We start from the raw sequence: 59,280 nt of genomic DNA on the forward strand, positions 1-59,280 counted from the left end.
TTGACGCCTCTTTCTCAAATATGACTTGTTTCAACTATTCGTTGTTTTTTTACCCTGGCTGTACATGGCTTTCTTGCACTGACTGTAATTTGGGGAGCATAAACTGTAAATGTGGAGGAGAACCTTGGATAATAAATGTGCAGGTAGCATTTCCTTCACAAAATAATTTATAATGTCACACACGTCACTGTGTTGAAGAAATGTCTCTGTAGTCGGCCCTGTTTTCACAGCATCCAACTGTGAAATGACTTTTCTCAATTGCTGATTTGGACTCATAGGGTTTTCGTTAAGTGATCTTTTTGTGACATTCTTTGAAAGTGGATATTTTCTTCAGAAATGTCAAAACAGGAAAGGCTTGGCCCTCAAGATAATTGATGGAATAGTTACATGTTGGAATAACATCAATACCGGAACTCATTACGTTATTCATTAAACTATATAACTCCTGCTGGGTCCTCAATGTTTGTAGATTCTATAGAGAGGATGGTTATCAGCCGTAATAATTAAAAGAGTCAAATATAAAGACGGGTCCACTGGTGTCCTTTCTTGCTGTTCATCCCTGAATGACAGACTCCTGACCTCTATCAGTAGGTCAACCTCTCATTGCCAACTGCTGGAAGATCATTAAAGTGAGATGGGGATACAGGGTTTCACATTACAAAATGGTGACTTTTGATTTAATCGGAGAAACAGAAAGTTCTAGAATATCTAGAGTGCTGGTCCAAATGGTTGTTCTACTGCTGCACGTTTACCGCTTGTCACTTTGTAATAATTTGCTTTTAAAAGAACGTCAAGCCTTTTATGTTTGACGTTTCTAAAAGGACAAGTAATAATCACTTGTATTTTCTCACAAATTACAATTTGTAGAGATGGGCTGTGATCCATGAATCAATCCAAGACCCAAGTCCAAGAGGCCAAACTTTGAATTAATTGTGACCAAGCTGGGTTTAAGAAAGTTGTTGGAAGGTTATGCATAATTGGGGTGATATAAACCTATAGCAACATGATTTGTTTTTGATATATGTTTTTGTCAGGCCAAGCGATTGACCTGATGCATTTTTGGCACATATCAAGGCTGGCCTTGCGCTGATTTTAATGTGTAGAGGTTCTCCATCACTATGACGATTTGGTTAATCTAGGTTGTTAAGAGGTATTTTTTTTAAAGAAATAATAATTTCACCTTTATTTATCTAGGCAAGTCAGTTAAGAACAAGTTCTTATTTTCAATGACAGCCTAGGAACAGTGGGTTAACTGCCTTGTTCAGGGCCAGAATGACAGATTTTTACCTTTTCAGCTCGGGGATTCAATCTTGCAACCTTTTGGTTACTAGTCCAACACTCTTACCACTAGGCTACCTGCCACCATGGTATGAGCCATCATTAGGTTAATCTAGGCTGTTAACAGGTATGGATCATCATTAGGTTAAACTATGTTAACAGGTATGGATCATCATTGGGTTAAACTATGTTAACAGGTATGGATCATCATTGGGTTAAACTATGTTAACAGGTATGGATCATCATTGGGTTAGTGGTTAAAAACAAACTGCAAGAGTTGTGGAACAGGGAGGCAAAAGAAAGACACTTGTATAAGATTCAGGAAAAGGTGGTGGCAGGGAGGTCATCAAGCCGAGAGAGAAGGAAGGAAAGTGTAATCACAAGGCTGAAACTGGGACACACAAAGCTCAATAGTACAGTTAAATTTGTGGGGAAACATCCGACTGGGAGGTGTGATCATTGTCAGGAAGAGATGGAGACAGTGGAACACGTTCTACTTCAGTGCCAGAAATATGTGAGGGAAAGGGAGCGATTGTTATTAGATTTGAGGAGAAATGGGGTTTAACAGCCAGGATTAAGTGAACTGCTGGGGAAATCACCAGGGGATGTCGTATTTAATTATGTATTTCGTTTCCTTAGCGAGACAAGAATATTGGTTCGGAGTTAGACCTTTCCTGTCTCTGGTCTACACTCTAGTCCAGTTGGTGGCGGTAATGCACCTTAAAGTTGGTTGCCAACTGCCATTAAAAAAAAATCCACAGAAGAAGAAGACGAAGAAGAAAAAGACAGCTGCTGCTTTACTAAATTTCTAAAGTATACCTAGTTGTTACAAACATGGACAACTCTGGAAAAGAGAAGGAAGCCTCGGCTCTGATTGCTGAGGCTGAAAAGAAACTGAAATCGTCTCAGTCGTTTTTTGGGGCGTTGTTTGGGTGAGCATTCCGGCTAGCTAGCCCCGGTAGTTTAGCTAATAATCGCAAATAGTACAGTGAGTAACGTTAGGTACTGTTTGCTAATTATCTTACTGTTAGCTATTAGTTACCAACTACAATTTAACGTTTATTGTCGAAGAAAAAAAAAGTTATCTAGTATTGGTCTACTAACGTTAGTGCAATTTCATCATCCAGCTAACAGCAGTTAGCTTAGCTAGCAAACAAGTCAACAAAGTAATTTAGCTAGCTAACTTTAGCCTGTTGGACAACCAAAAAAAAGTACCCAAAAACTGTTGAAATTAGTTGAGGTATTTTTTGACTTGGACTAAGTTGTATTTCTATATTGGCTGGTAACACATGAGAGTAAAGTAAAGCAAACGTATTTTTCTATTTTATTCTATGGCCCCTTGTTTACTGGTATTCTGCCAGCAGTACAAACGGTGACGTCACGTTTCTACTTGTCTCAGCTGAAGTGGGTGGGAAATACTCAGCAGGGTCTCTACTAACCAAATAGGGTTACTTTTGAAGGTGGACTGTCACCCAGCAGCACTTTGTTCTCCACGACCTCCATAGTTCCTAATGCAAAACACTGTAATAGACAGTACATGGGATAACCCTCATATTGCCTTGTAGAGAGATGTCAACAAAGACACAATGATGGACTGGCATACCTGTTAACCTAGATTAACCTAATGATGATGATCCATACCTGTTCACAAGGCAAGCCTTGACATGTGCCCAAAAAATGCATCAGGACAATTGCATGGCCTGACCCACAAAGAAAATTGTTGAGCTAGTATCCTCGTAAAATCATGTTGCTATAGGTTTATATCACCCCAATTATGCATAGCCTTCCAACAACTTTCTTAAACCCAGCTTGGTCACAATTAATTCAAAGGTTGGCCTCTTGGACTTGGGTCTTGGATTGATTCATGGATCACAGCCCATCTCTACAAATTGTAATTTGTGAGAAAATACAAGTGATTATTACTTGTCCTTTTAGAAACGTCAAACATAAAAGGCTTGACGTTCTTTTAAAAGCAAGTTATTACAAAGTGACAAGCGGTAAATGTGCAGCAGTAGAACAACCATTTGGACCAGCACTCTAGATATTCTAGAACTTTCTGTTTCTCCGATTAAATCAAAAGTCACCATTTTGTAATGTGAAACCCTGTATCCCCATCTCACTTTGAAGATCTTCCAGCAGTTGGCAGTGAGAGGTTGACCTACTGATAGAGGTCAGGAGTCTGTCATTCAGGGATGAACAGCAAGAAAGAACACCAGTGGACCCGTCTTTATATTTGACTCTTTTAATTATTACGGCTGATAACCGTCCTCTCTATAGAATCTACAAACATTGAGGACCCAGCAGGAGTTATATAGTTTAATGAATAATGTAATGAGTTCCGGTATTGATGTTATTCCAACATGTAACTATTCCATCAATCATCTTGAGGGTCAAGCCTTTGCTGTTTTGACATTTCTGAAGAAAATATCCACTTTCAAAGAATGTCACAAAAAGATCACTTAACGAAAACCCTATGAGTCCAAATCAGCAATTGAGAAAAGTCATTTCACAGTTGGATGCTGTGAAAACAGGGCCGACTACAGAGACATTTCTTCAACACAGCGACGTGTGTGACATTATAAATTATTTTGTGAAGGAAATGCTACCTGCACATTTATTATCCAAGGTTCTCCTCCACATTGACAGTTTATGCTCCCCAAATTACAGTCAGTGCAAGAAAGCCATGTATAGCCAGGGTAAAAAAACAACGAATAGTTGAAACAAGTCATATTTGAGAAAGAGGTGTCAAATAATTAATTTCACTGCAAGAAGTAGATTTGTAAAACATGTAATACTGCTAATAACTTTCAGTTGTCAAGCTTTTAATGTAATCCTTGTTCCATATATTACTTGTGAAGATACAGTAGATACAGGACAGCAGAGAGCTGTTTACCTAAGAGCTTGAATCTATCCTGCATATATAACAAACACATCTAAGAATTCTGTAGTATTATAACGAGCTCTACTATATCATGTATCAAAATCAAGTCTGGGCTTTACCTTAGAAACGGTCCAATAACTTCTGAACAAGTCTTTCTGTCTGGTATAATACCAGAAGAAATGGTGGAACAGTACTACGTACAGATATAATCGTATCAGGAGAAACTGTGGAACAGTACTATGTTCAGAAAGACCAAAGTAATATGTGCACTGACAAATGCTCAAAGAACGACTCATCTGGGTCTAAAGGTCTAATTCCGAAGACAACCAAAACTTCCATCTCCACATACTAAAGAGGATTATAACCTATGAATGATCTTTTGAAATCACATCCTTAAGGAATAGTGTGTTAATGTCACCTATGTTTCTTTTTTTTTGACAGTCAGGAATTACATTGTTTGTTTTGTGACAGCAAAGAGGTTACGCCAAATGTGCCCTGGGAACTAAAGGTTCTCGCTCTACAAGCCAATATGATGGCTATCCAATGTACAGTGTATTGCATTAGGGGGGGTTATGGAGGGGGTACGGAGAGGGTGGAGTGAAAAGCCAGCAGCAGGCCGTGCGACACAGTCCCTCTCCAAAATGATCCATACTTGGTTAGTAGAGACCGTACTGAGTATTCCCCACCTCACTTTAGCTGAGACAGGTAGAAAAGTTCCCTCTCTACAAGCCAATATGTATCCCATGTACTGTCTATTACATTGGGAGCTATGGAGGGTGTGGAGTACAACGTGCTGCTGGGTGACAGTCCCACCCCCCTCCAAAAACAACCCCTATTTGCTTAGTAGAGACCCTGCTGAGTATTTCCCACCCACTTTAGCTGAGACGGGTAGAAATGTTCTCTCTACAAGCCAGTAAGTATCTCATGTACCCTGTATTGCATTGCAGTGGGTGAAGTAAGGAATCATCAGTACTCTGTATTAAACCAGTTGCCCAGCACAAGAGACCCATTTAAGTTATGCAGACTCTATTGAGTAATAAAAACTTTTTTTTTTAAAGTATATTTCTTTTCAGTATAGCCTGTCCTACACAATTAGCTTTCAGCATACCAGTATTTGTGTAAACTTTCAAATAAATCCTGGTATGAATAATACAATATTCAAAACAAAATGCATAAAATTACTACCCCCCCCCCCCAGTGCTAGAATGCAAAAATATGTGATATTCCCAAAGTTAGGTCTTTGCAGGTGGACTCTTATTTTGGAGGGGGAAAAATTGTCTGCGATTGTGCAGTCAGCATAATAGTCTGCTATTGTGAAATGACCTCACAGCCTGTCCATCATCAGTTGATTTAAACATGATGGTGTCTGTTAGGCTCTGGTTGTTACATTCTGTTCCCCAATCCACTACTGAAGACCTTTTTGTCTTCACACTTTATTTTGAAACATCAACAATGATTGCTTACTCATAATATTTCTCAATCATACCTTGGGTTGTTTAGTTAATAGGTCTAGTTGTTGTCTCATCTCATGCACACATTTGAACTGCTATTCTGACAGTAGTTTTTTGCCAATACAGTCTGTGATATACTTGACAATATTTTAAACAAAGCCTACACTGTGTTGCTAGTCCTGATACCACCTGTTTAGTGCCTCTGGCTCACTGCTACTCTTCTTCTGTTGATGCAGAGGCTCATCCAAGATGGAGGAGGCCTGTGATATGTACGCCAGGGCTGCCAACATGTACAAGATGGCGAAGAACTGGTGTGGTGAGAACACTGTCTTGTAACCATATAGAACTGGTGTGGGGAGAACACTGTCTTGTAACCATATAGAACTGGTGTGGGGAGAACACTGTCTTGTAACCATATAGAACTGGTGTGAGGAGAACACTGTCTTGTAACCATATAGAACTGGTGTGAGGAGAACACTGTCTTGTAACCATATAGAACTGGTGTGGGGAGAACACTGTCTTGTAACCATATAGAACTGGTGTGGGGAGAACACTGTCTTGTAACCATATAGAACTGGTGTGAGGAGAACACTGTCTTGTAACCATATAGAACTGGTGTGAGGAGAACACTGTCTTGTAACCATATAGAACTGGTGTGGGGAGAACACTGTCTTGTAACCATATAGAACTGGTGTGGGGAGAACACTGTCTTGTAACCATATAGAACTGGTGTGGGGAGAACACTGTCTTGTAACCATATAGAACTGGTGTGGGGAGAACACTGTCTTGTAACCATATAGAACTGGTGTGGGGAGAACACTGTCTTGTAACCATATAGAACTGGTGTGGGGAGAACACTGTCTTGTAACCATATAGAACTGGTGTGGGGAGAACACTGTCTTGTAACCATATAGAACTGGTGTGGGGAGAACACTTTTGTAGCCTTTCTGGCAGGCTGAAGGGGGTGGGGTTTCCACCTGTAGCGGGTGGTGCTGCTATGGTGACCAGTGAGATATACCTGCTGGAGTGCGTGCTACGGGTGATGCTGCTATTGTGACCAGTGAGCTGAGATAAGGCGGGGCTTTACCTAGCAAGGACTCATCGATGACCTGAAGCCAGTGGGTTTGGCGACGAATATGTAGTGAGGGCCAGCCAACGAGAGCATACAGGTCGCAGTGGTGGGTAGAATATGGGGCTTTGGTGACTAAACGGATGGCACTGTGATAGACTACATCCATATAGAATCGGTTTGGTGATAACATTGCTTTTTATCCATATAGATCCGGTAATGAGGCCAATGGAACTCGACCAAAACAATGGGAATGAAACACTTGTTGGAAAGATTCTGAATCTCCTCATAGCCTCTATTTAGGTTATTGTCTCTGTGTTTTACACTATGTTGAGGTAAAAATCAGAATATAACCCTTGTATGGATGTCATCGTCACCAATCAACTGCATTGCAGTTAAAAAACGACTGGCTACTACCACCCAATTTTATTTATGCTAGCTATGCTATGCTACCAGTTTATACGAAAAGGAGTTAGTGTTTTAGCAGTCACTTCTTCTAAACTTTAAAATGAACTGCTTCTTGGGCTGCACCATTTGAATTCAGATAAGACCGTGCCGTTAGATGCTGGTGAGGAGAGAAAGGGCGTCACCTCGCCGTAGCTCCATCGTAGGCAGAATGTGGGTCGGAGAAACACGAGCGCTGCTAGTTTTAACGACAACGTCGATTTGGTGCCAAAGAAGGATCTTCAAGTGGTATGGCAGCGTTGTGATCGTGGATATGGCAGCGTTGTGATGGGGGATATGGCAGCGTTGTGATCGTGGATATGGCAGCGTTGTGATGGGGGATATGGCAGCGTTGTGATCGTGGATATGGCAGCGTTGTGATCGTGGATATGGCAGCGTTGTGATCGTGGATATGGCAGCGTTGTGATCGTGGATATGGCAGCGTTGTGATCGTGGATATGGCTGCGTTGTGATCGTGGATATGGCTGCGTTGTGATCGTGGATATGGCTGCGTTGTGATCGTGGATATGGCTGCGTTGTGATCGTGGATATGGCTGCGTTGTGATCGTGGATATGGCAGCGTTGTGATCGTGGATATGGCTGCGTTGTGATCGTGGATATGGCTGCGTTGTGATCGTGGATATGGCTGCGTTGTGATCGTGGATATGGCTGCGTTGTGATCGTGGATATGGCTGCGTTGTGATCGTGGATATGGCTGCGTCGTGATCGTGGATATGGCAGCGTCGTGATCGTGGATATGGCAGCGTTGTGATCGTGGATATGGCTGCGTTGTGATCGTGGATATGGCTGCGTTGTGATCGTGGATATGGCTGCGTTGTGATCGTGGATATGGCTGCGTTGTGATCGTGGATATGGCTGCGTTGTGATCGTGGATATGGCTGCGTTGTGATCGTGGATATGGCTGCGTTGTGATCGTGGATATGGCTGCGTTGTGATCGTGGATATGGCTGCGTTGTGATCGTGGATATGGCTGCGTTGTGATGGGGGATATGGCAGCGTTGTGATGGGGGATATGGCTGCGTTGTGATGGGGGATATGGCTGCGATGGGGGGGATATGGCTGCGTTGTGATAGTGGATATAGTTCATTCAAAGTATTCAGACCCCTTGACTTTTCCCAAATTTTTGTTACGTTACAGCCTTATTCTACAATTTATTGAATATTTTTTTCTTCTCAATCTACATGCAACCATTTTTACTTAAGTATTTAGACCCTTTACTCAGTACTTTGTTGAAGCACCTTTGGCAGCGATTACAGCATGGAGTCTTCTTGGGTATGACACTACAAGCTTGGCACACCTGTATTTGGGGAGTTTCTCCCATTCTTCTCTGCAGATCCTCTCAATCTCTGTCAGGTTGGATGGGGAGCGTCGCTGCACAGCTATTTTCAGGTCTCTCCAGAGATGTTCGATCGGGTTCAAGTCCGGGCTCTGGCTGGGCCACTCAAAGACATTCAGAGACTTGTCCCAAAGCCACGCTTGCGTTGTCTTTGCTGTGTGCTCTGTTCATCTTTGCCTCGATCCTGACTAGTCTCCCAGTCCCTACCTTTTGGAAAAACATCCCCACAACATGATGCTGCCACCACCATGCTTCACCGTAGGGATGGCACCAGGTTTCCTCCAGACATGATGCTTGGCATTCAGGCCAAATAGTTCAATCTTGGTTTCACCAGACCAGAGAATCTTGTTTGTCATGGTCCGAGTCCTTTAGGTGCCTTTTGGCAAACTCCAAGTGGGCTTGTCATGTGCCTTTTACTGAGGAGTGGCTTCCGTCTGGCCACTCTACCATATAGGCCTGATTGGTGGCGTGCTGCAGAGATGGTTGTCCTTCTGGAAGGTTCTCCTATCTCCACAGAGGAACTCTGGAGCTCTGTCAGATTGACCATCGGGTTCTTGGTCACCTCCCTGACCAATGCCCTTCTCCCCTAATTGCTCAGTTTGGCCAGGCGGCCAGTTCTAGGAAGAGTCTTGGTGGTTCCAAACTTCTTCCATTTTAAGAATGATGGAGGCCATTGTGTTCTTGAATGCAGTAGAAATGTTTTGGTACCCTTCCCCAGATCCGTGCCTCAATGCAATCCTGTCTTGGAGCTTTACGGACAATTCCTTCGACCTCATGGCTTGGTTTTTGCTCTGACATGCACTGTCAACTGAGGGACCTTATATAGACAGGTGTGTGCCTTTCTAAATCATGTCCAATCAATTTACCACAGGTGGACTCCAATCAAGCTGTAGAAACATCTCAAGGAAACAAGATGCACCTGAGCTCAATTTTGATTCTCATAGGAAAAGGGTCTGAATACTTATGTAAATAAGGTATTTTTGTTTTTTATTTGTAATACATTTCTAAACCTGTTTTCACTTTGTCATTATTGTGTGTAGACTGATGAGTAATTTTTTGTTTTAATTCATTTTATAAGGCTCTAACGTAACAAAATGTGGGGGAAAAAGTCAAGGGGTCTGAATACTTTCCGAATGCACTTTGTCTGTATTGTGATAGTAGGATAATATGGCTGTATTGTGATAGTTGGTTGTGATAGTTGGATAATATGGCTGTATTGTGATAGTAGGATAATATGGCTGTATTGTGATAGTAGGATAATATGGCTGTATTGTGATAGTTGGTTGTGATAGTTGGATAATATGGCTGTATTGTGATAGTTGGTTGTGATAGTAGGATAGTATGGCTGTATTGTGATAGTAGGATAATATGGCTGTATTGTGATAGTAGGATAATATGGTTGGATAATATGGCTGTATTGTGATAGTAGGATAATATGGCTGTATTGTGATAGTAGGATAATATGGCTGTATTGTGATAGTTGGTTGTGATAGTTGGATAATATGGCTGTATTGTGATAGTTGGTTGTGATAGTTGGATAATATGGCTGTATTGTGATAGTTGGTTGTGATAGTAGGATAGTATGGCTGTATTGTGATAGTAGGATAATATGGCTGTATTGTGACAGTAGGATAATATGGTTGGATAATATGGCTGTATTGTGATAGTAGGATAATATGGCTGTATTGTGATAGTAGGATAATATGGCTGTATTGTGATAGTTGGTTGTGATAGTTGGATAATATGGCTGTATTGTGATAGTTGGTTGTGATAGTTGGATAATATGGCTGTATTGTGATAGTTGGTTGTGATAGTTGGATAATATGGCTGTATTGTGATAGTTGGTTGTGATAGTAGGATAGTATGGCTGTATTGTGATAGTTGGTTGTGATAGTAGGATAATATGGCTGTATTGTGATAGTAGGATAGTATGGCTGTATTGTGATAGTAGGATAGTATGGCTGTATTGTGATAGTTGGTTGTGATAGTAGGATAGTATGGCTGTATTGTGATAGTTGGTTGTGATAGTAGGATAATATGGCTGTGTTGTGATAGTAGGCTAATATGGCTGTATTGTGATAGTAGGATAGTATGGCTGTATTGTGATAGTTGGTTGTGATAGTAGGATAATATGGCTGTATTGTGATAGTTGGTTGTGATAGTAGGATAATATGGCTGTATTGTGATAGTAGGATAGTATGGCTGTATTGTGATAGTTGGTTGTGATAGTAGGCTAATATGGCTGTATTGTGATAGTAGGATAGTATGGCTGTATTGTGATAGTTGGTTGTGATAGTTGGATAATATGGCTGTATTGTGATAGTTGGTTGTGATAGTTGGTTGCGATAGTAGGATAGTATGGCTGTATTGTGATAGTTGGTTGTGATAGTAGGCTAATATGGCTGTATTGTGATAGTAGGATAGTATGGCTGTATTGTGATAGTTGGTTGTGATAGTCGGATAATATGGCTGTATTGTGATAGTTGGTTGTGATAGTAGGCTAATATGGCTGTATTGTGATAGTTGGTTGTGATAGTTGGATAATATGGCTGCATTGTGATAGTTGGTTGTGATAGTAGGATAGTATGGCTGTATTGTGATAGTAGGATAGTATGGCTGTATTGTGATAGTTGGTTGTGATAGTAGGATAATATGGCTGTATTGTGATAGTAATATAGTATGGCTGTATTGTGATAGTAGGATAGTATGGCTGTATTGTGATAGTTGGTTGTGATAGTAGGCTAATATGGCTGTATTGTGATAGTAGGATAGTATGGCTGTATTGTGATAGTTGGTTGTGATAGTAGGATAGTATGGCTGTATTGTGATAGTAGGATAGTATGGCTGTATTGTGATAGTAGGATAGTATGGCTGTATTGTGATAGTTGGTTGTGATAGTAGGATAGTATGGCTGTATTGTGATAGTAGGATAGTATGGCTGTATTGTGATAGTTGGTTGTGATAGTAGGCTAATATGGCTGTATTGTGATAGTAGGATAGTATGGCTGTATTGTGATAGTAGGATAGTATGGCTGTATTGTGATAGTTGGTTGTGATAGTAGGATAATATGTTTGTATTGTGATAGTAGGATAGTATGGCTGTATTGTGATAGTAGGATAGTATGGCTGTATTGTGATAGTTGGTTGTGATAGTAGGCTAATATGGCTGTATTGTGATAGTTGGTTGTGATAGTAGGCTAATATGGCTGTATTGTGATTGTGCTGACAAACTGCCTGGGAGCTCCTCAGTGGTGAAACTCCTCCTCCTTCAATCAGTGGTGAACCAGGTGGAACAAATCTTCCAGGCAATCTGGGCGTGCCAGCACCTGGCTCTGCTGTTGTCTTTAGACCGCAGTGAAAGGAGCATTTATAACACCACAAGACCAAGGAAACTTCATCTTTGTGATCAAGGTGACTGTGCAAGTCCAAGCCCTCCACAAAACTGTGAAAGACAGCCGGTAAGCGCCATATTGGCCATGCTTGGCTAGACTGACTTAAGCAGTGCACTGCTAATGATACTCTGGAAAACACAGACTCTTAACTCTTAACTTTGATAGGACTTTTGCAGTGGTATTTATAACTTCAAATGTTGTTTGTGGGGTATAAAGGAAAAGTAAGAAGAGCCAAATTCATTGTTGACAAAGAACTTGTTTGAAATGGTTAAAAGTAATTTAGACTTTGTAGAAATCTTAGTAAACCAAGTTCTTAATTCAGTAACAAATGTATAGTCTAAAAAATCTTTGGCTAAAAAATGTAAGATTTGTCTGCTTAAAACTATTGATTAGAAAATAAATGTAATTTTTTACTACTAAAAATATTTTGAATGTATTTGGCTAAAATGCAAATTTAGATAAAAAAATACTGATTCTGCTCATTTGATTAAAAATGGTGGGTTTCTATTTTGGGAAACATTTGCTTAAAAGTGGAAACCTTGTATTTTATAATGGCAGAAATGTGTTTATCTGAGGTGAATGTGGATAATTTTGTGTATTTAATTAGGCTGTCAACTCAAATAATAGCTTGTATTTGTCATCTCTTTTTTGAGGTTTTTCACCTGTTTACTGCCAACCAAAGAATGGTAAATAAAAGACAAACAACTGATTCCATGGCTGTTTATTGAGTGAAATCCAGTTAAAATCTTCATGTGGAGGGACTGTCCTTTTCAAGTGGGGAATTGCACAAGAAAGAGGTCAAAACTTGACAGTGATAGTAGGATAGTATGGCTGTATTGTGATAGTTGGTTGTGATAGTCGGATAATATGGCTGTATTGTGATAGTTGGTTGTGATAGTAGGCTAATATGGCTGTATTGTGATAGTAGGATAGTATGGCTGTATTGTGATAGTTGGTTGTGATAGTAGGCTAATATGGCTGTATTGTGATAGTAGGATAGTATGGCTGTATTGTGATAGTTGGTTGTGATAGTAGGATAATATGGCTGTATTGTGATAGTTGGTTGTGATAGTTGGATAATATGGCTGCATTGTGATAGTTGGTTGTGATAGTAGGATAGTATGGCTGTATTGTGATAGTTGGTTGTGATAGTAGGCTAATATGGCTGTATTGTGATAGTAGGATAGTATGGCTGTATTGTGATAGTTGGTTGTGATAGTAGGCTAATATGGCTGTATTGTGATAGTAGGATAGTATGGCTGTATTGTGATAGTAGGATAGTATGGCTGTATTGTGATAGTTGGTTGTGATAGTAGGATAATATGGCTGTATTGTGATAGTTGGTTGTGATAGTAGGCTAATATGGCTGTATTGTGATAGTAGGATAGTATGGCTGTATTGTGATAGTTGGTTGTGATAGTAGGATAGTATGGCTGTATTGTGATAGTTGGTTGTGATAGTTGGATAATATGGCTGTATTGTGATAGGTGGTTGTGATAGTAGGATAGTATGGCTGTATTGTGATAGTTGGTTGTGATAGTAGGATAGTATGGCTGTATTGTGATAGTAGGATAGTATGGCTGTATTGTGATAGTTGATTGTGATAGTAGGATAATATGGCTGTATTGTGATAGTAGGATAGTATGGCTGTATTGTGATAGTTGATTGTGATAGTAGGATAGTATGGCTGTATTGTGATAGTTGGTTGTGATAGTTGGATAATATGGCTGTATTGTGATAGGTGGTTGTGATAGTAGGATAGTATGGCTGTATTGTGATAGTTGGTTGTGATAGTAGGATAGTATGGCTGTATTGTGATAGTAGGATAGTATGGCTGTATTGTGATAGTAGGATAGTATGGCTGTATTGTGATAGTTGGTTGTGATAGTAGGATAAAATGGCTGTTTTGTGATAGTTGGTTGTGATAGTAGGCTAATATGGCTGTATTGTGATAGTAGGATAGTATGGCTGTATTGTGATAGTTGGTTGTGATAGTAGGATTAAATGGCTGTTTTGTGATAGTTGGTTGTGATAGTTGGATAATATGGCTGTATTGTGATAGTAGGATAATATGGCTGTATTGTGATAGTAGGATAATATGGCTGTATTGTAATAGTAGGATAATATGGCTGTATTGTAATAGTAGGATAATATGGCTGTATTGTGATAGTAGGATAATATGGCTGTATTGTGATAGTTGGATAATATGACTGTATTGTGATAGTTGGTTGTGATAGTTGGATAATATGGCTGTATTGTGATAGTTGGATAATATGACTGTATTGTGATAGTAGGATAGTATGACTGTATTGTGATAGTAGGATAGTATGGCTGTATTGTGATAGTAGGATAGTATGGCTGTATTGTGATAGTAGGATAGTATGGCTGTATTGTGATAGTTGGATAGTATGGCTGTATTGTGATAGTTGGATAGTATGGCTGTATTGTGATAGTTGGATAGTATGGCTGTATTGTGATAGTTGGATAGTATGGCTGTATTGTGATAGTTGGATAATATGGCTGTATTGTGATAGTTGGATAATATGGCTGTATTGTGATAGTTGGATAATATGGCTGTATTGTGATAGTTGGATAATATGGCTGTATTGTGATAGTTGGATAGTATGGCTGTATTGTGATAGTAGGATAGTATGGCTGTATTGTGATAGTAGGATAGTATGGCTGTATTGTGATAGTTGGATAGTATGGCTGTATTGTGATAGTTGGATAATATGGCTGTATTGTGATAGTTGGATAATATGGCTGTATTGTGATAGTTGGATAATATGGCTGTATTGTGATAGTTGGATAATATGGCTGTATTGTGATAGTAGGCTAATATGGCTGTATTGTGATAGTAGGATAGTATGGCTGTATTGTGATAGTTGGTTGTGATAGTAGGCTAATATGGCTGTATTGTGATAGTAGGATAGTATGGCTGTATTGTGATAGTAGGATAGTATGGCTGTATTGTGATAGTTGGTTGTGATAGTAGGATAATATGGCTGTATTGTGATAGTTGGTTGTGATAGTAGGCTAATATGGCTGTATTGTGATAGTAGGATAGTATGGCTGTATTGTGATAGTTGGTTGTGATAGTAGGATAGTATGGCTGTATTGTGATAGTTGGTTGTGATAGTTGGATAATATGGCTGTATTGTGATAGGTGGTTGTGATAGTAGGATAGTATGGCTGTATTGTGATAGTTGGTTGTGATAGTAGGATAGTATGGCTGTATTGTGATAGTAGGATAGTATGGCTGTATTGTGATAGTTGATTGTGATAGTAGGATAATATGGCTGTATTGTGATAGTAGGATAGTATGGCTGTATTGTGATAGTTGATTGTGATAGTAGGATAGTATGGCTGTATTGTGATAGTAGGATAGTATGGCTGTATTGTGATAGTAGGATAGTATGGCTGTATTGTGATAGTTGGTTGTGATAGTAGGATAAAATGGCTGTTTTGTGATAGTTGGTTGTGATAGTAGGCTAATATGGCTGTATTGTGATAGTAGGATAGTATGGCTGTATTGTGATAGTTGGTTGTGATAGTAGGATTAAATGGCTGTTTTGTGATAGTTGGTTGTGATAGTTGGATAATATGGCTGTATTGTGATAGTAGGATAATATGGCTGTATTGTGATAGTAGGATAATATGGCTGTATTGTAATAGTAGGATAATATGGCTGTATTGTAATAGTAGGATAATATGGCTGTATTGTGATAGTAGGATAATATGGCTGTATTGTGATAGTTGGATAATATGACTGTATTGTGATAGTTGGTTGTGATAGTTGGATAATATGGCTGTATTGTGATAGTTGGATAATATGACTGTATTGTGATAGTAGGATAGTATGGCTGTATTGTGATAGTAGGATAGTATGGCTGTATTGTGATAGTAGGATAGTATGGCTGTATTGTGATAGTTGGATAGTATGGCTGTATTGTGATAGTTGGATAGTATGGCTGTATTGTGATAGTTGGATAGTATGGCTGTATTGTGATAGTTGGATAATATGGCTGTATTGTGATAGTTGGATAATATGGCTGTATTGTGATAGTTGGATAATATGGCTGTATTGTGATAGTTGGATAATATGGCTGTATTGTGATAGTTGGATAATATGATTGTATTGTGATAGTTGGATAATATGATTGTTTTGTGATAGTAGGATAATATGATTGTTTTGTGATAGTAGGATAGTATGGCTGTATTGTGATAGTAGGATAGTATGGCTGTATTGTGATAGTAGGATAGTATGGCTGTATTGTGATAGTTGGATAGTATGGCTGTATTGTGATAGTTGGATAATATGGCTGTATTGTGATAGTTGGATAATATGGCTGTATTGTGATAGTTGGATAATATGGCTGTATTGTGATAGTTGGATAGTATGGCTGTATTGTGATAGTTGGATAATATGATTGTTTTGTGATAGTAGGATAGTATGGCTGTATTGTCATAGTAGGATAATATGGCTGTATTGTGATAGTAGGATAGTATGGCTGTATTGTGATAGTAGGATAATATGGCTGTATTGTAATAGTAGGATAATATGGCTGTATTGTGATAGTAGGATAATATGGCTGTATTGTGATAGTTGGATAATATGACTGTATTGTGATAGTTGGTTGTGATAGTTGGATAATATGGCTGTATTGTGATAGTAGGATAGTATGGCTGTATTGTGATAGTAGGATAGTATGGCTGTATTGTGATAGTAGGATAATATGGCTGTATTGTAATAGTAGGATAATATGGCTGTATTGTGATAGTAGGATAATATGGCTGTATTGTGATAGTTGGATAATATGACTGTATTGTGATAGTTGGTTGTGATAGTTGGATAATATGGCTGTATTGTGATAGTAGGATAGTATGGCTGTATTGTGATAGTAGGATAGTATGGCTGTATTTTGATAGTTGGATAATATGACTGTATTGTGATAGTAGGATAATATGGCTGTATTGTGATAGTAGGATAGTATGGCTGTATTGTGATAGTTGGATAATATGATTGTTTTGTGATAGTAGGATAATATGGCTGTATTGTGATAGTAGGATAATATGGCTGTATTGTGATAGTTGGTTGTGATAGTAGGATAGTATGGCTGTATTATGATGGTAGGATAATATGGCTGTATTGTGATAGTAGGATAATATGGCTGTATTGTGATAGTTGGATAATATGGCTGTATTGTGATAGTAGGATAATATGACTGTATTGTGATAGTAGGATAATATGACTGTATTGTGATAGTAGGATAATATGGCTGTATTGTGATAGTAGGATAATATGGCTGTATTGTGATAGTAGGATAATATGGCTGTATTGTGATAGTAGGATAATATGGCTGTATTGTGATAGTTGGTTGTGATAGTAGGATAATATGGCTGTATTGTGATAGTAGGATAATATGGCTGTATTGTGATAGTTGGTTGTGATAGTAGGATAATATGGCTGTATTGTGATAGTAGGATAATATGGCTGTATTGTGATAGTAGGATAATATGACTGTATTGTGATAGTAGGATAATATGACTGTATTGTGATAGTAGGATAATATGGCTGTATTGTGATAGTAGGATAGTATGGCTGTATTGTGATAGTTGGTTGTGATAGTAGGATAGTATGGCTGTATTGTGATAGTAGGATAGTATGGCTGTATTGTGATAGTTGGATAATATGATTGTTTTGTGATAGTAGGATAATATGGCTGTATTGTGATAGTAGGATAATATGGCTGTATTGTGATAGTTGGTTGTGATAGTAGGATAGTATGGCTGTATTATGATGGTAGGATAATATGGCTGTATTGTGATAGTAGGATAATATGGCTGTATTGTGATAGTTGGATAATATGGCTGTATTGTGATAGTAGGATAATATGACTGTATTGTGATAGTAGGATAATATGACTGTATTGTGATAGTAGGATAATATGGCTGTATTGTGATAGTAGGATAATATGGCTGTATTGTGATAGTAGGATAATATGGCTGTATTGTGATAGTAGGATAATATGGCTGTATTGTGATAGTTGGTTGTGATAGTAGGATAATATGGCTGTATTGTGATAGTAGGATAATATGGCTGTATTGTGATAGTTGGTTGTGATAGTAGGATAATATGGCTGTATTGTGATAGTAGGATAATATGGCTGTATTGTGATAGTAGGATAATATGGCTGTATTGTGATAGTAGGATAATATGGCTGTATTGTGATAGTAGGATAGTATGGCTGTATTGTGATAGTTGGTTGTGATAGTAGGATAGTATGGCTGTATTGTGATAGTAGGATAGTATGGCTGTATTGTGATAGTTGGTTGTGATAGTAGGCTAATATGGCTGTATTGTGATAGTAGGATAGTATGGCTGTATTGTGATAGTAGGATAGTATGGCTGTATTGTGATAGTTGGTTGTGATAGTAGGATAATATGTTTGTATTGTGATAGTAGGATAGTATGGCTGTATTGTGATAGTAGGATAGTATGGCTGTATTGTGATAGTTGGTTGTGATAGTAGGCTAATATGGCTGTATTGTGATAGTTGGTTGTGATAGTAGGCTAATATGGCTGTATTGTGATTGTGCTGACAAACTGCCTGGGAGCTCCTCAGTGGTGAAACTCCTCCTCCTTCAATCGGTGGTGAACCAGGTGGAACAAATCTTCCAGGCAATCTGGGCGTGCCAGCACCTGGCTCTGCTGTTGTCTTTAGACCGCAGTGAAAGGAGCATTTATAACACCACAAGACCAAGGAAACTTCATCTTTGTGATCAAGGTGACTGTGCAAGTCCAAGCCCTCCACAAAACTGTGAAAGACAGCCGGTAAGCGCCATATTGGCCATGCTTGGCTAGACTGACTTAAGCAGTGCACTGCTAATGATACTCTGGAAAACAGACTCTTAACTCTTAACTTTGATAGGACTTTTGCAGTGGTATTTATAACTTCAAATGTTGTTTGTGGGGTATAAAGGAAAAGTAAGAAGAGCCAAATTCATTGTTGACAAAGAACTTGTTTGAAATGGTTAAAAGTAATTTAGACTTTGTAGAAATCTTAGTAAACCAAGTTCTTAATTCAGTAACAAATGTATAGTCTAAAAAATCTTTGGCTAAAAAATGTAAGATTTGTCTGCTTAAAACTATTGATTAGAAAATAAATGTAATTTTTTACTACTAAAAATATTTTGAATGTATTTGGCTAAAATGCAAATTTAGATAAAAAAATACTGATTCTGCTCATTTGATTAAAAATGGTGGGTTTCTATTTTGGGAAACATTTGCTTAAAAGTGGAAACCTTGTATTTTATAATGGCAGAAATGTGTTTATCTGAGGTGAATGTGGATAATTTTGTGTATTTAATTAGGCTGTCAACTCAAATAATAGCTTGTATTTGTCATCTCTTTTTTGAGGTTTTTCACCTGTTTACTGCCAACCAAAGAATGGTAAATAAAAGACAAACAACTGATTCCATGGCTGTTTATTGAGTGAAATCCAGTTAAAATCTTCATGTGGAGGGACTGTCCTTTTCAAGTGGGGAATTGCACAAGAAAGAGGTCAAAACTTGACAGTGATAGTAGGATAGTATGGCTGTATTGTGATAGTTGGTTGTGATAGTCGGATAATATGGCTGTATTGTGATAGTTGGTTGTGATAGTAGGCTAATATGGCTGTATTGTGATAGTAGGATAGTATGGCTGTATTGTGATAGTTGGTTGTGATAGTAGGCTAATATGGCTGTATTGTGATAGTAGGATAGTATGGCTGTATTGTGATAGTTGGTTGTGATAGTAGGATAATATGGCTGTATTGTGATAGTTGGTTGTGATAGTTGGATAATATGGCTGCATTGTGATAGTTGGTTGTGATAGTAGGATAGTATGGCTGTATTGTGATAGTTGGTTGTGATAGTAGGCTAATATGGCTGTATTGTGATAGTAGGATAGTATGGCTGTATTGTGATAGTTGGTTGTGATAGTAGGCTAATATGGCTGTATTGTGATAGTAGGATAGTATGGCTGTATTGTGATAGTAGGATAGTATGGCTGTATTGTGATAGTTGGTTGTGATAGTAGGATAATATGGCTGTATTGTGATAGTTGGTTGTGATAGTAGGCTAATATGGCTGTATTGTGATAGTAGGATAGTATGGCTGTATTGTGATAGTAGGATAGTATGGCTGTATTGTGATAGTTGGTTGTGATAGTTGGATAATATGGCTGTATTGTGATAGGTGGTTGTGATAGTAGGATAGTATGGCTGTATTGTGATAGTTGGTTGTGATAGTAGGATAGTATGGCTGTATTGTGATAGTAGGATAGTATGGCTGTATTGTGATAGTTGATTGTGATAGTAGGATAATATGGCTGTATTGTGATAGTAGGATAGTATGGCTGTATTGTGATAGTTGATTGTGATAGTAGGATAGTATGGCTGTATTGTGATAGTTGGTTGTGATAGTTGGATAATATGGCTGTATTGTGATAGGTGGTTGTGATAGTAGGATAGTATGGCTGTATTGTGATAGTTGGTTGTGATAGTAGGATAGTATGGCTGTATTGTGATAGTAGGATAGTATGGCTGTATTGTGATAGTAGGATAGTATGGCTGTATTGTGATAGTTGGTTGTGATAGTAGGATAAAATGGCTGTTTTGTGATAGTTGGTTGTGATAGTAGGCTAATATGGCTGTATTGTGATAGTAGGATAGTATGGCTGTATTGTGATAGTTGGTTGTGATAGTAGGATTAAATGGCTGTTTTGTGATAGTTGGTTGTGATAGTTGGATAATATGGCTGTATTGTGATAGTAGGATAATATGGCTGTATTGTGATAGTAGGATAATATGGCTGTATTGTGATAGTAGGATAATATGGCTGTATTGTAATAGTAGGATAATATGGCTGTATTGTGATAGTAGGATAATATGGCTGTATTGTGATAGTTGGATAATATGACTGTATTGTGATAGTTGGATAATATGGCTGTATTGTGATAGTTGGATAATATGACTGTATTGTGATAGTAGGATAGTATGACTGTATTGTGATAGTAGGATAGTATGACTGTATTGTGATAGTAGGATAGTATGGCTGTATTGTGATAGTAGGATAGTATGGCTGTATTGTGATAGTTGGATAGTATGGCTGTATTGTGATAGTTGGATAGTATGGCTGTATTGTGATAGTTGGATAGTATGGCTGTATTGTGATAGTTGGATAATATGGCTGTATTGTGATAGTTGGATAATATGGCTGTATTGTGATAGTTGGATAATATGATTGTTTTGTGATAGTAGGATAGTATGGCTGTATTGTGATAGTAGGATAGTATGGCTGTATTGTGATAGTAGGATAGTATGGCTGTATTGTGATAGTTGGATAGTATGGCTGTATTGTGATAGTAGGATAATATGGCTGTATTGTAATAGTAGGATAATATGGCTGTATTGTGATAGTAGGATAATATGGCTGTATTGTGATAGTTGGATAATATGACTGTATTGTGATAGTTGGTTGTGATAGTTGGATAATATGGCTGTATTGTGATAGTAGGATAGTATGGCTGTATTGTGATAGTAGGATAGTATGGCTGTATTTTGATAGTTGGATAGTATGACTGTATTGTGATAGTAGGATAATATGGCTGTATTGTGATAGTAGGATAGTATGGCTGTATTGTGATAGTTGGATAATATGATTGTTTTGTGATAGTAGGATAATATGGCTGTATTGTGATAGTAGGATAATATGGCTGTATTGTGATAGTTGGTTGTGATAGTAGGATAGTATGGCTGTATTATGATGGTAGGATAATATGGCTGTATTGTGATAGTAGGATAATATGGCTGTATTGTGATAGTTGGATAATATGACTGTATTGTGATAGTAGGATAATATGACTGTATTGTGATAGTAGGATAATATGACTGTATTGTGATAGTAGGATAATATGGCTGTATTGTGATAGTAGGATAATATGGCTGTATTGTGATAGTAGGATAATATGGCTGTATTGTGATAGTAGGATAATATGGCTGTATTGTGATAGTAGGATAATATGGCTGTATTGTGATAGTTGGTTGTGATAGTAGGATAATATGGCTGTATTGTGATAGTAGGATAATATGGCTGTATTGTGATAGTAGGATAATATGGCTGTATTGTGATAGTAGGATAATATGGCTGTATTGTGATAGTTGGTTGTGATAGTAGGATAATATGGCTGTATTGTGATAGTAGGATAGTATGACTGTATTGTGATAATAGGATAATATGGCTGTATTGTGATAGTAGGATAATATGACTGTATTGTGATAGTAGGATAATATGACTGTATTGTGATAGTAGGATAATATGACTGTGTTTTCAGCTGCAGGTAATGCGTTCTCCCAGGCGGCCCGTCTCCACCTGCAGATGCAGAGTAAACACGATGCTGCTACTAACTTCATAGACGCTGGAAACGCCTTCAAAAAAGCTGACCCGCAAGGTATTTCACTCACTCACACTCACACACTCACACACTCACACACTCACACACTCACACACACACACACACACACACACACACACCATGGACTTTACAACCATTACCTCCTCCCATGTTAGAGCTGTCTTTACCCTACCACTGTCGACACTCAACCAAACACTAAAAGAGCAGGTAATGTTTCTCAGAAGAAATGAAACATTACCTTGGTATTTTCCTGCAAATCAGAGTGAATAAAAGGGTCTCTGTGAGTTGATAATGCATCTGATGTACCCTCCCTACAGAGGCTATCAACTGTCTGAACCGAGCCATCGAGATCTACACAGACATGGTGAGAAGTGTTAGTGTGGATAGAGGCCTGATACCCTCCTCTTTGACTGTACCTATTGGTTCAACACACTAAAACAATGGGCAGCGTGTATCTGAAGTATTTCACCAGTAACATAGAGAGCTGATATGAGCCTGGTGTTCTGTTGCTTCTCTCATCCTTCTTTTTGTTTCTGCTTCCTGTTTTACTCCTCTCTTTCTACTTCCTGTTTTCCTCCTCTCTTGCTGCTTCCTCTGTTTTCCTCCTCTCTTTCTGCTTCCTCTGTTTTCCTCCTCTCTTTCTGCTTCCTCTGTTTTCCTCCTCTCTTTCTGCTTCCTGTTTTCCTCCTCTTTCTGCTTCCTCTGTTTTCCTCCTCTCTTTCTGCTTCCTCTGTTTTCCTCCTCTCTTTCTGCTTCCTCTGTTTTCCTCCTCTCTTTCTGCTTCCTCTGTTTTCCTCCTCTCTTTCTGCTTCTTCTGTTTTACTCCTCTCTTTCTGCTTCTTCTGTTTTACTCCTCTCTTTCTGCTTCCTCTGTTTTACTCCTCTCTTTCTGCTTCCTCTGTTTTCCTCCTCTCTTTCTGCTTCCTCTGTTTTCCTCCTCTCTTTCTGCTTCCTCTGTTTTCCTCCTCTCTTTCTGCTTCCTCTGTTTTCCTCCTCTCTTTCTGCTTCCTCTGTTTTCCTCCTCTCTTTCTGCTTCCTCTGTTTTACTCCTCTCTTTCTGCTTCCTCTGTTACTCCTCTCTTTCTGCTTCCTCTGTTTTACTCCTCTCTTTCTGCTTCTTCTGTTTTACTCCTCTCTTTCTGCTTCTTCTGTTTTACTCCTCTCTTTCTGCTTCTTCTGTTTTACTCCTCTCTTTCTGCTTCTTCTGTTTTACTCCTCTCTTTCTGCTTCTTCTGTTTTACTCCTCTCTTTCTGCTTCTTCTGTTTTACTCCTCTCTTTCTGCTTCTTCTGTTTTACTCCTCTCTTTCTGCTTCTTCTGTTTTACTCCTCTCTTTCTGCTTCTTCTGTTTTACTCCTCTCTTTCTGCTTCTTCTGTTTTACTCCTCTCTTTCTGCTTCTTCTGTTTTACTCCTCTCTTTCTGCTTCTTCTGTTTTACTCCTCTCTTTCTGCTTCTTCTGTTTTACTCCTCTCTTTCTGCTTCTTCTGTTTTACTCCTCTCTTTCTGTTTTCCTCTCTTTGAACTCATTAGGGACGGTTCACCATCGCAGCCAAACATCACATCTCCATCGCAGAGATCTACGAGACGGAGCTGGTGGACATTGATACGGTCAGACCTATGGGCCCTGGTCAAAAGTAGTGCATTTATATAGGCATTGAGGGGACACACAGCCTGTATCTGTCCTCCAGCTAGCCTGGGATAGTCACTACTGTCTTGTATAGGTCTGAACTGAATAGACTGGGAGAATCAGCCCCCTATGAGTAAAGATGCAAAATCAGTTGTGGTCAGATATAATAGCACATTTGCACTCATAGCCAGGTGTACCAGGATGTACTTGTCTGGGTCAGATGTATCTTTCCAGATGCTTGTCTGAAGGCTGTACTTCACTTTTTTACATAACCCCTTTTTTAAAATTTGAATTAAATCTTCCATACATATTATGCAACTGGATCCTGGACTTCCTGACGGGCCGCAAACCCCAGGTGGTAAGGCAACACCTCTGCCACGCTGGTCCTCAACACGGGAGGGCCCTCAGGGGTGCGTGCTTAGTCCCCCTCCTATACTCCTTGTTGATCCATGACTGCGTGGACTGCTCCAACAACCGTTAAGTTTGCTAACGACACAAATGGTCGTTTTTATGAATGAAATGATCTGTAATCAAGAGCATGTTGCTACTTCAACACAACAACCTCAGATGCTGTAAAGTAGGGGCTAAGCTATAACACGTGAATCTGAAAAACAAATCAAGAGTTTAAGCGTGTTTTTTTTTTAACATAATTGACGTTAAAGGTATAAAAAACATATTATAAATATTTGTTTTATTAAAAAAAAGAACCCTGTTTGTAAGTTTTTAAATTATATCAAACTCAACCATTTATATTTTCCAGCAATGAAGACACCCATGTCACATGGTATGATGGGGTATGGAAAATGAGTCCACTTTGAGCCCCTTTTTATCTCTTGAATGTTTTGTCATTCAGGTTCCTGAAAGTCTCTGACCACTTCTACAATGAGCAAACGTACGCAAAGTTTTGTTTAAATCAAAAGGGATGCTGTCTAAAAGTGATTTGAATTCAAAATGGATTTTTTACTTGTTGGTCGGGTGTATCTGAATGTTGTGTTAGGGTGAGGGGGAAGGATTGTGTGGGTCTGGTGTGGGGGGATTGTGTGGGTCAGGTGTGATGGGGGGGGGGGGGGGGGGGGGGGGGGGGATTGTGTGGGTCAGGTGTGATGGGGGGGGGGGGAGACTGTGTGGATCAGGTGTGAGAGGAGACTGTGTGGATCAGGTGTGAGAGGAGGACTGTGTGGATCAGGTGTGAGAGGAGGACTGTGTGGATCAGGTGTGAGAGGAGGACTGTGTGGATCAGGTGTGAGAGGAGGACTGTGTGGATCAGGTGTGAGAGGAGGACTGTGTGGATCAGGTGTGAGAGGAGGACTGTGTGGATCAGGTGTGAGAGGAGGACTGTGTGGATCAGGTGTGAGAGGAGGACTGTGTGGATCAGGTGTGAGAGGAGGACTGTGTGGGTGAGGTGTGAGAGGAGGACTGTGTGGGTGAGGCGTGTCTAAATGTTGTCTCTGTCTGCAGGCTATAGCTCACTATGAACAGGCGGCAGACTACTACAAAGGAGAAGAGTCCACAAGGTAGGAACCATAGACAATATATCCATCATTTTTGGGGGGGAAAGGTCTTTTTTAAGGAGTAGGGCATTCCCACCCCTTTCTTAATTGTGTAGCTTAATTAAAGAGCTGGAACAGTGTTGGGGAGGAGGGGTCAGAGGGCACTGGTCCGGATTCCAACCCACACCGAGTCTGGCATACATGTGCCGGGGTCAGAGGCTTCTCCCGCTGGACCACACATCAGCTCTATGGGGTTTTATATCTATGGTGGGAGCTATGGAGAGACGGAAATGTAATGAATAGAGCCCACGTGACTCCTTACTGTGAGCTGATTGAGACACTTTTATTTGGGTTCTGTCCTGCTGAATCAGACCCTGTTTTATTTGGGTTCTGTCCTGCTGAATCAGACCCGGTTTTATTTGGGTTCTGTCCTGCTGAATCAGACCCGGTTTTATTTGGGTTCTGTCCTGCTGAATCAGACCCGGTTTTATTTGGGTTCTGTCCTGCTGAATCAGACCCGGTTTTATTTTGACTGTATGTTGTGTGACTGGTCGTCCTAATTTCTCTCTCTCTCCCTGTACCTCTACCTCCCTTTCTCCTTGTCCTCTCAGCTCTGCTAACAAGTGTCTTCTGAAGGTGGCCGTCTATGCAGCTCAGCTGGAGCAGTACCAGAAGGCCATAGAGATCTATGAACAGGTGACAGCTGACCAAACAGTGTTGCAGGAGGCAGTTCCTTGTAAATATGTTCTATGTAATTGTTATCGACTGTTAACAATCCTGTTTTGGTCTGTGTTTTTTCTTTTTTTTTTAAGGTTGGGACCAATGCGATGGACAGCACACTGCTAAAGTACAGCGCTAAGGACTACTTCTTCAAGGCAGCTCTCTGCCACTTCTGTGTGGACATGCTCAATGCCAAAGTAAACCCTAAAAACTGACTTCTGTCTGTTTTTCAAATCCTCCCCGAGGTTTCTAGGTTTCTTCTCTGACTAAACTGCTCTTTCTCCTGGCATCTAGCTGGCCTTACAGAAGTATGAAGAAATGTTCCCTGCCTTCTCAGATTCTCGTGAATGTAAACTGCTGAAGGTAAGGAAGTAGGTTGTTTTCTGATAGGGCCTCTGTTTTAGTCTTATCCAACCCCCTCGTCTTTTCTCTTAAGCCTTTCAACTCCAACATATATGTATTCTAACAGAATACATGTCTTTATTTCTCTGCAGAAACTTCTAGATGCGTGTGAAGAACAGAATGTTGATGTATATACTGATGCAGTGAGTAGTACTCTCAAAGTATTGTTTTGTGTCTTTTTATTTGTGAATGAGGAAGTCATTACTGAAGTCATGAAAATAAATGAAAAGATAGGGAACGCTGAACTGAGGAAGTCCCACATGAACTAAAACTGGAACCATTTTGAACAAGAAAGGGAAATCAATTACTAGAAACTGGAAGTTAACTTGTTTTCTTGTCTCACCTCCCTTCCTCCCTCCCCATCCTTCTCCTCATCGCTCTTTCTTTCTTTCTCTCCGTCTGTCCTTCTCGGGCCTCATCTCCCCCTCCATATCTCTCTCTGTCTGTCTCCATCTCCCCTCTCGCTCCATATCTCTCTCCGTCTGTCCTTCTCGGCCTCATCTCCCCCTCCATATCTCTCTCTGTCTGTCTCCATCTCCCCTCTCGCTCCATATCTCTCTCCGTCTGTCCTTCTCGGCCTCATCTCCCCCTCCATATCTCTGTCTGTCTCCATCTCCCCCTCCATATCTCTCTCTGTCTGTCTCTGTCTCCCCCTCCATATCTCTCTCTGTCTGTCTCTGTCTCCCCCTCCATATCTCTCTCTGTCTCTCTCCGTCTCCCCCTCCATATCTCTCTCTGTCTCTCTCCGTCTCCCCCTCCATATCTCTCTCTCTCCGTCTCCCCCTCCATATCTCTCTCTCTCCGTCTCCCCCTCCATATCTCTCTCTCTCCGTCTCCCCCTCCATATCTCTCTCTCTCCGTCTCCCCCTCCATATCTCTCTCTCTCCGTCTCCCCCTCCATATCTCTCTCTCTCCGTCTCCCCCTCCATATCTCTCTCTCTCCGTCTCCCCCTCCATATCTCTCTCTCTCCGTCTCCCCCTCCATATCTCTCTCTCTCCGTCTCCCCCTCCATATCTCTCTCTCTCCGTCTCCCCCTCCATATCTCTCTCTCTCCGTCTCCCCCTCCATATCTCTCTCTCTCCGTCTCCCCCTCCATATCTCTCTCTCTCCGTCTCCCCCTCCATATCTCTCTCTCTCCGTCTCCCCCTCCATATCTCTCTCTCTCCGTCTCCCCCTCCATATCTCTCTCTCTCCGTCTCCCCCTCCATATCTCTCTCTCTCCGTCTCCCCCTCCATATCTCTCTCTCTCCGTCTCCCCCTCCATATCTCTCTCTCTCCGTCTCCCCCTCCATATCTCTCTCTCTCCGTCTCCCCCTCCATATCTCTCTCTCTCCGTCTCCCCCTCCATATCTCTCTCTCTCCGTCTCCCCCTCCATATCTCTCTCTCTCCGTCTCCCCCTCCATATCTCTCTCTCTCCGTCTCCCCCTCCATATCTCTCTCTCTCCGTCTCCCCCTCCATATCTCTCTCTCTCCGTCTCCCCCTCCATATCTCTCTCTCTCCGTCTCCCCCTCCATATCTCTCTCTCTCCGTCTCCCCCTCCATATCTCTCTCTCTCCGTCTCCCCCTCCATATCTCTCTCTCTCCGTCTCCCCCTCCATATCTCTCTCTCTCCGTCTCCCCCTCCATATCTCTCTCTCTCCGTCTCCCCCTCCATATCTCTCTCTCTCCGTCTCCCCCTCCATATCTCTCTCTCTCCGTCTCCCCCTCCATATCTCTCTCTCTCCGTCTCCCCCTCCATATCTCTCTCTCTCCGTCTCCCCCTCCATATCTCTCTCTCTCCGTCTCCCCCTCCATATCTCTCTCTCTCCGTCTCCCCCTCCATATCTCTCTCTCTCCGTCTCCCCCTCCATATCTCTCTCTCTCCGTCTCCCCCTCCATATCTCTCTCTCTCCGTCTCCCCCTCCATATCTCTCTCTCTCCGTCTCCCCCTCCATATCTCTCTCTCTCCGTCTCCCCCTCCATATCTCTCTCTCTCCGTCTCCCCCTCCATATCTCTCTCTCTCCGTCTCCCCCTCCATATCTCTCTCTCTCCGTCTCCCCCTCCATATCTCTCTCTCTCCGTCTCCCCCTCCATATCTCTCTCTCTCCGTCTCCCCCTCCATATCTCTCTCTCTCCGTCTCCCCCTCCATATCTCTCTCTCTCCGTCTCCCCCTCCATATCTCTCTCTCTCCGTCTCCCCTCCATATCTCTCTCTCTCCGTCTCCCCCTCCATATCTCTCTCTCTCCGTCTCCCCCTCCATATCTCTCTCTCTCCGTCTCCCCCTCCATATCTCTCTCTCTCCGTCTCCCCCTCCATATCTCTCTCTCTCCGTCTCCCCCTCCATATCTCTCTCTCTCAGGTGAAGGAATATGACACTATCTCTAGGTTGGACCAGTGGCTGACCACTATGCTCCTCCGCATCAAGAAGACTATAGAGGAAGACGAGAGTGACCTGCGTTAATGGTCTTGATGTCACTAGACACCTAACCCCCCCCCCCCCCCCCCCCCCCTCCAGACCCCCTATACCCAAACCTCATCCACACCTAGGGCTGTTAAAGCGACCGTATTACCACCTCCCCAGCAGTCACCAGTCATGATTGCAGTCAAATTCCACATGAGTCAAGGTAACTAGGCTTCTCCAAAACGGCGCTGTGTTGCCGCTGATGGTAATTGATACTCAGCGCTCTATTGTCCCTGTAATCACTCAATGCAAATACAGCGGAGAATCAAATCAAACACTTCCTGAGAGCCCTGGCAGTCAGAGTTGAGCGGAATAGGATCACCTGATCAACCAGCCAGCTCCTCATAGCTGGTTGATGCATGGAGTTAAATATGTGCTCCTGGCGGGTCAACATTTCTACAGCCTACACTATGCAATGGCCTCTATTAAAAAGAGGAGGATCCTATCAGCTTTCTATAGGCCTACTATATTTATTTCTCAACTTTCCTAATATGAAGCACATTGCTTTGCCTTACGACCAGAGTAGCCTACCTGGCTGTCATGAAAAATGAACCATGGGAAAAGCGTCCTCCATTTGCCATTCAAGTGCATACAGATGACTTTATTAAAAAATAAATAATAATAATTGCTCGTTCAGACAGGTGCATGATAATGGCCCATTCTAAATCAGAACTCATTTCACACACATTATTTAGTATTTGTAAAGACAAAATTAAACGGAAAATAGTCTGATGGGTGAAAATATTGTCACTTGGGAATGATGCCAAAATTATTATTATTATTATAATAAAAATGATTCATTAATAATTAATTTATGGTGTAGGCTATATTAAACGGATTTATTAGACTTTTTAAAATGGAGACATTCCAATAGAAGCACGACAACGATGGCGTGTCGTCCCGGAGATGCTTAACGTGTTTATCTTCATTAACGGTCAATTTGGCGTGAGACCCGCAGTTATTTGCATGACAGTTACCAGTTGACAAAATGTAATGACCGTCACAGCTCTACCCCAGGGTTTCCCAAACTCGGTCCTCTGGACCACAAGGGGTGCATGTTCGGGGTTTTGCCCTACCACTACACAGCTGATTTTAAAATGTAAAACCAACTAAGCATCCAGCTTTAATCATTTTGAATGTGTAGTGCTAGGGCAAAAACCAAAACGTTTAGGGTCCCGAGAACCGAGTTACGGAAACGCTGCCATACCCCCCCCCCCCCGTTGCCTCAGGCACCACACCCTGGCGTCTGCTCTTCTCCTTACTCTTGTGCCTTTTTTAACAGCAGATAGCTCATCTTGCCTTTGCAGTGTGTATCTCTTCTCGCCTTTGCAGTGTATCTCCTCCTCATCACCCCGGTGTTGATCAGTCATCAACGCAGGTCCTAGTGCCTCTCCTGTTCCACAGACTCACCGTCGGTGGTTTACAGAGCTAGCCTCTCCTGTTCCACAGACCCACGGTCGGTGTTTTACAGAGCTAGCCTCTCCTGTTCCACAGACCCACGGTCGGTGTTTACAGAGCTAGCCTCTCCTGTTCCACAGACCCACGGTCGGTGTTTTACAGAGCTAGCCTCTCCTGTTCCACAGACCCACGGTCGGTGTTTTACAGAGCTAGCCTCTCCTGTTCCACAGACCCACGGTCGGTGTTTACAGAGCTAGCCTCTCCTGTTCCACAGACCCACGGTCGGTGTTTTACAGAGCTAGCCTCTCCTGTTCCACAGACCCACGGTCGGTGTTTTACAGAGCTAGCCTCTCCTGTTCCACAGACCCACGGTCGGTGTTTTACAGAGCTAGCCTCTCCTGTTCCACAGACCCACGGTCGGTGTTTACAGAGCTAGCCTCTCCTGTTCCACAGACCCACGGTCGGTGTTTTACAGAGCTAGCCTCTCCTGTTCCACAGACCCACGGTCGGTGTTTTACAGAGCTAGCCTCTCCTGCTAAACATGGTGCAAAACTGTACCACCGGCAGTGATAGCTGTGGTCATCTGTCCACTGCAGACGCTAAGGAACACTAACCTGTAGACTGTACCATGGTGGGAGAGTTATTACAGAATGCCTTCACAATGAAACCAGCCAATCATGAGGTGCTGTGGACTGCACACTACGAAGTGCAGAGCTCGTCGGAAGGTGAATCTCCCTGATTATAAAACCCTGTTGTCTTCCTGCTTTGGGACGTCTCAGGAATGCTGGACTGCTGAACCCGATTTAGGAAATGCATGTATTCACACAGTGGCCTTGAAAGACCTTTAATATTGATAATAAAATGTAATTTATAAAGTATTTTAAGACCAGGTTACAGAGAAGCACCATAGCAATGATATAAATGAATAAATTGCCCATACAGATAATAACCTAGTTATGGTTTTAAACGTTCCATTCTATTCCAAATCTCTTATTTCTTTTATTTTCCTTCAATGATACTTGTGTTTTATGTCCGTTCACTTCCTCTCTACTTTGTGTTACCGACTATACTAGCTTACTATACCTTTTTTTTTTTTTTTTTTAAAGCTATTTTTATTGGATAGCTATTGATTTCAACTTATTTTGACATGTAAAGATGGACAAGCTTTTGATTTAAAGGACGTTGTTTTAGTCCGTGTATAAGTATTGGTCTCTTCTCTACAGACGATCACAGATTAATAAACCCATAAAGAGAGAAGGTTGTGACTCTGTAATTCTATATTTTTTTTGTTTGTTGTGGAAAATAAAACATATGATCACATTGTTTTACGACTGAATTCTTCAGCTGCTCTTATCTAAACCGTCCGGTGCTATATCGCATCCGTGGGGCCCGTTTGAAGTTAGGTAGGTAGGGTTTAGGGTAGGGACATCCGAAGAAGTCTAGAGAGCGTTGACCCCGTGGTGTAGCGTTTGACCGAAGCGAGGGGTATGGGTAGCCAGGCAACATATGCAGCTTATAAAGATGGTGGATAACGAGGATGAGTTCTCTAGCTATTGTCGTGGAAATTCATACTGAGAGAGAGACTGTCATTTCTTCAAACAATCATCTTTATTTCATATCGATTTAATTATTGCAATAATGAGGCTGGACGACACCCTCCCACCCTTGAGTGTTGGACCGAGTAACCCAACCTTTACACAAATGCAGAGTTCTTTATATAGCTGACACTAAGAATGCTTAGGCATGGAGACCAAGGAGCATCATATTCCACTCTGGGTTCATCCTATCTTTACCTGGGTTGTCTTAACCCCACCCTGGCTCAGTTTCCCAGATGCAAGGACGATTTAGAGAATGAGGGATTGTTCTACTCCTAAACTATCTCTAGTAAAACACGTTCTTGTCTATGTAATGCAGTCTTTAGCTCAAGCCATCTCTGGTGACCATACGCCCAGATTAGCGAGAGGCTATATACAGTAGCGAGGCTATATACAGTAGCGAGGCTATATACAGTAGCGAGTGTATATACAGTAGTGAGGTTATATACAGTAGTGAGGTTATATACAGTAGTGAGGCTATATACAGTAGAGGCTATATACAGTAGCGAGGCTATATACAGTAGTGAGGCTATATACAGTTGTGAGGCTATATACAGTAGAGATGCTATATACAGTAGAGCCTATATACAGTAGCGAGGCTATATACAGTAGAGAGGCTACATACAGACACCGGTTAGTCAGGCTGATTGAGGTAGTATGTACATGTAGATATGGTTAACGTGAATATGCATATATGATGAACAGAGAGTAGCAGCAGCGTAAAGAGGGGTTGGCGGGTGGTGGGTGGTGGGTGGCGGGACACAATGCAGATAAACCGGTTAGCCAATGTGCGGGGGCACTGGTTGGTCGGGCCAATTGAGGTAGTATGTACATGAATGTATAGTTAAAGTGACTATGCATATATGATAAACAGAGAGTAGCAGCAGCGTAAAAGAGGGGTTGGGGGAGGGCACACAATGCAAATAGTCTGGGTAGCCATTTGATTACCTGTTCAGGAGTCTTATGGCTTGGGGGTAAAAACTGTTGAGAAGCCTCTTTGTCCGAGACTTGGCGCTCCGGTACCGCTTGCCATGCGGTAGTAGAGAGAGCAGTCCATGACTGGGGCGGCTGGAGTCTCCGGGAGACCCAACCACATTTTTACATTGACAGAACAGCGCAAAACACTTTATTTAAACCAATGATTTATGTTTACACTAGATGACTGACAGGGAGGCTCTTTTAAAAATAGATATTATTACAAAAGTGATGGCTGGAGTCTTTGACAATTTTCTATATATATAGGCTATATACAGTAGAGAGGCTATATACAGTAGTGAGGCTATATACAGTAGAGAGGCTATATACAGTAGAGAGGCTATATACAGTAGCGAGGCTATATACAGTAGCGAGTCTATATACAGTAGAGAGGCTATATACAGTAGTGAGGCTATATACAGTAGCGAGGCTATATACAGTAGCGAGTCTATATACAGTAGAGAGGCTATATACAGTAGCGAGGCTATATACAGTAGCGAGTCTATATACAGTAGAGAGGCTATATACAGTAGTGAGGCTATATACAGTAGAGAGGCTATATACAGTAGAGAGGCTATATACAGTAGAGAGGCTATATACAGTAGAGAGTCTATATACAGTAGAGAGGCTATATACAGTAGAGAGGTTATATACAGTAGTGAGGCTACATACAGTAGAGAGGCTATATACAGTAGAGAGGCTATATACAGTAGTGAGGCTATATACAGTAGAGAGGCTATATACAGTAGAGAGGCTATATACAGTAGAGAGGCTATATACAGTAGAGAGGCTACATACAGTAGAGAGGCTACATACAGTAGAGAGGCTATATGCAGTAGAGAGGCTATATACAGTAGAGAGGCTACATACAGTAGAGAGGCTATATACAGTAGAGAGGTTATATACAGTAGTGAGGCTATATACAGTAGAGAGGCTATATACAGTAGAGAGGCTATATACAGTAGAGAGGCTACATACAGTAGAGAGGCTATATACAGTAGAGAGGCTATATACAGTAGAGAGGCTATATACAGTAGAGAGGCTACATACAGTAGAGAGGTTATATACAGTAGTGAGGCTACATACAGTAGTGAGGCTATATACAGTAGAGAGGCTATATACAGTAGAGAGGCTATATACAGTAGAGAGGTTATATACAGTAGCGAGGCTATATACAGTAGAGGCTATATACAGTAGAGAGGCTACATACAGTAGAGAGGCTACATACAGTAGAGAGGCTATATACAGTAGAGAGGTTATATACAGTAGAGAGGCTATATACAGTAGAGAGGCTATATACAGTAAAGAGGCTATATACAGTAGAGAGGCTATATACAGTAGAGAGGCTATATACAGTAGAGAGGCTATATACAGTAGAGAGGATATATACAGTAAAGAGGCTATATACAGTAGAGAGGCTATATACAGTAGAGAGGTTATATACAGTAGAGAGGATATATACAGTAAAGAGGCTATATACAGTAGTGAGGCTACATACAGTAGAGAGGTTATATATAGTAGAGAGGATATATACAGTAAAGAGGCTATATACAGTAGAGAGGCTATATACAGACACCGGTTAGTCAGGCTGATTGAGGTAGGGCCTTCCTCTGACACCGCCTGGTATAGAGGTCCTGGATGGCAGGAAGCTTGGCCCCGGTGATGTACTGGGGCGTACGCATTACCCTCTGTAGCGCCTTGCGGTCGGAGGCCGAGCAGTTGCCGTACCAGGCGGTGATGCGACCAGGATGCTCTCGATGTTGCAGCTGTAGAACCTTTTGAGGATCTTAGTACCCATGACAAATCCTTTTAGTTTCCTGAGGGGGAATAGGTTTTGTCGTGCCCTCTTCATGACTGTCTTGGTGTGTTTGGACCATGTTAGTTTGTTGGTGACGTGGACACCAAGGAACTTGAAGCTCTCAACCTGCTCCACTGCAGCCCCGTCGATGAGAATGGGGGCGTGCTCGGTCCTCCTTTTCCTGTAGTCCACAATCATCTCCTTAGTCTTGGTTACGTTGAGGGAGAGGTTATTATTCTGGCACCACCCGGCCAGGTCTCTGACCTACTCCCTATAGGTCGTCTCATCGTTGTTGGTGATCAGGCCTACCACTGTTGTGTCGTCAGCAAACTTAATGATGGTGTTGGAGTCGTGCCTGGCCATGCAGTCATGAGTGAACAGGGAGTACAGGAGGGGACTGAGCACGCACCCCTTAGGGGCCCCCGTGTTGAGGATGAGCGTGGCGGATGTGTTGTTACCTACCCTTACCACCTGGGGGCGGCCCATCAGGAAGTCCAGGATCCAGTTGCAGACGGAGGTGTTTAGTCCCAGGTTCCTTAGCTTAGTGATAAGCTTTGAGGTCACTATGGTGTTGAACGCTGAGCTGTAGTCAATAAATAGCATTCTCACATAGGTGTTCCTTTTGTTCAGGTGGTAAAGGGCAGTGTGGTGTGCAATAGAGATTGCATCATCTGTTTGGGCGTCTGTTTGGGCGGTATGCAAATTGGAGTGGGTCTAGGGTTTCTGGGATAATAGTGTTGATGTGAGCCATTACCAGCCTTTCAAAGCACTTCATAGCTACGGACGTGAGTGCTACGGGTCTGTAGTCATTTAGGCAGGTTACCTTAGTGTTCTTGGGCACAGGGACTAAACATCTTACGAGTGGAGTGTCTTGACTTCTGTGTTGGCTGGCCCTCGCTTCATACTCGTCGCCAAACCCACTGGCTCCAGGTCATCTACAAGTAATAGAGTAATACACATAACACCTAGCGGTCAAACGGAAATGATTTTAATCCCCATTTCCTAGAGAAATGTACACGGTTATCAAAACAACATTCCAGGGCTTTCACAAAACACAGCCCCTTATTTGAAGTGTTTCTAAAAAAAAAACTATGGGAAAAATGGATGGAATCATTTCCTTATTTTGACCGCTATGTTTTATGGGTATTATGACTCGAGGACTGTATCAGTAGGCTACCTGCATATCAGAGGGGGCTGGTGGGAGGAGCTATAGGAGGGACGGGCTCATTGTAATGGCTGGAATGGATTAAATGGAACGGATCAAACATATGGAAATCACGCGTTTGACTCTGTTCCATTGATTCCATTCATTACAATGAGCCCGTTGTAACCGATGTGACATGGCTAGCTAGTTAGCGGTGGTGCGCGCTAGTAGCGTTTCAATCGGTGACGTCACTTCGATCTGAGACCTTGAAGTAGTTGTTTCCTTTGCTCTGCAAGGGCCGTGGCTTTTGTGGAGCGATGGTTAACGATGCTTCGAGGGTGGCTGTTGTCGATGTGTTCCTGGTTCGAGGGTGGCTGTTGTCGATGTGTTCCTGGTTCGAGGGTGGCTGTTGTCGATGTGTTCCTGGTTCGAGGCTGGCTGTTGTCGATGTGTTCCTGGTTCGAGGGTGGCTGTTGTCGATGTGTTCCTGGTTCGAGGGTGGCTGTTGTCGATGTGTTCCTGGTTCGAGGGTGGCTGTTGTCGATGTGTTCCTGCTTCGAGGGTGGCTGTTGTCGATGTGTTCCTGGTTCGAGGGTGGCTGTTGTCGATGTGTTCCTGGTTCGAGGGTGGCTGTTGTCGATGTGTTCCTGGTTCGAGGGTGGCTGTTGTCGATGTGTTCCTGGTTCGAGGGTGGCTGTTGTCGATGAGTTCCTGGTTCGAGGGTGGCTGTTGTCGATGTGTTCCTGGTTCGAGGGTGGCTGTTGTCGATGTGTTCCTGGTTCGAGGGTGGCTGTTGTCGATGAGTTCCTGGTTCGAGGGTGGCTGTTGTCGATGTGTTCCTGGTTCGAGGCTGGCTGTTGTCGATGTGTTCCTGGTTCGAGGGTGGCTGTTGTCGAAGTGTTCCTGCTTCGAGGGTGGCTGTTGTCGATGTGTTCCTGGTTCGAGGGTGGCTGTTGTCGATGAGTTCCTGGTTCGAGCCCAGGTAGGGGGTGAGGAGAGGGACGGAAAGCTAAACTGTTACACCTGTCCTCCTATAGCTCCTCCCACCAGCCTCCATTGCTGGATATTCAATAGGAGAATTTCAATTGTATACTCCTGGTGTCCTCTCTCCTCAACCCATTGGATGAGAAAGACAGAGGTCTGCCCCTCTGACCTGTCCCTCCAATGGGTTTTGAGGAGGTGGCGAGGAGTATGCAACTGAGATTCTTTCAGTGTGATAGGCAGTTGTTTGGACATAATAATTAATATAGCCACCCCGCCCAGTAGGATCCCACACACGCAGAGGGCAGCGCCATAGAGGTAGATAGAGGACTCTTCTTTACATCTGTGCCACTATAGCATATGTGACAGCATGGGCAGCGCCAATTGAATCTACAACACATAGCAATTCCCACCAACTTGACTACTTTAAAATAGCTGCCGCATGGTGAAAGCCCTCAATGGCAGTGCCCATGGCAAAATAGCTTTTAGGCTACTAGAGGCCTCTATCATTCTCTATGGGCTGGTCGCGGCTTCTGTGCCTGTGTGAGCTTGCCGGTAAATATGCTGTTGCCACTCCTTGAGATAATTATGGGAAGTCTTTTTTGCTTGTCAGTCCTGCGGTTGATCAAATGTAGCCTACAAAACGTTTTTGACACCGTAGGAACATGATCGCTTGAGTCATCAGCCGACACTGAAAAGGAAGGAGCTGGAGGAAAAGTTCCCATACCGTAAGTAACGTTTTTCCCCCCGCCACCTTTCTGTGAATTGTAACCGTTGTATACTAATTATATAATTATTATAAAATATTGCATTTTAACTATGCAATCAACTATTAAGACTAAACACATTTATCGCCAGAAACATCATTATAATCAAGTTGGAGCTACTAAACAATTTCAATCCATCTACCCCATAGAATAATTTTTTTATTCTAACATATTTAATTCGAGGTAACAAAGACGGTTTCGTCTACGATTGGTCGCTCGGGAAGACTGACATATTCACAGTTCTAAATACTTAAAAAAAAAAAAAAGAACGTGACGGAGATTGCACGATAGTCACTTATTTCAGTGCACGGTCCCTAGTTTACATAACTACATGTACAGTTACAGAGATGCAGACATGAACCCTTGTTTCACTGTTCGGTCATTAGACAACTTTTGACATTATTTTTAAACGAGGTTATTGTCGGTAGGGCTTTGATGTAATGCAGTTTCTATATTTCGGCACTCCCCTTGGAAATAATATTTGCTGTTAAATGATTAACCAACCACATCAATAAGTTATTTTATTCTATAAAGACTCTTGTTAAAATACAACTCACAGTTACCCTGTAGAAAAGCCAGAGTAAACCCCCTTCAGAGAGAAGTTCTGTTCAGACTCTTACCTAGTAACTGCTTCACCTACTAATTGATTCGTTGGTCAGGCAACCTTTCCCATGTCTCACTCTGCCTGGCAGTGGCACCTGTTGTAGCATATCTGTGTTGGCAGTGAGTTAGTTTGATCTGTGTCGTTATATCTGTGTTGGCAGTGAGTTAGTTTGATCTGTGTCGTTATATCTGTGTTGGCAGTGAGTTAGTTTGATCTGTGTCGTTATATCTGTGTTGGCAGTGAGTTAGTTTGATCTGTGTCGTTATATCTGTGTTGGCAGTGAGTTAGTTTGATCTGTGTCGTTATATCTGTGTTGGCAGTGAGTTAGTTTGATCTGTGTCGTTTTATATCTGTGTTGCCAGTGAGTTAGTTTGATCTGTGTCGTTATATCTGTGTTGCCAGTGAGTTAGTTTGTTATATGGATGCTGTACAACTATGATAATCCACATTTTCCATATCAAAATCTTTTTAAATCTGGTCAAGTGGATGGTGCCTTTCCCTTAACGACAGTCACGAAGTATTACTCCCCCCCCCCCCCCCCCCCCCCCCCTTCTCCTCTTTAAAAAACAAACAAACACAAGGTCCTGGTTGTGTCCCAAACCCTGGTCAAAAGTAGTGTGTTAAATAGGGTGCCATGTAGGGAATAGGGTGCCATGTAGGGAATAGGGTGCCATGTAGGGAATAGGGTGCCACGTAGGGAATAGGGTGCCACGTAGGATGCAAGCCTCTGTGTTCTCCCTGTTCTCTAGGTGTTGACTCTAGCTGGCCCCTCAGGAATGAGAACTGTTGATCACTCTGCCTGTAGTAGCTCCTAATGAATCACAGGTGAGGAGAGTGTAGAATACCCATGATGCAGTCCTCTCGAGATATTCTAACTGTTCAAACACCTTTTTATTTACATGAATAAATTCTTGATATTTACAGCGCATTTGGAAAGTATTCAGACCCCTTTTTACTTTTCCACATTGTTATGTTACAGCCTTCATCTAAAATGGATTAAATCGTTTTTCTCCCCTCAATCTACACGCAATACCCCATAATGACATCACAATACCCCATAATGACATCACAATACCCCATAATGACAAAGCAATTAATATATATATTTTTAAAATATCATATTTGCATAAGTATTCAGACCCTTTACTCAGTACTTTGTTGAAGCACCTTTGGCAGTGATTACAGCCTTGAGTCTTCTTGCGTATGACGCTACAAGCTTGGCACACCTGTATTTGGGGAGTTTCTCCCATTCGTCTCTGCAGATCCTCTCAAGCTCTGTCAGGTTGGGATGGGGAGTGTCGCTGCACAGCTATTTTTACGTCTCTCTAGAGATGTTCGATTGGATTCAAGTCCGGGAGACTTGTCCCGAAGCCACTCCTGCGTTGTCTTGGCTGTGTGCTTAGGGTTGTTGTCCTGTTGGAAGGTGAACCTTCACCCCAGTCTGAGGTCCTGAGCGCTCTGGAGCAGGTTTTCATCAAGGATCTCTCTGTACTTAGCTCCATTCATCTTTCCCTCGATCCCAACTAGTCTCCCAGTCCCTGCTGCTGAAAAACATCCCCACAGTATGATGCTGCCACACCATGCTTCACAATTGGGATGATGCCCGGTTTACTCCAGGCTTGGCATTCAGACCAAAGAGTCTTGTTTCTCATGGTCTGAGAGTCCTTTAGGTGCCTTTTGCCAAACTCCAAGTGGGCTGTCATGTGCCTTTTACTGAGGAGTGGCTTCCGTCTGGCCACTCCACCATAAAGGCCTGATTGGTGGAGTGCTGCAGAGATGGTTGTCCTTCTGGAAGGTTCTCCCATCTCCACAGAGGAACTCTGGCGCTCTGTCAGTGACCATCAGGTTCTTGGTCACCTCCCTGACCAAGGCCCTTCCCCTCCGATTGCTCAGTTTGGCCGGGCTGCCAACTCTAGGAAGAGTCTTGGTGGTTCCAAACTTCTTCCATTTAAGAATGATGGAGGCCACTGTGTTCAAATCCAATTGTATTAGTCACATGTGCCGAATACAACAAGTGTAGACCTTTAAGTTAAATGCTTACTTACAAGCCCCTAACCAACAATGCAGTTTGAAAATATATGAATAAGAAATAAAGTGTAACAAGTAATTAAAGAGCAGCAGAGAAATAACAATTGCGAGACTATGTACCGGGACCCCCCTCTATAGAGTCAATGTGCGGGGCACCGGTTAGTTGACGTAAAATGTACATGTAGGTAGAGTTATTAAAGTGACTATGCATAGATGACAACAGAGCGTGGCAGTGGTGTGGAGATGGGAAGGGGGGGGGTGCAAATAGTCTGGGTAGACGTTTAATTAGATGTTCAGGAGTCTTATGTCTTGGGGGTAGAAGCTGTTTAGAAGGCTCTTGGACCTAGACTTGGTGCTACGGTACCGCTTTGCGTGCTGTAGCAGAGAGAACAGTCTATGACTAGGGTGGCTGGAGTCTTTGACAATTTTTAGGGCCTTCCTCTGACACCGCCTGGTATAGAGGTCCTGGATGGCAGGAAGCTTGGCCCCAGTGATGTACTGGGCTGTTCGCACTACCCTCTGTAGTGGCTTGCGGTCGGAGGCCGAGCAATTGCCGTACCAGGCAGTGATGCAACCAGTCGGGATGCTCTCGATGTTGCAGCTGTAGAACCTTTTGAGGACCCATGACAAATCTTTCCAGTCTCCTGAGGGGGAATAGGTTTTGTCGTGCCCTCTTCACGACTGTCTTGGTGTGTTTGGACCATGTTAGTTTGTTGGTGACGTGGACACCAAGGAACTTGAAGCTCTCAACCTGCTCTACTGCAGCCTCGTCGAATGAGAATGGGGGCGTGCTCGGTCCTCTTTTTCCTGTAGTCCACAATCATCATCTTTGTCTTGAACACGTTGAGGGAGGTTGTTGTCCTGGCACCACACGACCAGGTCTCTGACCTCTTTATAGGCTGTCTCGTTGGTGATCAGGCCTACCACTGTTGTGTCATCGGCAAACTTAATGATAGCGTCGTGCCTGGCCGTGCAGTCAGGAGTGAACAGGGAGCACAGGAGGGGAATGAGTACGCACCCCTGACGAGCCCCTGTGTTGAGGATCAGCGTGGCGGATGTGTTGTTACCTACCCTCACCACCTGAGGGCGGCCCATCAGGAAGTCCAAGATCCAGTTTCAGAGAGAGGTGTTTAGTCCCAGGGTCCTTAGCTTAGTGATGAGCTTAGAGGGCACTAAGGTGTTGAACACTGAGCTGTAGTCAATGAACAGCATTCTCACATAGGTGTTCCTTTTGTCCAGGTGGGAAAAGGCAGTGTGGAGTGCAATAGAGTGCATCATCTGTGGATCTGTTGGGGAGGTATGCAAATTGGAGTGGGTCTAGGATTTCTGGGATGATGGTGTTGAAGTGAGCCATGACCAGCTTTCCAAAGCGCTTCATGGCTACAGACGTGATTGCTACGGGGCGGTAGTCGATTAGGCAGGTTACTTTCATTTTTTGGTCACAGGCGGTCTGCTTAAAACATGTTGGTGTTACAGACTCAGAGGTTGAAAATGTCAGTGAAGACACTTGCCAGTTGATCAGCGCATGCTCGCAGTACACATCCTGGTAATCCGTCTGGCCCTGCGGCCTTGTGAATGTTGACCTGTTTAAAGGTCGTACTCGCATCTGCTGCGGAGAGTGTGATCAGTCTTCCAGAACAGCTGGTGCTCTCATGCATGTTTCAGTGTTATTTGCCTCGAAGCAAGCATAGAAGTAGTTTAGCTCATCTGGTAGTCTCAGGTCACTGGGCAGCTCTCAGCTGTGCTTCCATTTGTAGTCTGTAATGGTTTGCAAGCCCTGCCACATATGACGAACGTCAGATCTTTGGGACCTTCAATGCTGCAGAAATGTTTTGGTACCATTCCCCAGATCTGTGCATTGACACAATACTGTCTCGGAGCTCTATGGACAATTCCTTCCACCTCATGGGTTGTTTTTCTTCTCTGTCAACTGTGGAACCTTTTATATAGTCTGTGCCTTTCCAATCAATTGTATTTACCACAGGTGGACTCCAATCCAAGTTGTAGAAACATCTCAAAGATGATCAATGGTAGGGCCTCCCGGGTGGCGCAGTGGTCTAGGGCACTGCATCGCAGCGCTAGCTGTGCCACCAGAGACTCTGGGTTCGCGCCCAGGCTCTGTCGCAGCCGGCCGCGACCGGGAGGTCTGTGGGGCGACGCACAATTGGCCTAGCGTCGTCCGGGTTAGGGAGGGTTTGGCCGGTAGGGGCAGTGTGCGCTAACCAAGGGAGCCGGGGGCACGGTGTTTCCTCCGACACATTGGTGCGGCTGGCTTCCGGGTTGGAGGCGCGCTGTGTTAAGAAGCAGTGCGGCTTGGTTGGGTTGTGTTTCGGAGGACGCATGGCTTTCGACCTTCGTCTCTCCCGAGCCCGTACGGGAGTTGTAGCGATGAGACAAGATAGTAATTACTAGCAATTGGATACCACGAAAATTGGGAGAAAAGTGGATAAAGAAAATAAAAATAAATAAAAATAACTAAAATAAAAGATGATCAATGGAAACAGGATGCAGCTCAATTTTGAGTCTCATAGCAAAGGGTCTGAATACATCTCTGAAAACCTATTTTCGCTTTGTCATTATGGGCTTGATAGGTTCTAATTATTAGAGTAAGAACTCAACGCTTAAATTATTCTTCCCAAAGGATCGAGCTGAATCGATAAAGACCCTGCCTCCATTCTAGAACCCTGCCTCCATTCTAGAACCCTGCCTCCATTCTAGAACCCTGCCTCCATTCTAGAACCCTGCCTCTATTCTAGAAACCTCACACACACTGATATTTAACCCTTTCTCCTATGCTGTGTCTCCTCCTCCACATCTGAACAGCCAATACATCTCTGTTGCTAGACAGAACCTTAGTGATATCTGTTCTTCCTCACTTCATCTGACCTGAAATGAGCCCCAAAGTGCTCATTCCTCCCCAACTCACGACTGTCATGGTGACTGGTACAAGACTGTGTCTCTTCTCCTCCCACAGGATCCTTGATGGCTAACAATAAAATATCCTGACATAATGTAAATGTTATACAGTTGAAGTCGGAAGTTTACATACACTTAGGTTGGAGTCATTAAAACTCGTTTTTCAACCACTCCACAAATTTCATGTTATCAAACTATAGTTTTGGCAAGTCGGTTAGGACATCTACTTTGTGCATGACACAAGTAATTTTTCCAACAATTGTTTACAGACAGATTATTTCACTTATAATTCACTGTATCACAATTCCAGTGGGTCAGAAGTTTACATACACTGAGTTGACTGTGCCTTTAAACAGCTTGGAAAATTCCAGAAAATTATGTCATGGCTTTAGAAGCTTCTGATAGGCTAATTGACATAATTTTAGTAAATTGGAGGTGCACCTGTGGATGTATTTCAAGGCCTACCTTCAAACTCAGTGACTCTTTGCTTGACATCATGGGAAAATCAAAAGAAATTAGCCAAGACCTCAGAAAATAAATTGTAGACCTCCACAAGTCTGGTTCATCCTTGGGAGCAATTTCCAAATGCCTGAAGGTACCACGTTCATCTGTACAAACAATAGTATGCAAATATAAACACCATGGGACCACGCAGCCGTCATACCGCTCAGGAAGGAGATGCGTTCTGTCTCCTAGAGATGAACGTACTTTGGTGTGAAAAGTGCAAATCAATCCCATAACAACAGCAAAGGACCTTGTGAAGATGCTGGAGGAAACAGGTACAAAAGTATCTATATCCACAGTAAAACTAGTCTTATATCGACACAACCTGAAAGGCCGCTCAGCAAGGAAGAAGCCACTGCTCCAATACCGCCATAAAAAAGGCAGACTACGGTTTGCAACTGCACATGGGGACAAAGATTGTACTTTTTGGAGAAATGTCCTCTGGTCTGATGAAAATAGAGCTGTTTGGCCATAATGACCATCGTTATGTTTGGAGGAAAAAGGAGGAGGCTTGCAAGCTGAATAACACCATCCCAACCGTGAAGCACGGGGGTGGCAGCATCATGTTGTGGGGGTGCTTTGCTGCAGGAGGGACTGGTGCACTTCACAAAATAGATGGCATCATGAGGGAGGAAAATTATGTGGATAAATTGAAGCAACATCTCAAGACATCAGTCAGGAAGTTAAAGCTTGGTCGCAAATGGGTCTTCCAAATGGACAATGACCTCAAGCATACTTCCAAAGTTGTGGCAAAAGGGCTTAAGTACAACAAAGTCAAGGTATTGGAGTGGCCATCACAAAGCCCTGACCTCAATCCCATAGAAAATTTGTGGGCAGAACTGAAAAAGCATGTGTGAGTAAGGAGGCCTACAAACCTGACTCAGTTACACCAGCTCTGTCAGGAAGAATGGGCCAAAATTCCCCCAACGTATTGTGGAAGGCTACCCAAAACGTTTGACCTAAGTTAAACAATTTAAAGGCAATACACTCAATTAGTATTTGGGAGTATGTAAACTTCTGACCCACTGGGAATGTGACGAAAGAAATAAAGCTGAAATAAATCATTCTCTCTACTACTATTCTGACATTTTAACATTCTTACAATAAAGTGGTGATCCTAACTGACCTAAGACAGGGAATTTGAACTAGGATTAAATGTCAGGAACTGAGTTTAAATGTATTTGACTAAGGTGTATTTAAACTTCCGACTTCAAATGTACATTACCCTCTCTCCCTCAGTGACTTGAATACGTATGTAAAGTATTATATACCCAGGGTCGTTACAGTATATTTCATATTCTCAGAACCCAACAGGGTATTGTGTGTCGATTTGACGAATCAATAAAAGTGTATACATTTTAGAATTATGCTGTAATGTGGCAAAGGGAAGGGGCCTGAATACTTTCCGAATGTACATGTTGCCCTCTCTCCAGCTGCCTGTCCAGTGTGGCTGGTAACATGTTGCCCTCTCTCCAGCTGCCTGTCCAGTGTGGCTGGTAACATGTTGCCCTCTCTCCAGCTGCCTGTCCAGTGTGGCTGGTAACATGTTGCCCTCTCTCCAGCTGCCTGTCCAGTGTGGCTGGTAACATGTTGCCCTCTCTCCAGCTGCCTGTCCAGTGTGGCTGGTAACATGTTGCCCTCTCTCCAGCTGCCTGTCCAGTGTGGCTGGTAACATGTTGCCCTCTCTCCAGCTGCCTGTCCAGTGTGGCTGGTAACATGTTGCCCTCTCTCCAGCTGCCTGTCCAGTTTGGCTGGTAACATGTTGCCCTCTCTCCAGCTGCCTGTCCAGTGTGGCTGGTAACATGTTGCCCTCTCTCCAGCTGCCTGTCCAGTGTGGCTGGTAACATGTTGCCCTCTCTCCAGCTGCCTGTCCAGTGTGGCTGGTAACATGTTGCCCTCTCTCCAGCTGCCTGTCCAGTGTGGCTGGTAACATGTTGCCCTCTCTCCTGCTGCCTGTCCAGTGTGGCTGGTAACATGTTGCCCTCTCTCCAGCTGCCTGTCCAGTGTGGCTGGTAACATGTTGCCCTCTCTCCAGCTGCCTGTCCAGTGTGGCTGGTAACATGTTGCCCTCTCTCCAGCTGCCTGTCCAGTTTGGCTGGTAACATGTTGCCCTCTCTCCTGCTGCCTGTCCAGTGTGGCTGGTAACATGTTGCCCTCTCTCCAGCTGCCTGTCCAGTGTGGCTGGTAACATGTTGCCCTCTCTCCAGCTGCCTGTCCAGTGTGGCTGGTAACATGTTGCCCTCTCTCCAGCTGCCTGTCCAGTGTGGCTGGTAACATGTTGCCCTCTCTCCTGCTGCCTGTCCAGTGTGGCTGGTAACATGTTGCCCTCTCTCCTGCTGCCTGTCCAGTGTGGCTGGTAACATGTTGCCCTCTCTCCAGCTGCCTGTCCAGTGTGGCTGGTAACATGTTGCCCTCTCTCCAGCTGCCTGTCCAGTGTGTCTGGTAACATGTTGCCCTCTCTCCAGCTGCCTGTCCAGTGTGTCTGGTAACATGTTGCCCTCTCTCCAGCTGCCTGTCCAGTGTGGCTGGTAACATGTTGCCCTCTCTCCTGCTGCCTGTCCAGTGTGGCTGGTAACATGTTGCCCTCTCTCCAGCTGCCTGTCCAGTGTGGCTGGTAACATGTTGCCCTCTCTCCAGTGGCTTGTCCAGTGTGGCTGGTAACATGTTGCCCTCTCTCCAGCTGCCTGTCCAGTGTGGCTGGTAACATGTTGCCCTCTCTCCAGCTGCCTGTCCAGTGTGGCTGGTAACATGTTGCCCTCTCTCCTGCTGCCTGTCCAGTGTGGCTGGTAACATGTTGCCCTCTCTCCAGTGGCTTGTCCAGTGTGGCTGGTAACATGTTGCCCTCTCTCCAGCTGCCTGTCCAGTGTGGCTGGTAACATGTTGCCCTCTCTCCTGCTGCCTGTCCAGTGTGGCTGGTAACATGTTGCCCTCTCTCCAGCGGCCTGTCCAGTGTGTCTGGTAACATGTTGCCCTCTCTCCTGCGGCCTGTCCAGTGTGGCTGGTAACATGTTGCCCTCTCTCCAGCTGCCTGTCCAGTGTGGCTGGTAACATGTTGCCCTCTCTCCTGCTGCCTGTCCAGTGTGGCTGGTAACATGCTGCCTGTCCAGTGTGGCTGGTAACATGTTGCCCTCTCTCCAGCTGCCTGTCCAGTGTGGCTGGTAACATGTTGCCCTCTCTCCTGCGGCTTGTCCAGTGTGGCTGGTAACATGCTGCCTGTCCAGTGTGGCTGGTAACATGTTGCCCTCTCTCCAGCTGCCTGTCCAGTGTGGCTGGTAACATGTTGCCCTCTCTCCAGCTGCCTGTCCAGTGTGGCTGGTAACATGTTGCCCTCTCTCCTGCTGCCTGTCCAGTGTGGCTGGTAACATGTTGCCCTGTCTCCAGTGGCTTGTCCAGTGTTACCAGCCACATGTTGCCCTCTCTCCAGCTGCCTGTCCAGTGTGGCTGGTAACATGTTGCCCTCTCTCCAGCTGCCTGTCCAGTGTGTCTGGTAACATGTTGCCCTCTCTCCTGCTGCCTGTCCAGTGTGGCTGGTAACATGTTGCCCTCTCTCCAGCGGCCTGTCCAGTGTGTCTGGTAACATGTTGCCCTCTCTCCTGCTGCCTGTCCAGTGTGGCTGGTAACATGTTGCCCTCTCTCCTGCTGCCTGTCCAGTGTGGCTGGTAACATGTTGCCCTCTCTCCTGCGGCCTGTCCAGTGTGGCTGGTAACATGTTGCCCTCTCTCCTGCTGCCTGTCCAGTGTGGCTGGTAACATGCTGCCTGTCCAGTGTGGCTGGTAACATGTTGCCCTCTCTCCAGCTGCCTGTCCAGTGTGGCTGGTAACATGTTGCCCTCTCTCCTGCGGCTTGTCCAGTGTGGCTGGTAACATGCTGCCTGTCCAGTGTGGCTGGTAACATGTTGCCCTCTCTCCAGCTGCCTGTCCAGTGTGGCTGGTAACATGTTGCCCTCTCTCCAGCTGCCTGTCCAGTGTGGCTGGTAACATGTTGAAATGGAATTGGAATCTCCTACGCAAATAACATTTTATTGGCACAATTATACTTAACTGTCCAGTTTGAGCTCCCCCCTATTCCAGATAAAGTATTAGTCCATAATTGACAAGCCTTATCTTAAACCTCATCTATTGTCCTCATGTTCAACACTGTTTCTGGGTTATTATGTTGGATTTGTTTTAGTCTTTATCAGCACACAGCAGTTGTTCTTTTTCTCTTGACACATTTAGACCACAGTACAAACCACAGGAAAACCTCTACACTCTCCGCTTGACTGTCTTCCTGTTCTACTTTAGTTTCTGCAAATCAGCCAACTCCTTTACTTTTCCTTTTGTGTCCGCCGCTTGCCCTTGTGGCAGAAGTCATTGTAGCCAGCTAAGGCTTTGGAGCACAGGACTGAGACTAGCCTATAGCCAAACAGAGGGATAGAATACTTAAAAGACAATTCGATGGCAGATAGTTTGGATTCTTTACTAAGCTGTGAAAGACAAGTGCCTCTACAACTAGACAAAAGGGACACTGACTTTTTACAGATTTGTTTTCTTTCTCGTCACCAGGCAAAACACAAGACAACAGGCACTGAAGAACCAAACTGGAGGATCACAAACAGGATTGTCTGGAATATCTGGATGGTTCTGTTCCGAGAACCCTGCCTCCATTCTAGAACCCTGCCTCCATTCTAGAACCCTGCCTCCATTCTAGAACCCTGCCTCCATTCTAGAACCCTGCCTCCATTCTAGAACCCTCCCACTCCCATGCTGTACTGCAGGTGAACCCCATCCAGGACCCAGAGGATGAGACGTATCCAGGCCCTCGTCGTCATGGCCTTCCTGTGCAGCCTCTGCCTCATCTTCTTGTACTCCTCACTCAACCTCCATCTGGCCCACAGACACAGAGGTCTCAGCCAACTCCAGGTCTCAGCCAACTCCAGGTCCGAGGCCAGCTTTGAAACCCTGTCCACCAAGCCGGTCCCAACGTACCTCAGACTGACCCCCACCAAGGACAGTACAAAAAGTGTCCCTACTCAGTTCACTGTTAATCCTACTCCCGATCTTCACCAAGCTGCTGTCTTTGCCGCCATCAAGAAGGCTATACCTCAGAACACAGCCTATTGGAACCGCGTGTTTTACTCTGGCATGGGACGACTGGACAAGGGGGGGAACTCAACAAGACAGGAGGGACTGGACTGGTCCCATTGCCGACACAACCCTGAGCAGCTGCGGACAAACATTCATGACTTTACTTCCTATCCAGAACTCCACCAGGACTTCCTGCTTGGGATGGAGTGTAGAAACCCTCCTATCCTGATTGACCAACCAGAGAAGTGCACCTCGGAAGACGGAGAAACCTTCCTCCTCTTCGCCATCAAGTCGACCCCGAGGAACTTTGAGCAGAGACAGGTGGTACGGGAGACGTGGGGGCGAGAAGCGGTGTATGGAGGAGGGGTCAGAGTTCGTATAGTGTTCCTGCTGGGATCCTTATCATTGGAGGAGCCCGACCTGAGCCAGCTACTGGTGTTTGAGGCGCGTCACCACGGCGACCTCCTCCAATGGGACTTCCACGACTCGTTCTTCAACCTCACACTGAAGGAGCAGGTGTTCTACAGGTGGGTCCTGAGCCGCTGTCCTAAAGTCTCCTTTGTCTTTAAAGGGGATGACGATGTCTTCGCCAACACTGAGGCCATACTGGGCTACCTGCAGTCCCTGGAGCCTAACAAGATCTCAAAGCTCTACCTGGGCCAGATGATCTCCACTGCTAGTCCCCTCCGCGACTCTAAAAGCAAGTACTACATCCCCCCGACCTTCTACGACGGGCCTTACCCTGCGTACGCCGGGGGAGGAGGCTACCTCTTCTCGGGGTCGTTGATCAGACAGCTTTACAGCGTCTCCAAGTTCCTCCCTTTCTACCCCATCGACGACGTTTACTCCGGGATGTGCTTCAATGCACTGGGAATACTTCCAGAGGCACACAATGGCTTCCAGACGTTTGACATACGCGAGCAGGACCGGGAGAACCCGTGTGTTCATAAGAATCTGCTGCTGGTGCACCGGCGGAGCCCTCGGCAGATCATTCGACTGTGGAGGAGCATACACAACCCCGTGCTCATATGTTAAGGGCTTTCACTGAGCCTCGGTGGTAGATGTTGACCCCCTCCCCTCCCCCCCATCTCACCACTGACACAGGGTCAGATGTTAAATAACCAATTTCCTCTATTCATATGCTGAACTATGGTTGCACATTTTTTGGGAACTCTCAAATTCCCTCGTTTTTCAGAAACCCCGGTTGGAGGGTCCCTGGATTTCCTGCTTCTTCCTTCCTGATTTGCGGGAATCTGCCAACCGGGATTCCGTAAAACCAGGGAATTTATTGAAATTTTGCAACCCGGATTTTTGCAGCTGACCACACAAGCCATGTTCAAATGCTGAATGGCCTGATTGAGCCAGATGTCTTTCCACCCCCTAATGGTTAAGATCTGATCTGAGGGCCTTATCTACCTCTTTAGCTTCACTCGGGGATGTTTTCCATGACGATGGTTGCAAAAATCCATTAACTTTCCCAAAATGTTAAGGTTTTCTAGAAATCCTGGTTGGAGAATTCCAGATTTCCTGTTTTATTCGCTCCTTGTTTTTTCTTCTTGAAAACCAGGGGATTTTTGCAGCCCGAGTCACGACACTCTGGCTGAACAACGATGCACTGGAACTGTTTCTGCAGACGGACTGGAGGGGGTGGGGGGTACTTGAGGACTGGAGTGGGGGGGGGGGGTACTTGAGGACTGGAGCTGGGGAAACCTCTGTTCTAAATTGCACCCAGGACTGAGGACAATAAAATGTTGCATACTTTGTAAATTATGAAAATGTTTTATTTTTTGAGGTGGATATAAAAAGAAGTGTATGACATTACGTGTAACTGATCGTCTGGATATTCTCCTCAGGGGACTAGGACTGTTCTTTTCATTGTGCGAAAATGTAATAAAATACTGTGAAACTCACTGGTGCTTTCAAAACAACTAGGTCAAATGTCAGTGATCTAGAATGATTTCCCCCCCACCCAAGTGAAATGACTGTTCAAATTTTTTCCCCCAGTGGTCTTGGAAATCTGACTTCATGAATGTTCGAGTTCAGTTGTCTTGAACGTGGCCCAAAAAAATTCTTGCAGTCATTTAACTTGAAACTTTTCATTGTGTGTTATGGGGAGGCGGTTATTTAACTAGAATGTAATAAACTGAGCGGCTTGGCGGCTCATGTTTCGGAGGATGCATGTACGTATGAGTTGAGCGTCGCAGCGATTTTTAAAACGCACCACCATGTATTGTCAAACTGCTCGTCTCCACAGCATGTTGTAATCATCAACAGTTCATTACGTATAGGCTTTGTGTGCTGTCCCCCCCCCCCCCAACCAAATAATCAGTCATCTGTTTTCAGGATGTTTATTCAGTAACCTGGACACATTTTAATAAACTCAAAGAAACTCAAACGCCATAGACCCCGATACCAAAAAGCTAGAAAACTATGCATACGAAACGAGTGGGAATCTACAGTATTACCTAATAACCTTTATAGAGGAAGTAGGCAAAACAAAGAGTTCTAGGTACGCATGACAACACCACTGGTATGGGTAGATGGTTAAGTCATTTTCAGTCCTATATCCCCCAGCATGCATTACTCAGGTATGATTAACCAGTGAGCAAAACTGGTTTTAATGCCTTTTGCTCATTGGGTAGACTCCTGTGGACCATTCAACTACTCCATTGTTGAGCGAGCAGGAAAATCTTGATTATCATGTTTAACAAAGACCAAAGATCAACAGACTAACTCAAACCTCTCCCCTGGGTCTCCCAGATGTTTTACCATTTTGTTATAGCCCTGAACTAGCTCACGGCGTCACAGTATCAAGGGCTTGATAATCATGTGTGTTAGCTCTGAAATAATTCAAATACACTGGTAAAGGCTGGGTGTCGCCGAAGGAGGGGTTAACACAAAAAATACAGGACTGACTGGGTCAGACTCTCATTCATTCAAAGCACACAAAAAACTAGAGGCCCATAGTGGTCAATTAGAACAAAACCATCCTTAACATTAGTCCCTCCCACTACTGGGAATAAAGCTAAGAATTCTAGCCCGGTCAGAATACCAGAAAAGAATTCTAGCCCGGTCAGAATACCAGAAAAGAATTCTAGCCCGGTCAGAATACCAGAAAAGAATTCTAGCCCGGTCAGAATACCAGAAAAGAATTCTAGCCCGGTCAGAATACCAGAAAAGAATTCTAGCCCGGTCAGAATACTATAACTCTATGCAGAACAGTAGAATACAAAGTGTGCAGCAACAGTCCCATCTGCCTCTCCTCTCCTCCTGCTCCAGCCTAGGACACTTTCAACATGGCACAATGTTGTGGAACGTTCAGATAGAAATAGTTTATATAGAACAAACATGCCTCTCTGACATGAAGCAAAAGGAATCATGTCAGTTCTATTTGTGACATTTCTACCTGCAACGCTGTACAGTGTTTTCCTGCAGACTGAGTGTACACACCAAATGGCACCCTATTCCATATAGGGTGCACTACTTCTGTCCAGAGCCTAGAGTCGGGAATAGGGTTCCATCTAGAGTAGGGAATAGGGTTCCATCTAGAGTAGGGAGTGCCATCTAGAGTAGGGAATAGGGTTCCATCTAGAGTCGGGAATAGGGTTCCATCTAGAGTAGGGAGTGCCATCTAGAGTAGGGAATAGGGTTCCATCTAGAGTCGGGAATAGGGTTCCATCTAGAGTAGGGAATAGGGAATAGGGTGCCATCTAGAGTAGGGAATAGGGTGCCATCTAGAGTCGGGAGTAGGGAATAGGGTGCCATCTAGAGTCGGGAATAGGGTGCCATCTAGAGTAGGGAATAGGGTGCCATCTAGAGTAGGGAATAGGGTTCCATCTAGAGTCGGGAATAGGGTGCCATCTAGAGTAGGGAATAGGGTTCCATCTAGAGTCGGGAGTAGGGAATAGGGTGCCATCTAGAGTAGGGAATAGGGTTCCATCTAGAGTCGGGAATAGGGTGCCATCTAGAGTAGGGAATAGGGTTCCATCTAGAGTCGGGAGTAGGGAATAGGGTGCCATCTAGAGTAGGGAATAGGGTTCCATCTAGAGTAGGGAATAGGGTGCCATCTAGAGTCGGGAATAGGGTGCCATCTAGAGTAGGGAATAGGGTTCCATCTAGAGTAGGGAATAGGGTTCCATCTAGAGTAGGGAATAGGGTGCCATCTAGAGTAGGGAATAGGGTGCCATCTAGAGTAGGGAGTAGGGAATAGGGTGCCATCTAGAGTCGGGAGTAGGGAATAGGGTGCCATCTAGAGTCGGGAATAGGGTTCCATCTAGAGTCGGGAATAGGGTTCCATCTAGAGTCGGGAATAGGGTTCCATCTAGAGTCGGGAATAGGGTGCCATCTAGAGTCGGGAATAGGGTTCCATCTAGAGTAGGGAATAGGGTTCCATCTAGAGTAGGGAATAGGGTGCCATCTAGAGTAGGGAATAGGTTGCCATCTAGAGTAGGGAGTAGGGAATAGGGGCCATCTAGAGGGAATAGGTGCATTAAGTCGAATAGGGTGCCATCTAGAGTAGGGAGTGCCATCTAGAGTAGGGAATAGGGTTCCATCTAGAGTAGGGAATAGGGTGCCATCTAGAGTCGGGAATAGGTAACCATGTGGTACTCTGCCAGAACCTGAAGGATATACTATCAGCAGAACCAACGAGTTAGCTAACTAACTAGCCTAAATGTTATATATTGTTTTAGACAGATAAACTTGTGCATGGGTCTAATTGATTCAACAAACAAAAAGTTTAGCTTTTTTAATGAACCAGAAAATAAATGTTTAGCCGGCTAACTCCTTGATCCTGCTTTTGTAGTTTTACTCCAGTGGTAGTGTTTACTTGGCGTAGGCATCCAGGGGATAGTGCTCTTTATACTGCTGGATGTGTCTCCACATGGCCTCCTTCTGCTTGACCAGGTTAGGGGTCATCTCTTCATACACGTCAGAGAACATCAAGTCAGGGTGAGGCTTGTGCCTCTTCTCAGCCTTCTCAAATGCCTCCATCACCATCTTACGGCTCTGTTTCCTCCAGCTCCTCTCGTCCTCCTCGGACCACCAGGAGCGGGCCGTCATGTAGTGACGCAGACGAGAGATGGGGTGGTCCTGTTTGTCCCAGTAGTTCACCTCATCTACGGAGCGGTAGGCCGAGCTGTCGTCGCTGGTGCTGTGGTGACCAATCCTGAGGGATGGGACGGAAGGAGAATGTCAGTGGAAGGTTAGGTAAATGTTTCCCATAACATGCCTTCTGGTCCTTGAATGCTGTTGATTATGGTTTCAATTCAACTACTATTGTATTCATCACATGACACATTCATCACATGACGCATTCATCACATGACGCATTCATCACATGACGCATTCATCACATGACACATTCATCACATGACGCGGAAGAGAGGACAGTGTCAGCGCATGTCTAGTTAAGACGGTATTAATCTCACGCTGGTCTGTCGCAAGAGACTAAGGCTATGTTTACACACCCAGACCAATTCTGATCATTCACCCCCCCCTCACCAAATTGGTCTTTTGACCAATCAGATCAGCCCTGAAAAAGATATGAAACAAATATAATTTTGATAACGGTGGGATGGATGTAAGTTGGAATGGAGCGGAGCAGTGTCAGGTTAGCTGTGGACTTGTGTGTCCAGACTGTACTATTCTCATATGAGAAGAGACGCCTGGTGCCGGAATGTTCTTCACTACGGGTTTGATTCAACTTCGTGTCACAACATTAATTACAAAAGCAACAGGAAATAAAATGTAAATAAAATCCTCTGAACTCCTTCGGCAGTTTCAGCACGACAACGTTTTGTAACGTTCAGATAGAAATATGTATGTAGAATGTAATATGTATGTAGAACAAGGAGTCATGTCGGCTCTATTCATGGTATTTCTATCTGCAACATTCAACAATGTGTCTGACAGGTGCTGATAGGTAGTCTACAGGTTCTGATAGGTAGTGTACAGGTAGTGATAGATAGTGTACAGGTAGTGATAGGTAGTGTACAGGTAGTGATAGGTAGTGTACAGTTCTGATTAGGTGATACGGTAGTGTTCTGATAGTAGTGTAGCAGGTGCTGATAGGTTAGTTGTACAGGTGCTGATAGGTAGTGTATCAGGTGGCTGATAGGTAGTGTAACAGGTGCTGATAGGTAGTGTACAGGTAGTGATCAGGTATGTGCAGGTTTGATAGGTAGTGTACAGGTAGTGATAGGTATGTACAGGTCTGATAGTGTTACAGGTGCTGTAGGTTCTACAGTCTGATAGGTAGTCTACAGGTAGTGATAGGTAGTGTACAGGTGCTGATAGGTAGTGTACAGGTGCTGATAGGTAGTCTACAGGTAGTGATAGGTAGTCTACAGGTAGTGATAGGTAGTCTACAGGTAGTGGTAGGTAGTGATAGGTAGTCTACAGGTAGTGATAGGTAGTCTACAGGTAGTGATAGGTAGTCTACAGGTAGTGATAGGTAGTCTACAGGTAGTGTAGTCTACAGGTAGTGATAGGTAGTCTACAGGTAGTGATAGGTAGTCTACAGGTGCTGATAGGTAGTCTACAGGTGCTGATAGGTAGTCTACAGGTAGTCTACAGGTTCTGATAGGTAGTCTACAGGTAGTGATAGGTAGTGTACAGGTTCTGATAGGTAGTCTACAGGTAGTGATAGGTAGTGTACAGGTAGTGATAGGTAGTGTACAGGTAGTGATAGGTAGTCTACAGGTGCTGATAGGTAGGGTACAGGTGCTGATAGGTAGGGTACAGGTAGTGATAGGTAGGGTACAGGTAGTGATAGGTAGTGTACAGGTAGTGTACAGGTAGTGATAGGTAGTGTACAGGTGCTGATAGGTAGTCTACAGGTGCTGATAGGTAGGGTACTAGTGCTGATAGGTAGGTACAAGGTGCTAGATCAGGTAGGGTACAGGTAGTGATAGGTAGGGTACAGGTAGTGATATGTAGGGTACAGGTAGTGATAGTAGTGTACAGGTAGGTGATAGTAGTGTAGCAGGTATGTGTAGGTCGTGTACAGGTGCTGATAGGTAGTCTACAGGTGCTGATAGGTAGGGTACAGTGCTGATGAGTAGGGTAGCGGAGGTGCTGATAGGTAGTGTACAGGTGCTGATAGGTAGTCTACAGGTGCTGATAGGTAGTCTACAGGTGCTGATAGGTAGTCTACAGGTAGTGATAGGTAGTCTACAGGTAGTGATAGGTAGTCTACAGGTAGTGATAGGTAGTCTACAGGTAGTGATAGGTAGTCTACAGTGTGTAAGGTGAGTCTACAGGTGCGATAGGTAGGGTACAGGTCTGATAGGTAGGTGTACAGGTGTGATAGGTAGGGTACAGGTATGTGATAGGTAGTGTACAGGTAGTGATAGGTAGTGTACAGGTGCTGATAGGTAGTCTACAGGTGCTGATAGGTAGGGTACAGGTGCTGATAGGTAGGGTACAGGTGCTGATAGGTAGGGTACAGGTGCTGATAGGTAGGGTACAGGTAGTGATAGGTAGTCTACAGGTAGTGGTAGGTAGTGATAGGTAGTGTACAGGTGCTGATAGGTAGTCTACAGGTAGTGATAGGTAGTCTACAGGTAGTGATAGGTAGTCTACAGGTTCTGATAGGTAGTCTACAGGTTCTGATAGGTAGTCTACAGGTTCTGATAGGTAGTCTACAGGTAGTGATAGGTAGTCTACAGGTAGTGATAGGTAGTCTACAGGTGCTGATAGGTAGTCTACAGGTTCTGATAGGTAGTCTACAGGTTCTGATAGGTAGTCTACAGGTTCTGATAGGTAGTCTACAGGTTCTGATAGGTAGTCTACAGGTTCTGATAGGTAGTGTACAGGTAGTGATAGGTAGTGTACAGGTAGTGATAGGTAGTGTACAGGTTCTGATAGGTAGTCTACAGGTAGTGATAGGTAGTCTACAGGTAGTGATAGGTAGTGTACAGGTAGTGTAGGTAGTGTAACAGGTAGTGATAGGTAGTCTACAGGTGCTGATTAGGTAGGTGTAGCAGGTAGTGATAGGTAGGGTAGCGAATGGTAGTGAAGATAGGTAGTGTACAGGTAGTGATAGGTAGTGTACAGGTAGTGATAGGTAGTGTACAGGTAGTGATAGGTAGTGTACAGGTGCTGATAGGTAGTGTACAGGTGCTGATAGGTAGTCTACAGGTGCTGATAGGTAGTCTACAGGTGCTGATAGGTAGGGTACAGGTGCTGATAGGTAGGGTACAGGTAGTGATAGGTATGTCAGGTAGCGATATGGTAGTGACTAGGTAGTGATAGTAGTGTACAGGTAGTGATAGGTAGTGTAGGTAGTGATAGGTGTTACAGGTGCTGATAGGTAGTCTACAGGTGCTGATAGGTAGGTTACAGGTGCTGATAGTAGTCTACAGGGCTGATAGGTAGGGTGACAGTAGTGATAGGTAGTCTACGACGGTGCTGATAGGTATCTACAGTGCTGAAGTAGTCTACAGTAGTGATAGGTAGTCTACAGGTAGTGATAGGTAGTCTAACGGTAGTGATAGGTAGTCTACAGTTAGCTGATGGTAGTCTACAGGTAGTGATAGGTAGTCTACAGGTAGTGATAGGTAGTCTACAGGTAGTGATAGGTAGTCTACAGGTAGTGATAGGTAGTGTACAGGTGCTGATAGGTAGTGTACAGGTGCTGATAGGTAGTGTACAGGTGCTGATAGGTAGTGTACAGGTGCTGATAGGTAGTGTACAGGTGCTGATAGGTAGTCTACAGGTGCTGATAGGTAGTGTACAGGTGCTGATAGGTAGTGTACAGGTGCTGATAGGTAGTGTACAGGTAGTGATAGGTAGTGTACAGGTGCTGATAGTTCTGTAGTACGAGGTGGCTGCATGGGTAGTGTAAACAGGTGCTGATAGGTATGTAGTCAGGTGCTGATAGGTAGTTACAGGTGCTGATAGGTAGTGTTACAGGGGTGCTGATAGGTATGTACAGGTGCTGATGAGGTAGTGTACAGGTGCTGATGAAGGTAGTGTAACTAGGTGCTGATAGGTAGTTGTACAGGTGCTGATAGTAGTCTAGCAGTGCTGATAGGTAGTCTACAGGTGCTGATAGGTAGTCTACAGGTGCTGATAGGTAGTCTACAGGTGCTGATAGGTAGTCTACAGGTGCTGATAGGTAGTCTACAGGTGCTGATAGGTAGTCTACAGTGCTAGATAGGTAGTCTACAGGTGCTGATGAGGTAGTGCTACAGGTGCTGATAGTAGTCTACAGGTGCTGGATAGGTAGTGTGGACAGGTAGGTGGATAGTAGTGGACAGGTGCTAATAGGTAGTGTAGCAGGTGCTGATAGGGTAGTGTACTGAAGTGGCTGATAGTGAGTGTACAGGTGCTGATAGGTAGTCTACAGGTGCTATGAGGTAGTGTTACAAGTAGTGATAGGTAGTGTACAGGTAGTGATAGGTATGTGTTAACAGGTAGTGATAGGTAGTGTAAGGCAGGGTAGTGTAGTGTACAGGTGCTGGTAAGGTATGTAGCAGGTAGTGCTAGGTAGTGTACAGGTAGTGATAGGTAGTGTACAGGTGCTGATAGGTAGTTCAAGGTGCTGATAGGTAGTGTACTAGCATGGTGCTGATGTGAGTGTAGTGTACAGGTGCTGATAGGTAGTTACGAGGTGCTGATAGGTAGTGTACAGGTGCTGATAGGTATGTACAGGTGCTGATAGGTAGTGTACAGGTGCTGAGAGTATTGTACATGGGTGTGATAGGTAGTGTACAGGTAGTGTACAGGTAGTGATAGGTAGTCTACAGGTAGTGATAGGTAGTCTACAGGTAGTGATAGGTAGTCTACAGGTAGTGATAGGTAGTCTACAGGTAGTGATAGGTAGTCTACAGGTGCTGATAGGTAGTCTACAGGTAGTGATAGGTAGTCTACAGGTAGTGATAGGTAGTCTACAGGTGCTGATAGTGTCATCTACAGTAGTGATAGGTAGTCTATAGTGATAGGTAGTGCTATAGGTAGTCTACAGGAGTGTAAGTCTAGCAGTTGTGATAGGTAGTCTACAGGTGCTGATAGGTAGTCTACAGGTGCTGATAGGTAGTCTACAGGTGCTGATAGGTAGTCTACAGGTGCTGATAGGTAGTCTACAGGTGCTGATAGGTAGTCTACAGGTGCTGATAGGTAGTCTACAGGTGCTGATAGGTAGTCTACAGGTTGCGATGAGGTAGTCTACAGTGCTGATGATGTAGCGGTAGCATAGGTAGTGATTAGGTAGTGTACCAGTGTGATCAGGTAGTGTACTGCAGGTGCTGATAGGTAGTGTAGGTCAGGTGCTGATAGGTAGTGTGTAGGCAGGTGCTGGATTAGGTAGTCTACAGGTGGCTGTGTAGGTTGATAGTGTACAGTAGTGATAGGTAGTGATACAGGTAGTGATAGGTAGTGATACAGGTAGTGATAGGTAGTGTACAGGTGCTGTTGTTTTCTTAGGTAGTGTACAGGTGCTGGTAGGTAGTGTACATGTTGTGTGTCGGTAGTGAAGAAAAAAAGA

At 43.7% G+C, this 59,280-nt stretch overlaps 2 protein-coding genes across 2 annotated transcripts; both read left to right on the plus strand.

The window, feature by feature from the left end:
- The first annotated feature begins 2,023 nt into the window (after positions 1–2,023).
- napab (N-ethylmaleimide-sensitive factor attachment protein, alpha b) lies at positions 2,024–30,108 on the plus strand. Its single transcript, XM_038985414.1, has 11 exons — positions 2,024–2,210; positions 5,847–5,926; positions 22,251–22,367; positions 22,649–22,695; positions 23,862–23,939; positions 25,417–25,472; positions 26,060–26,144; positions 26,261–26,365; positions 26,463–26,531; positions 26,663–26,713; positions 28,914–30,108. The coding sequence occupies exons 1-11, from the start codon at positions 2,113–2,115 to the stop codon at positions 29,013–29,015; spliced, it is 888 nt and encodes a 295-aa protein (XP_038841342.1). The 5' UTR covers positions 2,024–2,112; the 3' UTR covers positions 29,016–30,108.
- Positions 30,109–48,291: 18,183 nt separating this feature from the next.
- On the plus strand, positions 48,292–50,416 carry b3gnt2l (UDP-GlcNAc:betaGal beta-1,3-N-acetylglucosaminyltransferase 2, like). The gene has a single exon (XM_038985420.1). The coding sequence runs from the start codon at positions 48,507–48,509 to the stop codon at positions 49,824–49,826; it is 1,320 nt and encodes a 439-aa protein (XP_038841348.1). The 5' UTR covers positions 48,292–48,506; the 3' UTR covers positions 49,827–50,416.
- Positions 50,417–59,280: the final 8,864 nt, after the last annotated feature.

The sequence above is a fragment of the Salvelinus namaycush genome, unplaced genomic scaffold, assembly GCF_016432855.1.
Source record: "Salvelinus namaycush isolate Seneca unplaced genomic scaffold, SaNama_1.0 Scaffold331, whole genome shotgun sequence".
In the NCBI taxonomy this organism is placed as follows: domain Eukaryota; kingdom Metazoa; phylum Chordata; class Actinopteri; order Salmoniformes; family Salmonidae; genus Salvelinus; species Salvelinus namaycush.

Excerpts from the sequence above, each read along its gene's own strand:
- napab (XM_038985414.1), top strand. The coding sequence starts at position 2,113 with ATGGACAACTCTGGAAAAGAGAAGGAAGCCTCGGCTCTGATTGCTGAG. Across the intron at positions 5,927-22,250 it reads GATGGCGAAGAACTGGTGTG|CTGCAGGTAATGCGTTCTCC; the intron begins GTGAGAACACTG and ends CTGTGTTTTCAG. Across the intron at positions 22,696-23,861 it reads TCGAGATCTACACAGACATG|GGACGGTTCACCATCGCAGC; the intron begins GTGAGAAGTGTT and ends TGAACTCATTAG.
- b3gnt2l (XM_038985420.1), top strand. The coding sequence starts at position 48,507 with ATGAGACGTATCCAGGCCCTCGTCGTCATGGCCTTCCTGTGCAGCCTC.